The sequence below is a fragment of the Protopterus annectens genome, chromosome 8.part1 (assembly GCF_019279795.1).
Source record: "Protopterus annectens isolate FY-2018-M chromosome 8.part1, PAN1.0, whole genome shotgun sequence".
Lineage (NCBI taxonomy): Eukaryota > Metazoa > Chordata > Ceratodontiformes > Protopteridae > Protopterus > Protopterus annectens.
In genome coordinates, this window is record NC_056742.1 from 512,077,991 (window position 1) to 512,150,079 (window position 72,089).

Sequence of the window (72,089 nt, forward strand, 5' to 3'; positions counted from 1 at the left end):
GGACATGTATGGAGACATTCCTTTGGCTCTCCACATGGAATATGTCCTCTGGGTGGTCTTGCAAGTTCCCACAGTTGTTTCATATCCATACAAGGGAATGGATTCAGCCCAACATGGTCAGCTGGTCCCTTGACCCCATCCCTCGTGTATGTGATCCCTGACACCCAACAATCTCCTGTTGGATGCAGCTACCATGACCATAATCCTTCTTGTAGGGTTGAATTTAATTGTTATTGTGCCACTCATATGTGCAAGTAATGATGATCCTGCCCTGCCCATCTCTTATTCTATGCCTGTTTATTGATGCCTGAATCACAGTGTGGCCAGGCATTGCACTGCCCTCCACAGCTTCAGTGTTACAGCATGCATTTACTGTTGTCCAAGTATTGTGGCCCCTAGATGTAGAACAGATGTCACTGTTTTTTCAGTGTATCCTCACCTGTGTATGGGCAGATGAGTATGTCCTGCCCACTCTCTAGCTTGTGGGGTTTGTTTATTCTTGGCCGCAGTGCGACTTAATGATGGTCATACCTGCACAGCCTCAGTTTTACATCACACTAATTATTGGTATCTCTGTATTTCCCTGCAGCTACAGACCAGACACTACTACTTTGGGAATGCTACAATATACTTTGTCCATAGTGGACCAGACATCACTGCTTTGCTAGTGGTACACTGCGGTTTGTCAGAGACTACTACATTGGGAATGCTACAATATACTTTGTCCATAGTGGACCAGACATCACTGCTTTGCTAGTGGTACACTGCAGTTTGTCAGAGACTACTACATTGGGAATGCTACAATATACTTTGTCCATAGTGGACCAGACATCACTGCTTTGCTAGTGGTACACTGCGGTTTGTCAGAGACTACTACATTGGGAATGCTACAATATACTTTGTCCATAGTGGACCAGACATCACTGCTTTGCTAGTGGTACACTGCGGTTTGTCAGAGACTACTACATTGGGAATGCTACAATATACTTTGTCCATAGTGGACCAGACATCACTGCTTTGCTAGTGGTACACTGTGGTTTGTCCATAGTGTACTAGACACCACTCGTTGCCAATGCTGCAATGCATTTTGTCCATAGTGGACCCAACATCTGCAACAAATTATTTTGTCCATAACTGCCTCACCTGTGGCTCTTCTGCTCCATTATCTTCTCCTGGATCTCCTCCCCACACTTTTTCACCCATCACAGTCTGTCCTGGCCTGGTATTGGTCACCAACATCACTGGTTTACACTGGGACATGTTTTGTACTTTGGCACAAACAGCAAACATTTTGATTCATATCTCTAGAATATATTGTACTGTACCACAGGAGTTGGCTAAAGAAGAATTTAACTTTCAGTAGTCAAATGATTTTTTTCCACAATGTTCTTTGTTTCAGTATAGGCCATATTCTATGATATTTCTGTCACTGTCTGTAGGTTGTGAATGGTGATCATCATTCAAGGCTCAATGACATACCCATCAGCCCCTGTAATACACAAGACAGATTATATGTAGTATGTTACCGACATTCATGCTACCTGTATGTATGGGCTATTCTGTCTACTCTACTTAACTCTGGGAAGTTCCCTTGCAGAAGCTATTTGTATAGGCTGGACATGTGCCATATGCGTGAATGATAAGAACTGCCAGTGTGGTATGTGGACAAATTGTAGATAATGCTCTGGTCATTATAGACCACCTTGAAGTTCAGGGAGTAGTTGCCTTTTGTATTTACATATCGCTGTCCTTCTGGAACTGCTTTGGCCTTAATAGCAACATTGGTGAAACCTATGGAACCTCAGGAAAGAATATGGCATTGGTTTGCTTCTCTGCTGTTCCAAGGAGCCAGATGTGCTTTTCTGTATACTGTTGCATGATGTTTAGGAATTGGCAAAGTGTTTTTAAGGCAGAGGTCTACAATGTATCTAGTGTGTCTCCTGTAGGTCACTGGAAGGTCCCTGTAACTGGAATGTTCTGCACTGCCCATAGGTGTGTCTACAGGAATGTGCACGCCCCTTTATTCTGCTCATGGGTGACACAGTGTGAGCAGGTCTTTTAGTATAGCCTTGTCAGCTCTGCAGCAATTGCTTATCTGCTGGTCTGTCAGGTTAGTACATATAAGTTGTTGCTTGTATCATCTCTTTTGATGTTGGCAGCTACAACATGGTACATTATGAATACTGGTCATGTATGGAGACAGTGACTGCTAACAGACACAATTGAACTATTTCTGCTGTTATTGCTAACATGACCCTGTTCCATATTCTGAAAATGACAGAATTTAATTTGGGGGAGTGTGAGTACACATTGTGATCATTTCTCTGTGATGCTTTACCATGCTGTTTTTTCTGCATTTTCATACCTCATGGCACTCATATGCATGGATGTTCTCATTAAATGTTATCATGTGCTCATTTGTATGTACTATTTAAATATGACACAATTTTTGAGCATTGCACTTACACTCAGAAGGTGTCTTTGGTTTCTCCACATCCTGTACTTGGCAGCTGCCAGTGTTATTTTGCACTACACATTGCACAGATTACCCTCGACTCCCATCCACAGTCTTTATTTCTCCTTCTGCAGTGCATGCTACTTCATCCTTGTTTGTGCCACCATTTTTACCTGATATGATGGTACTCCACCTTTATGTTTCAGAGAGGAATACTGGGCTAACTACCCTGAAAGAACATTTTAAGCCTAGCCAATAACCAAGATTAGAATCCATCCCTGTACCTTGTATCTATAAAATGGTCAGAATCAAATCCTGTACCTTGTATCTATAAAGTGAAGACCTTAACAATTATGCCAAACCAACTTCAACGCAACCTAGTATTCAAAGAGGGCAAATGCACGAACATGCTTTCTTTTCTCTGTAAAGACATTGGTGGCTAATGTGTCTTGATTGTTTTGAATTCAGTAACATTCTGAGCCTTTGCTGAAAATGGATCTTGCCCAGTTGGACTATTCCTGTTAGTAAAACAAATGAACAAATAACCAACAGATGTCACAACATTTTAAACAATGCCTATTATTTTATCTTACATTTGTTTACCGGGAGTGTCTGACTGAGCCAAAAAGTCCCATTTGCAGTGGAGGCCCAGGGATAAAACCTCTAATATTAAATTTTTACAAAAAGGCAGTGGTAACAAAGAACAAAAACATATAAACAAGAGTTTTACATAATCAGTAGCGAAAATATTTTGGTACATTATCAGCAGCAAATACATATTAAATTAAGATGGTATAAAAAGGCAGAGATATAGGAAGAAGAAGGAATAAAAAATAGACAGGAGGTGGAAGAAGAAAAGCTAAACAAGAGGAGAAAGACGAATAAATAGACAAGTGGTTACAGAATAGCTAACCGTACATACTGCATTCAGTGGAGAAACAAGAATTAGGGGAGAAATAGAGGATGAGATAAGGACTAGACTTAAAATAAAACTAAGGGCTCATCCTGGTGACAAGCAGGAGCATAGCCAGTTTGTAGACAAATAGGCTTTGAGAAGACTTTTGAATTTGGAGGCGTTAGCTGTGCCAAGTATGGGCTGGGCAACTGAGTTCCAAATTTGGAGATGTAGTTTGAGAATATTTATTTTATTTATTTATTTATTTATTTATTTTACATTTGTTGACCGGGCTAGTCTGGCTGGATAACAAGTCCATTTTCAGCAGAGGCCCGAGGAGAAAAGCTCCACTATCTACTAGTACATTACATAAGAAATATATTACTAAGAAAACAGCTTATGAGGATTAATAACATTGCAAGAGAGGTATTCAATAGTAATGAAACAATTTTTCTGAAAAAATAAATGTACTGTTCTTAAAATCAAACAATTTTACAGAAAAATGTATAATACTTAAAGTTCTAATAGTAGTAGAATCAGAAACAGGAGTTGGAGTAGAGAGGAAAGGAGTAGAGGAGTAGAGGAGTAAGAGTAATAAGTAAGATAAATAAGGAAACTCTGTGGCAATTATTGGCTTTAGAAAGTGCAAGAAGTTTGTTGGATGAGTGAAGGGTCCTGTTGTTAGTGTAGGGTTTTACTAGGTTTTTAAGGGATGGTCATTTGTCTGGCTGGTAGATGACAGAATGGCAGATTTTGAGTTGGCTGAGGTGTAATAGGTTGGGGAGTTCCAACCAGCCTAGTTTGTGTAGTGCTGAGCAATGACGGGTTCTGTTTGGGAAGTTGGAGACAAACATGGCTATCTAGTTTCAGCTTCCAGTTTATTTTAGATTTGATTTCTTTAAGTTTGTGAAACTTGGGGAGGCATATAACAGTGAGGATAAAATATGGATTTGGGCAATGGCAAATATGGTGGAGTCAGTGAGGAATGGTCTGGCTCTTTAGAGTGACCCAAGTTTTATGTAGACCTTTTTGATTGTTAGTGATATATGCAGGTCATAATTGAGGGATTTGACAATGGTAACACCTAGTAGTTTGGTATGGTTTACTGGCTCAGTTTTGGTGTAGTTGGTAGAGTAGATGACGAATGGGTTGGGTGGTTGAGCTACTTTATTGGTGGAAAATAATATTAATTTGGTCTTGCTGGGGTTTAGAATTAGTTTATTGGTGGAAAGGTACTGTTCTACACCTGTAGACGCTTTTTGTGTTTTTTGCAGGAGTTCTGGAATTGAGCAGGTTGAGCAGATGAGTGTAGAATCATCTGCATACTGTATGATGCTAGCTGATGTGATTGTGGAGTTGAGGTCGTTTGTAAAGATTGTAAAGAGAAGTTTAAAGAAGCTAGTTAGTATATTAGTTTTTGGTGTGAGATAGTGTCAAATGCTTTTGACATGTCTAGGAATGACTTATGAAACATAAAGGATGTAGTTTCAAGACTGGTTTACCATGTTTGTGAAGCTGATTAGGGTGGATGTGGCACTATGATTGGGTCCAAAACCATGCTGTGTGTCAGAGAGAAGGTTATTGAGCTAGGGAAGAATTTGGAAGTGTACACATTTCTCAAGAATTTTAGTAAGGGGAGGGAGTAAAGCGATGGGTCTGTAGTATGATAGTAGTGTTGAGATGCCTCCTTTGTGTAGGGGAATGATATGGGATATATTCCAGAGTTTGGGAGCATATTGTTTGGCGATGGACTGATTTATTAGTATGGAGACTGGGTAAGAAATGGATTCAGCTGCCAGTTTCAGGAAAACATTGGGAAGCTGTTTGGCTACTAGTCTGGAAGGTTTAAATCTAAGGAGTATTGGTTTAAGACTAAATTCTACTGGGTTATCAGAAGAGGTGGTAGGTATAATCAGAGGTTTGTTGGCTTTTTGGTCAACGAGAGACAGGATAGAATTACTGAAATTGGAGTTGAGAGGCTATGATTTCATCGGTGTGTGGGGTAAGGGCTTGAGAGTAGAGAAATGTTTTTGGTTGAGTAGTTGGATTTATAGAGGCCCAGAATTTCCAGGAGTTATTTGATGTTTTTGTTGGGTTGTGGAATAGTAAGTTTTTTGTCTATATTTATTTGCTTTTTTGACTGTTTCTTAATTGTTGGTAGGTCTGGAGGTTTGTTTGGGTTTTGTTAGCTAGGCAGTGGGACCAAGCTCTGGCTCATGGTGTCATGAGAAGTTTAGTGTGTTTAGTTAGCCATGGAGTAGGTGTAGTTCTTATGCGGATTTTTCAGATAGGGGCTATTTTATCTAGTGTTTTTAGGAATGTGTGGTTAAAGTATTGAGTAGTATCATCTAATTGGAAGTGTTTTATTGGGACCAAATTGCACTTTCAAGAGGCAGATAAAAATATCAGTGGAGAAATTATTTTTGTTGCGAATGTACTTGTAAGTGATGGATTTTTTAGGGTTTACCTTATGTCTTAAGAAGTAGATGGATATTTGATCAATGAAGATGTCTGGGAGACACCCTGAGTGTTGGCATAAGGAGGGTCTATTGGTGAGAATTCAGTCGAGTGTGGACTGTTTTTCCTGTCTTTGTCAATCCTAGTGGGGGAATTAATCATTTGGGAAAAGCCAAAAAGGTTAATGTAGTTAGATGGGTTTTCTAAAGATCAGGCAGACTAGTCTAAGTTAAATCACCGGCGATTATTGTCTCATAGTTAAAGGTGGAAGATGCCCAATTAAGGAGATTTTTGATTGTTGCAGAATTTTTACCTGTGGTGAGGTAGGCTGGAATAATAATAATGTGTTTGTTATTGTTTAGTTGAAGGCTGGTTACAAGAACGTCAGAGCTATGGGGATCAGATGGGTAGCAGTCTATTTGTTTCAGGCTGAGTCTGTCCTTATAGAAAATTGTGACATCACCACCCCATTTTTTGATTCTGTCTCTTCTAAAAATATTATACCCCTGGGTGAGAAACTCACTGTTTTTGACATGTGGCTTTAACAAAGTTTCAGTTAGAACTACTATGTCAGGGTATATAGACTGTGGGTAGCGTGGAGTTGCTTATCTTTGTTTAAGATGCTTCTTAGGTTAATATTCAATATTATTAGGTCAGAACTGTTATGGGTTTGCTTTATGTAGTTTTGTTGCTTGGCATTATTATGTGAAAAAAATAGGTTGGGAGTCTACCTGTGGGCCAGGGTTGGGGTGTATGTCTCCAAATTGAAAGAGCAGAGATTTTGTGAAAAACTTAAAGTATCTACTGAGTAGATTAGGAGTAGGTTGAGTAGGAAGATATTTTATTGGGAAGAGTTCTGTGAGGAAGTAATTGCAGAGATAAGAAATTATTAAGCAGGATGGAGGGGTGTTGTTTTTTTGGATTGCATTGAGTAATGCGGGAGAGTAGTTAACTGAAATGTGTAAGTCATGGAAGGAAGTAATTAGACAGGTAGATATTAGAAAGGTAAAGGAGACTAAATGAAGAAGTAACATTCACCCAGATTCTGCAAGCCTTGCACGGTGTGCAGAATCAGTGCAGGAGCTTTAGCAGGCAATATGTCTGCAGTGCGATCCAGGAATATCCTGCAGGGGCGTGCATGAGCGTTCCTGCACTAGTCCTGCACAGACTAAGCCCCTGTATGCAAATCACCCCATTTGCAGGAGAAATCCATGCAAATGAGGTGAATTTATAGTCCAGGAAGCTTGAAACCGGCCGTGCAGGACTAGTGTAATCTGTAGAAATGTACTCGTTATTAACTGAGTACATTTCTGCAAAATCCAAAACGGAGCTGTGATAGCTCCAAATAAAGTCTGCATATCAGTCAGAAAGCATGCCAATGGCCGAGTATAAGACCACTGACATTGCAAACAGCTTAAAAAAATAAAAAAATCAACTTTTATTTTTTTAGCCGATCTCAGCTGTTTAAGCATAGGGCAGCGGTGCGCAAACAGGATCGGAGGAAAAAATAAAATAAACCTAAAATAAGCATTCTAACTAAAATCACTATACTGCCATGAAAGTCAATGGCAGGCAGAAGACAACATGGCCAGTGAGTAGTGGTTGCTAAGGGGGGAGGCTCAGTGTGAGACATGTAACTATGCATTAGTAGGCAATCCTATGCAAATGAGGGGAATGATAGTGAATCCCATTTTTCCCCAGCATGCTAGTCAGGTCCCAACAGTGTAAGTGTAAGAATAGCTTAGTGCAAGCGTAGGAGTTAGCTGACATCATGGGTGTGTGTGTCAGGCATACTGTAAGCAGATTGGAGCCCTGTGGCTCAAGGTTGCTCCTAGCTAAGCACAGCTAAGCAAGGGTGTGTGTCTGAGTCTGCCTAGCACACTTTACATTGCTTAAGCAGGTGTGCGCAATGCGCACCGGGTTTTAAAGGTATATAAAAAAAGTTAAACCAGGAAATAATAGCTCTGTGCACATTTGAGCACTGTGTTTGCGTGGCGCGCCCCTGGGCTTAAACAGGAAAACAATGGGAAAGGAAAAAAGCAGTAGGAAGGTAATCAGGGAGAACTAGCATAGCTGGCAGGTGAAATGTATCAGAACCAGCTAATTACACAGGCAGCAGACCAGCCCAGCCCAGAACACCACTATAAACTATGCAAACACCTTCCCCTCTGGTTTTTCCCACACTCTACACCACCGGTGTATACAAGCGGGGAACTTTTAACAAACAAAACAACAAAATGATAGGGGCTGCAATAGCTATCATACAACTTGTGGAAGAGGCTGAGGGTGGTGAGGATGTGAATGCTGTCAACTAACCCACAGTGAGGAGATGGAGAAGAGTGTACAGACCCAGGATAACCTATCAGCGGCTACATGAGCTGGAGATAGTGGAGCACTATAGGGTGGACAGGGGCCTCCTACATCAAATTGTTGAGCTGTGCCGGCCATGCCTGACACACAGAACTAACAGAGGGGAACCCATCCTAGTGGATACCAAGGTATGTGTAGGCCTAAGAATACTAGCTGCAGGTACCTTCCAAAGGCCAACTGGGGATATGATGAGGATCTCACAGGCATCAAAAAACACTGTTAGCCAGCAGATGTGTGAAACAGTAAAATAATACAGATACTAAATAGTTTGCTGATTATACATACCCTTTAATAATCAGACCGGTTTCGGCAAAAAGGTATAAGCCTTCATCAGTGATACACAGCAAAAATACACAGGACATTACTCATGAATATTTATAAGAATGCCTGACCAATGAGAAATGAAACCTTGCATAATTAGTAATGGTATATTCCCACTACAGAAACAGAAAAACTGATAATAAACAGATAATAACCATTATTAAGTCAGTGTGTTCATGGGTTCACCACATTAAAGCCTATGATTATATAACATAGAAATAGTACAATGTCTATGAAATAATAAACATAAATAAATACACCACAGATACAGGTGTATTGTGTGTAAAAATATGTATATAATAATGCAGAAAACACAAGATAAATTGGTAACACTAATGTTCTCAATAAATTTGTGGTTATTGATGAGCAATCACGATTATCCAACATCTACTAGGGTATCCACAGGAACCTGAAATACATAAATATAAAAATATTTTATAACACATAAGTGACTATAAATATTATTAGTAATAAATGATCATTCAATCGTGATATAACACAAAGAATTGTTAATCATAAGTGATCATTCAAACCTGGTGGAAAAAGTGCTCCCAATGTGGTAATCCAATATCTTTCTTTGTGGTTTAAAATGCTATGCCAACCTTGAGTATTGTTGCGATCTCCTGTGATTCTGTCAATAATCATAAATGTGTATTGGGCCTGTTGATGTTTCAAAGTATGTCGAAAAAGAGCATTATGGTCTTTCTTGTTTTTAATATCACTTCTGTGTTCATTAATGCGTGTCCTCAATGGTCTGGATGTCTGACCCACATAGAAAGCAGAACAGTGACAAGCGGCCAGATAGACCACCCAACTGCTACTGCAATTGCCAAATATCTTGCAATCGTACAATTTGCTGGTGTTTTGACTGGAGAATTGTTTGGATTAGCAAATTTGTTAAAACAAGAAAGACCATAATGCTCTTTTTCGACATACTTTGAAACATCAACAGGCCCAATACACATTCATGATTATTGACATGATCATAATCCATATGCAAGGCCATGTGGACAAACCACAGTAACATGTCCACCATGTCCCACTGCATGAACTGTGGACCAGCACTAACACACACCTGTGATGAGGCAATACCTTTAGGGAAAGTATCAGAGAATGTATACATAATGTATGGAAGAGGTTAGAATAACAGAGGGGGGGGTGGGAGCATGGGCAGCATGGAATGTGCAGGATCCGGCACCAAGCTGTGTGCACACACTATCCCTAGGTGCAAACACATACATGGGTGACTACACACCTGCCCGTACACCACAATAGGGTAAATGTCCTGACCCATGGCCCTGCCCCTGGTTGACCTGTGCAAATCTGTACAGCTGTGAGGCATTGCCACTGCAAGATAAGCCCATACTGTCATGTTAATGGGCATACAAGTATGGGATCCTCTGCCAGTACTGTACCAACGTGCTGAACCGGATACACAAACCCAGCACCAAGTGTCTGCAGGTCCCCCTCCAGAATGGCATAACTTACCATGAATATGTAGGTGTCTGCTCACAATACAAGACACAGCCGCAATCACCCTTGTCCCCCAAGACATCACTGTGAGCAAGAATGTCCACCTGACAGTACATGAGGGCAGAAGACATCTCTGTGTATAACAGTACACATCTGAATATCTCTGCTAACAGCAGTACAATGCAGCTGAAGCAGCACAGACACAATCACCTACAGTACACACTATCCCCTGCACAGTTTGTCCCCATATTGCCAAATGATTGGCGGATAGCCTGCAGAAAGAGTATGCTACTTGCAGGTGTACAACACAAAGGTCTGCACTGCAGTACAAACTACCTGGACTCGATCCGCACATTCAATACAGATGGAAATACTGGGCATGCTCACACACTTTGAGAAATGAAGGCAATGTTAGTCAACAACATACTGAAAGGTCATACTGGGCATGCTCACACACTTAAACAAATGAAGGCCATGTCTGCAAACACCAGTGGACCAGAAATATCTGGCAGTCACAGATGTTAGTGCAGACACTCCTCAATGCACCACTCATGCTTTGCACACACATTGGATAGGAATACAGACATATATGTAAGGACAACACATTATTATAAGCCAAAGGTAGACATACATAGATGTGTGGAAGAGGGTGACTGTGACAAGGAGCCATCCAGGTCTGTCCCCCCAGCACACAGCCAAAGGGCCACAACCACATGAGGTTCAGATGTCACTCACTGTAGATACTAGCCACCGATATCTGTCAGCATTACAGACTATGTGGTGCAAGTGCTAGTTGTGCAACATGACTGTACAAGGAAGTAGTCTTCTAGCAGCTGTATACACGTACCTGTGAAATATGACCTTGTGTGTGCCCGCATGTAGAGTGTCAACCTCTAGATGAATGGGTTATGGCCTATGCACACACACTGCCCTCCCCATTGCCCTACTATGATAAGCCTTCTGAGTTTATCCAATGTGAAGTACACCTTTGGAAAAGTGGCCCAGTAATCTCCATGGTGCATCCTATAACTGTGTACTGCTGTAGTGTGATAAACTAGTTAGGTAGGAATTCCAGTCCCAGACAAGGTGAGTGTGTGTGTGTGTGTGTGTGTGTGTGTGTGTGTGTGTGTGTGTGTGTGTGTGTGTGTGTGTGTGTGTGTGTGTGTGTGTGTGTGTGTGTGTGTGTGTGTGTGTGTGTGTGTGTGTGTGTGTGTGTGTGTGTGTGTGTGTGTCTGTCTGTGTAGAGAGCAATGCTTTTTTGGGTAGTCACACTCCGTACAATTCAAATGCTCTACTTTGGTAAGGCTGCTGATGTCATCCACCTAGAAATACACCTCTGGGAAAGTTGTAGCCCAGTAAACTCCATAGTAGGTTCCATAACTGTGTAGTGTGATAAATTAGTTAGGTAGGAGTTCAAATCCCAGACATGGCAACTGTGTGTGTGTGTGTGTGTGTGTGTGTGTGTGTGTGTGTGTGTGTGTGTGCATCTGTGCCTCTGTGTAGAGAGCAATGCTTTTTTAGGCTAATCACACTCATTGCAATTCAAATGCCCTACTTTGTCAAGGCTGCTGATGTCATACACTGTGAAATACACCTTTCGCAAAGCTGTAGCTCAGTAAACTCTGTGGCTCGTCCTATAGTTCCAGCTCCAAACTCCCAGTCCTCAGGCCTGTTAGGAGCACCAAACATTTTGACCTTGCTAGCTTCCAAAACGAGCTGCAGTCCTATAATTGGTCAACCCTTAAACACCTCCCGCTAGAAGAGGCAGTAACAAATTTTAACTCCACATTTCTAAATATACTTGATTCACATGCCCCCAAACGCTCAATCAAAATAAAAGCGCAAATAGCACCATGGCTATCAAAAGACTCTATATCCAAAATTAAATCCAGAAATAAAGCATGGAAGAAATGGCGTGCTACCAAGACACCCCTAGATCGTTACAACTTCCAACAACTAAGAAATGAAACAAAAAAACACACCTTAACTGACAAAAAGAAGTACTATCTCCAACTACAACAAAAAAACCAAAATAACCCCCAAAAGTTTTGGGAAGGATTAAACAAACTACTCCATCTGGGTAAGTCCTCCACACCTACACCAGCAGACCTAACTATGAAAAATCCAGAAGAAGTTGCTACATCCTTTAACATCTTTTTTATTGATGTTATCAAATCCTTAGCCAACCAACAATCTACTCCCCACTCCCCAACCACAGGTCACACCCTGAAGACTGAGCCAATTTTCAATCTGCAACCTGTCCCTACTGCGTACATTCGATCCTTACTAAGGAAACTAAAGCCAACCACCCTCGCCGCAGACCTACTTCCAGCTGACTTCCTACAAAAAGCTGCAGATATCATAGCCTATCCCATCTCTATCTTAATTAATCGCACCATTATTGAATCCAAAATCCCCTCTATATGGAAAATCTCCCATGTCATTCCTCTCCATAAAGGTGGCCCATCCACTGACCTTTCAAATTACAGGCCAATAGCCATTTTATCACCACTAGCAAAAATAATGGAAAAATGTATTCACAAACAATTCATCCAGTACTTAACTCAGAACAATCTGCTAACCGACTCTCAACATGGCTTCAGGCCCAAGCACAGTACTACTACTGCTCTCCTCTCATTCACAAACACTATTAATCTTAACCGGAATGACAAAAAAATCTCCTCAGCTCTCTTCTTGGACCTTTCAAAAGCTTTTGACATGGTCAACCACAAACTCATGCATGAAACCCTTAAAACTCTCTACCTTGATAACAAAAGCCTTGACTGGTTTCATGCCTATCTTTCTGATAGGCAACAAGCTGTGCTCTGGCATAATAAGCTCTCAGACCTCCTACCAAACACCATAGGAGTCCCCCAAGGATCCATACTTGGCCCCCTCCTATTTTCCATCTTTATTAACGATCTTAACAAAGTCATTCCAGAGTCCACATGTATTCAGTACGCGGATGACTCAACATTAATTTGCTCAGACACATCCCCAATTACTCTACTATCCAAAACTCAAGACTGTTTCACTGCAGTAGAAAAATGGCTATCTGAACGCCAACTTATCCTTAACCCAAAAAAAACCCAAAATGCTCCTCTTCCATCCTACCCATAAAACACCAACCTTTCCCTTTTTTATTCAATCCAACAATGGTACCATCATCTCCCCCGACCCCCACACCAAGCTACTAGGAGTTACCATCGACAACAAACTCAGATTTGATGTACACATCAGCCAGACTATTAAGTCTGTTCACAAGAAACTGGGCTCCCTCTACAGAATAAAACCCTTTCTGACTCCCATGGCAAAAGCTGCTATTGCTCGCACCCACCTCCTATCCACCCTCTTGTATGCCTCCCCCATACTTACAAACCCCAACAAATCGGATCTGTCCAAACTATCTTGCTGTTATAATCACATTGCCAGATTTGTAACTGGATTACCCTACAAAACCCATCACTGTACTAATCTTCAGAACCTAGGCTGGATGGAATTACCCAACCTAATCCTACAGCAGCAACTTATAGTTGCTTACAAAATACTCTCTCAACCGGACAACATCCCTGATCTGAGTAGATTAATCACCCCTTACACAAATCTAAACAGCCTTAGATCATCACACAGATTACTAGCTCAGACAGTCAAATCCTGTAACTCAGGAGGCGACTCTCTGTTTTCCAACACAGTGGGTCAAAGATGGAATTCTCTTCCACCTAGTCTCACCACTTCCAACTCCCTAAATACATTCAAGAAAGGCCTCTCCCACCACCTCAAATCCCACTGGCTCTGCCAATGCTCTAATCCAGACTAATCCATTTTTCCCCCATCCATTTCCACAGGAATATTACTATCTTCTTAAGCATTAAGCTAACTACTTCTCTACAGGAAACTAACAAAATGAAGGTCTTGTTTCTTTTTTATAACTGTTATTGTACATACTAGTGTACTTGTTTCCCATTTGTGTATTAACTGTATAATCAACAATTGTATGCTATTTGTTATAGATTATTGTAAGCTTTTTGTTCTATTTGGAGCTTTTCTCCCCGGGCCTCCGCTGAAAATGGACATGTGTCCAGTCGGACTATCCCGGTCAACAAATGTAAAATAAATAAATAAATAAATAAATAAATATAGTGTGTACTGCTGTAGTGTAATAAAATAGGTAGGAGTTCTAATCCCCGTCGTGGCAACTGTGTCTGTGTGTGCGTGTGTGTGCGTGTGTGTGCATGCGTGTGCGTGTGTGTGTGTGTGTGTGTGTGTGTGTGTGTGTGTGTGTGTGTGTCACTGTCTGTGTAGAGAGCAATGCTTTTTAGGCTAGTCACACTCACTACAATTCAAATGCTCTACTTTGTCAAGGCTGCTGATGTCATACACTGAAATACACCTTTCAGAAAGCTGTAGCCCAGTAATCCCCATGGTGCATCCTATAACTGCGTACTGCTGAAGTGTAATAAAGTAGTTAGGTAGGAGTTCTAATCCCAGACATGGCAACTGTGCATGTGTGTGTGTGTGTGTGTGTGTGTGTGTGTGTGTGTCACCATCTGTGTAGACAGCAATGCTTTTTAGACTAGTCACACTCATTACAATTCAAATGCCCTAGTTTATCAAGGCTGCTGATGTCATACACTGGGAAATACACCTTTCGGAAGCCTGTAGCCCAGTAATCTTTGTGACGTGCCCTATAACTGTGTACTACTGTAGTGTAATAAACTAGTTAGATAGTTCTACTCCCAGACATGGCAACTGTGTTTATGTGCATGTGTGTTTCACCGTCTGCATAGAGAACAGTGCTTTTTAGACTAGTCACACTCATTACAATTCAAATGCCCTACTTTGTCAAGGCTGCTAATGTCATACATTGTGAAATACACATTCCAGAAAGCTGTAGCCCAGCAATCTATGTGGTGCATACTATAACTGTGTATTGCTGTAGGGTGATGAACTAGTTAGGAAGGAGTTCTAATCCCAGACATGGCAAGTGTGTGTCTCTTTCTGTGTAGGGAGCAATGCATTTTAGCCTAGCCACACTCATTAAAATTCAAATGCCCTACTTTGGCAAATCTGCTGATGTCATTAAGTGTAAAATACACCTTTTGGGAAGGAGTACTCCAGTAATCTCTGTGGTGTGTCCTATAACAGCATCGTGCTGTAGTGTGATATAGCACTCTGGTAGGGGTTCTATTCCCACATATGGCAATTGTGGATGTTTTGTGTGTGTTTCAATGTCTGTGTAGGAAGCAATGTATTTTAGCCTAGCCACACTCACTACAATTCAAATGCCCTACTTTGGCAATTCTTCTGATGTCATTCATTGTGAAATACACCTTTGGGGAAGTAGTACTCCAGTAATCCCTGTGGTGCATCCTATAACAACTTCTTGCTGTAGTGTGAAGTAGGGGTTCTATTCCCACACACGGCAGTTGTGGATATTTTGTGTGTGTTTCAATGTCTGTGTAGGGAGCAATGCATTTTAGCCTAGCCACACTCACTACAATTTAAATGTCCTACTTTGGCAATCCTGCTGATGTCATTCATTGTGAAATATACCTTTGGGGAAAGAGGACTCCAGTAATTTCCATGGTGTGTCCTATAACTGCGTAGTGCTGTAGTGTAATAAATTAGTTAAGTAGGAGTTCTAATCCAAGACGTGACAGGTGTGTGCATGTTTGTGTCTGTGTTTGTAACTAGCATCCTGTGTGGAGGTGGTGGTGAGTGTGCAACAAATGGGCTCAATGTGGAGCGGAATTTGCAAATTTCTTATATGGTGGCCCTAGTATATATCACAATGTCCACCGTACAGGGATAACAGATGTGAAATAGCCAAGAGGCTGGGATGCAAATCCATGCCCCTACATGTGACATCAAGGCCAGGCAAACAAAGTTAACAACCCTAGTATTACCCAGGGAACACTCTCAACCCATGTCTCATACACACACACTTGCCTTGGCAACAGCTGCTATGTTGGTAGTACCCTGCATATTTCCCACTGATAGTAACCATGGTGTGATTGCAGTGGGCTACAGAGGGCATGGCACCCTGTCCATCTGTCTAATAGGCACATACATGTCGACAGTGCACCTTCCTCATGTTTCCCACTGGACACCTGCAACACCTGTGGTGCCATCAAATGTAACCCACAAAGGACATACCATGCCTGAAAACATGCCCTGTATGGACAGATGCCACTGACACCAGGGAATGCCGGTATCATGCTATCAATGTAGGTGCAGGGTACACTTGCTGTCCATTACCAGTTCCTGCCACATGAGGCCAGGACTGGCACATCTGATGAAAATCTGTGTACACAACATGGGCTGGACACCCCAGATGCAGTTCCACATGTCACTGTACATGCATGTTGGAGGTGTGCACATCCCAAACACCATCCTTGTCATGGACTAAGGAACACATACATGGCAAGCAATGCACAGCATTGCCCACACACAATAGTCATCCAGGTGGCTGTATGGTGAATACAATACCCACCTGTGTGTGCAAATCCCGAAACTACTTCCCGAGCCACAATGCAGACCATTGTCATGTGGGCTGATGCCAAGGTATACCCACCACCTAACCTTGTATAGCTGCCTGGCACAGTCAACCACTACACACCCATGAAGAAATGCACCCATGCATGTCAGTAATGGCACCCTGTGTGTGTGTGTGTGTGTGTGTGTGTGTGTGTGTGTGTGTGTGTGTGTGTGTGTGTGTGTATGTGTGTGTGTGTGTGGGGGGGGTGTTTGTGTGCGTTGTATGATGCATATGATCACATTCACACTCACTACAACCCCCATTGGCATACTGAAGCATGCAGTCCAATGTCAGACACCACCACATACCCTTTGCCCATATAACCTCTGTATGACCCCTGTGGTGCATGTGATACCTACACAGTAATGTGTTGTGGCAATCTCACTAGTAATGAGTTGTATTCCTGGCCTGCCATGTGTGTTAATGTGTGTGCGTCCCTGTGAGAGTGTGGTTGTGTTCATACTGGCACCTGTTCATGCGGACAGGCATGTGTACTACACCTACTGTATAGCTACCATATCCCTGTTGCAGATGTCACTCACCATCACATATACATTTTGAGGGCTCCTCAGCATGTAACCTATGTGGTGCATCTGATAACTACATAGAAATGTAATAGCACTGCATAGTCATCATGGGGTTGATACTGTGTGCTGGTAGGTGTGTGACACAAACATGCTTAAGTTTTACTCTCCCACCCCTCCCTGACTTTACTTTGCCTCTGTCTGCCTCTCTCACTCCCTCTCTGGTGGATGTTATGACCTACACCTGCTTTGCTTAGGCAGCAGCATGTGTATTTTAATTGATGCTCATAATCAGCTGATGGCCTCTGCATGGATTGCAGCCCTCCTCTAGCTGATTGCATGTGGAACAGCTGTTGTAACATTCCCATTGCCATTTGCATGGAAATACACTCCAATATCTAGGAACATCATGTTGGTGTTGGGCTTTTTCATTCACTGTGAGCAGGAACTCATTCTGTTGTTTGGCAAACAGCATCTCAGATAGATTGGGGATTTACCTCTAACAACATACACTGTGGAAACAAGGCAACACACAGGAGGGGGATGTGCCTGATCTGACTACAGACTGTAAGTGCTGCTATACTGCATTTGGAGTAATGTTGGTTTTACAGGGTGTGTGTGGATATGGCTGTCCTACATATTTTAATAACTGCAATGTCAGTGCTATGTTCATGAGGGAACCCCATCTGTAGGGTCATTTGCAGACTGGGCAGTGTGTGGTGCCTTTTGTTTCATGTGTTAACCACAAAGCACCTATCTGAGGACTGCAGAAGGTAGTGTGAGGATTGCAGTCTGTAGATGGTGACAGCCATGAGAGTTACTGACTTCGTATCCCTCATAGGACATATGTTGCAACAAACCTTGTTACAACAGTAAATGTATGAGATTATCACAGCAACAAGTCAATATTGGCCCTGTATATGTGCCTCCAGCCACAACTCTGTCAACCTTTGTACATATGTAATGCAGTAAGAGGTGCATATGTGCGGTACACTATAATTAGTGACATCATAACTGATAACAAGCCAGTGAGATATCAGACTGCTACACATGTTATTTATAGTAGGGGTTATATCTGATGACATCAGCAGGACATTCTGTGGCTGTGTGTACAGTACTGAGGTCTGTGTATGTAAGGTTAATGTCAATAGTGTGTGTATTGATGATATGTACTTTGACCTGTGTACAGACTGTGGTAGATGTCATTGTTCTTGGTCCCATTCTATCTGATGTTACATGCTGCTCCACTTTATGTTACCCTATTGGCTTACATGTTTGTAGGGCCACACACACACATGTTCCATACCACAGACAGGCATCGGACCACACTGTGTAGCGGCCCAGTATATGTAGGGTTAGTGTGTGTGTGGCACATATGAGGATGGTGTTGAACAAATCGTCCGTATACTGTAATATTACACTAGTTTACCATACATGGCTGTGGCTGTGTTCACATTGGCTGTGGATATGCACTTTCACACTGATATATTGTACTATGTGCTGTGACATGCCTATAGAGCATGCTATATATGCAGGTACATGTGAATTCCCCCATAGGAAATGTAGGCCAGTGTTGAGACAGTCTGCCTATAGCCTGCACAGTGCTTTGTTACATGCCTAGCAGCTTAGTGTATGTACCCAGTGAGATGTCATGTCCAGATACTTGCCAGATGTACTGCTACTGGTCCTCCCTTAACAGCCATGTATATCATACAGAGCAGTGGGATGCTGTACAGATATATGTCAATACCTAGTGGGTAGTATGTGGCCATGGCACCTCTGTACCAGTGGTTTTTATGTGTCAGGACAGACAGGGGTGTGTGAATGCATAACCTATGGGGGCAAATGTATACCAGTTGTTACGTGTTATACCCATCTACATTGCTGTTAACATCCACATTGTCAGGCTTGGTCCACATGTCTTGCACTAAGGGGTTCTGTGTACACCTCTGGACTGTCCAGAGTGTGTCAGAATATCCACATATACCAGTTTTTGCAGTTTCTTTGTCTCGTGTAGAATATCCACATATATTAGCCAATATCTCTGCTGTAGTCCACAGGAGCATTACGTGCTAGCGGCGGTTCATAGGTTCATAGGTTCATACTAGGCTATCTGCCCAAGGGCATTTATAAGCCTAGCCCATAGTTATTTGGCTTTCGCCACCCCTTTAGTTTGAATAAAACTATGCCTATTATTTTGCTGTGCCTCTGTCAAGCAGTGACACTGAAGTAATCCCTGGGGTATATCTGCGATCCCCCATCCATTGGTCAAGATTCCTCTTGAACAAGGCCAGCGAGGTGCTCTGCCTCACATGTACCGGGATTTTGTTCCACAGCATAGGGAGTCTCTGGGTGATGAATCTGTCCCTCCAGCATGTTCTATTAATAACCGTGTCAAGGTTTAAGTCTCCCGCCCTTGTGGTTCTGAGGGATCTAGATTTTTTGAGGTGAAGCATATTCATCAAATCAGGGTTTGACATGGCCTTATATGTCAGGCACAGGTCACCTCTGAGCAAGCGGTATGAGACTGAATAGAGCTGGAGTTCTTTCAGTCGGGCAGCATAAGACATATTTTTGAGACCCTGTATCCTTTTGGTGAGGAACTTTTGGGGCCTTTCCAGCTGCTGCAGGTGTCTGGTCAGATACATTCCAAATGGGGCATTGTACTCAATCATAGGTCTAATGAGTGATGAGTACAGACGATGACCTCCCTTGATCTAGATGTGAATCCCTTCATGATCAGGTGGGCAATGTAGAAGGTTTTCCTAACTACTTTAGCAACATGAGTGTCAAACGAAAGGTTACTGTCAACCTGGGTCCCCAGATCCCTGATGACTTCTTCTGTGCTCAGTGGATTGCCACCTATATGGTAGCTAGGGGTAACCTTGTTTTTCGAAGGGTATGACTATGCATTTCTTGGCATTTAACTTTAGGCCATGGCTCTGGTACCAGTTATCCGTTTCTGTGAGGCCCTTCTGAAGGATATCTGTGTCAGATGTGTTTTCGAATATGGCCCAGTTTGCAGTCATCTGCAAACTTTGTCAGCCATAACCCTCCTGTGTTTGCTTGTACTTCAGAAAAGTAGATGCCGAACAAGAGTGGACCCAGGACTGAGCCCTGTGGGACACCACTTGTGACAGGCTTTGAGTCTGACATGGCTCCAGCAACTCTGACCCTGTGGGTTCTGTCACTTAGCCAGTTTGCAACCCATCTTGTGATGTATGGGTTTACATTCAAGCTGATGAGTTTTTGATGATACCTGAGTGGGGTATTGTGTCGAAGGCCTTTGCCAGGTCAAGGTAGGCTGTATGGACTGCCTTTCCTCATCAATGGCCTTGGTGACTGTCTCAAAAAGTCAACCAAGTTTAAAAGGCATGATCTGCCTTTGACAAAGCCACACTGGGTTGGATCCAAAGTCTGCAAGTTCCCTATGTCTTTATTTATCAGTTCCATTATGATCCTCTCCATCACTTTGCAGATAAGGCTTGTCAAGCTAATGGACGGTAATTTCCAGGGTCGGTGGAGGCACCGCCCTTGTGAAGTGGGACCACAGTCGCCGTCGCCACTCCTTGGTGCGTATCCTGAGGTGAGGCTAAGATTAAACAGCTGTCCTAACTGTGGGTTTAATTCCTCATTGAGTTCATGGAGTACACTGCCGGGGACACCACCCGGTCCCATGGATGTTGTGTTTTTTGCTTTGGAGAGAGCAGTTCTCACCTGGGCGTTGGAGATGTTTGGGGGGCTACAATCCTCTGGTATAGATATCTCTCCTTTTGGGGGGGAGGGGGGGGAGAAGTTTGCACTGAACCTGTCAGCCAGTATGTTGGCAATGTGTGTAGGTTCAGTAATCTTCACATCATTTTGAACTAATTCTGAGCATATCTGGGAGTTTCCTCCTAGGTTTCTAACATAGCTAAAGAAGGCCTGTGCTATGATGTACTTAGGAAGCCTGTCAGTAGCCAATGGTGCACATTTTAAAAGCAAATGTGATCTCCCACACACACCATATCTATAAAGACAATTCGTATTACAAGTATCAATAGTCTACAAATATACCTGCTATACACACATGACATCCCCTTGCACTACGGAGCTGGGACTATAGGGGTTGAGGTAGGGCTACACTCCATGTTCAGGACATATGGCGAACATATATTTATATATAATTATCCATATATAGATATATACACATATACATATTGACATACATAGATGGATATGTATATGTACATATATATATATATATATATATATATATATATATATATATATATATATATATATATATATATATATATATATATATATACACATATAAACACCCAGATATATACATATGCAGAGCAATATATGTCTGCACATATACAGATAGAGATACATATGCACATATACGTATGGATATCTACATATATATTGACAGTAGTAGGTATATCAGAATAGATATGTATGCACATATAGTTATAGATATCTACATATATACCAACATAACTAGGTATATCTGTACACATAGGATGTGCATACATATATAGCTATATAGACATATATCTATATATACATATACATATATCTATATATACATATATCTATATATGGATTTATATATATATATATATATATATATATATATATATATATATATATATATATATATATATGAACATACAAAGAGATGTACACATGGCCATATATATGTAGCACAATACAGATGTGTATACAGGCATATGTATGAGTATACATGTGTATGTACATGTAGACATATATAGACCTATTATATGTATAGGACCATATTCCTCTCATGAGTAAATGTCATGTTTGGGTATGCCCTCCCAGATGTATCTCACCGTATGTATCTGCTATGTGCACATTATGATAAAACAACATATGTGATTTTACAGTCATATTAATAACAAGGGGTACACAATTTAGGAACCAAAGGCAATTGTTCAATACTACTCAATATGTATATTGACAGCTATAGTGGTAAAACAGCAGCTGTCTTCACAGTGGTCATGGCTTAGTGGTTAAGAGCTGTGACTTCAGTGTAAAGGGTCCTGGGTTCAAGACCTGTGTGGGCTGTTCATTTTGTTGCTGGGCAGAACAAGGGCTGTTGGATACAGAGTGGTTAAGGCAGTTTTGTGCTGCTTTAAGCAAATTTGCACAGGTTTGCATGAAGCTAAGCAGTACTGAGCTATGGATAAATGTACGGGCACTTACACAGTGTAGGCAGCACTTACCAGTGTGCAAATCAGCTTAGCTGTTTTATTGCAGCAATGTTGATACTTGCTATGCATAGCTTAGCCCTGATAACCAGGACACACCACCCAGTCTGATAACCTGTAATAAGTGTATGTAATGCCATGTACAATACATGCACCTATGTGCTGTCATTACAGTAGCAAGGGGCGTGAGTGTCATGTGTGGGACACAGACATATATGAGGCCTGTACAGCTCTGTTATCCATGTGAATGTGTTACATACAGGTGTAGTAGCTCAGGGTACGTGCTGTCACACTGGCATGTAGTATGTCATGGCAGTACTACTGTTGACAGTGCTAACCCAGGCAAGAACAGACTGCTTAATGTAGTACGACAACAGGCACACCTGCAAGCATAGCTGGAAACCGAGGCCTCCCTGTTGTATCCCTGGTGTGTAAGCTGTGTCACAGTATATACCCCTTACTGGGTAATGATCCATCATGTGAAATGTAACTGTAGACTACCGTCTATACAGCACATGATAGTGAGGGTATCTGACATGTAGTTATGGCATACATATTATCAGACATCTGTCAACACACTCATGCTACTGCATAGCTACTTGCCAAGCTGATGACTGTCAGTCCCTGTACAGATGTGAAGTTGGCAGGTATCCAGCTGGGATATGTACAGGCAACCTAAGCTTGATTAACACTGACATGTCTGCACAGCTGTGTAAGAAGTGGCACATATAGGAGATGTCACCTTGTACGCACCATATGCCACAGGTACCTTCATTACATTATCACAGTCGGTACAGGTCTCCATCACAGACATTAACCATGCATTGTAATACAATGTTGCATACATGTAAACTTGATCACCTAAGTGGCCATGTGCAGGAGGCACCTGGAGGAATGGCTGATACATGTCATTCTCACCCTGTGGGTCGCGACAGTAGTGTCTGTCAGTAGACTGCCCGCTGTCACCTGGCAGGTGGCAGAATAACACTTTACACACAACCCCTACACAACCCATCTCCCCTTGGACAATAGCTAGGTACACAGCTATGACCACCTGCAGCGATGCACCCCTGTACTGACACATGTGTATGTGTACATGACTGAATATAGCAGTGTCTGTGTGTTAGCACACCTGTACTTGAGAATTCCATGAGGGCCTCCACAACCAGCACAGCACCCATTGCCATAGTCAGTTGTGGCTGCTGCTGTATGGGACATTACATGTACCCTGTTAAGCTGTACCCCATACTGGCTACATGAGCCTTCCAGTACAAGCACAACAGTGTTTTACAAATGGGGTGATAGGCATGGGATACCCATTTAGTTCTGGCACACATGTGTAGTTGTGTATGTCAGTATATCTGTAGGGTACAGCATTCCGAGGCCACATACTCCTATGACAATACCCATTGCCACACAGTAGTACAGATAGTGTTGTTGCTGCCCATAGGTGAGGCATGACAGTGCAACACCCTACTATACGTGTGGAATGTGCATGAGATGCATATCCCTGTAGTACCAATGTTGGGTTATATTATGGGTTGTATCGCAGCAGCGGCCAATGTGTGATGGTGGGTATGGCAGAGTTTACCTTGGAATGCCATCTGTCTGCATAGCTCTCAACTGTGAGCCTATCCTCTTGATGGCCAGAGGTGTGCCTGTCATGTTTTGTCTGTCCACTACACAGGTTCTGTGTCAGATATTTCACTGGCAGTGTGTGTGTTGAGTGCTGTCAGTACATGGCTACATCCATTTATGTTTCTAACCACAAATCCATGACTAAGGTTATGTTGCAGACTATCCTGTAACACCAGTGACTTGCTTAGTGTATGACAACAGTTTTCCACATATGGGCCTGTGTTCCCGCATCTGTTCTCCACCTACATACCAAGCTTTGCACATATGACATGCTGTCAGGGGTTGTTCTGTAGTGGCATATGAGTATGTCATGCGACCATTCCTGCCATCAGTCCACTGCTGTTGTATCCCCCACACATACAGTGGGGGTGGGGCCGTATATGTGTGGGCTTCACCTATACAATACATGTGTGCCCTTATGCACTCCAGAGGCCAGTGTATGTAACAGTGGTATATGGCCCTGTATTACTGAGTCTATGGGGGGGGGGTGCACCATAAATAACCTAGGCTGTTACAAAATGTGGAGGTATCAGGGGTGAGCTGCCTTAAGGTATCTGGATGTACATTACCATACAATTCACCTATATTTAAATTAATTACATCAATTGGGTTAATGCAGGCCTACTGCCTCCTGCCATACAGACTGTTCTGTTTGTCAGTGTGCTTGTGATGGTGACAGCTATGCCTTGTTATGTAACAGTTACATCCCATTGTGTCAGCTGAGGTCTTTACCACCTAGTGATTGTGTACAGAGTGCAGATAGAGGCTGCTGAACTATACACCTGTATTCCTTACTGTTGATTGTTTGGTATTCTGTGGCCCAGTCTGTCTTTACTATTGTACAATTTGAAGGGCTTGGCCTGGACAGCAACATTTGTAAACCTTTTAAAATAGTTAAAACATATACACATACATACATTCACTTTTTGAACCCTCAAAATGTAAGATATATAAGATATTTAAAAAGAAATTCAAAAAGAATTTAAAGGAATTTCTGTGCGTGCCATTTGATGGATTTGTAGATTTTTTAGAAAGATTTCTCAGAGAGAATTTTTAAAAAACTTTTTAAAAAACTTTTTAAACATTGTCAATCACCAATTAACTAATTAATGAATCAATCAGGTTAATAATTGGAACGCTGTCACGAATATATAAGAAGTGTGGTTTTTAAATACGTTACTGTCTGATGAAGGTGGGGAGATTGCTCTCTACCGAAAGCGCTTATTTTTAATAAAGCCTTTGTTATATTTGCAGAATTTGTCATCCAGTCTGCTGGCTTAGCTCGTTATTGCCATTTTTTGTTTTTTACAACATTTGTAAACCTTTCCAGACTACTGTATTAATATTACTGTTTCACAGTTGCATTACTCTGTTTATATGGATGTCAGTGTCTGAACAGCTATATCACATGACAAATACAACTGTAATAGTACACAAATAAAAGTTTTCCATTTATGCAAACCTGTGTGTGGTGTTATATCCTATGACCTCTCTGTGGGTATATGTTGCAGGCAACGATTGTCATTTATATGGGTGGCTCATACAGTGTCCAGTTGTTAAGGTGTTAACTGTAGGCATAGTGGCTGTTCCATATTGTGTGTACCTTCTACATATGTATCTTACTATAGATATCTCTGCGTGTGCATGTGTAGTCACATACCATATATATATATATATATATATATATATATATATATATATATATATATAATATGTATATCTGTATCTGCATATATGTGTCTGTGTATAGGTATCCTAGGAATGTTGATAGCTTCCACATTGTACATTACTTATGGGAGCCAGACTGTACTGCATGATATGTTACGGATACCAGCCTGACATCATACAGGTGAGATGGAATACTGTTAACATCTTGTGTCCATGTCATGTCAGGTCCTGATTATGGGATCTGCAACACTTGGTAGTGTATTGCAGGGTGGATGTCTTTGGCTGTGGGGTGGTATACCCAATCATACAAGACATATATTGTTTGAGGCCTCTCAACCCCATAAACGGTACATGTGCACATATATGTTTTAGGTATTTTCCCATTGTTATCTAGAGATGTATGTCCGTATATACAGATATAGATATATATATATATGCTTACATAAATATAACTATGTCCGTATATACCAACATGGATATATATATCTGCTTACATATATATAACTTGCTGTATATATGTAGACATATAGATGTAGACATATATATCTATAGATGTAGGCATTTGTATGTATATATAAACCACAGTGAAAAGCTTTTCAAAAGCAAACTTCACATTACTTAAGACGGAGGTGGAAAGTTTCAAAGCCCCCATTCTAAAGGATAACGCTGTCCAAGCTGCAAAATCCTTTACTAATGCATTCTACGGGCACCTACAAGAATGCTTGGATCATGCTATCCCAAGCAATACCAAGACTCACTCCTCTAAGAAAAGGAAACCAGTCTGGTGGACCCTTGCCATTAACAAGCTATACAATAGAAGGAGGAAACTAGTACAGAAAAGAGTAAAATCCCAAGAAGGGAAGACATCCCTGATCAGTATCAGCAAGAAACTACGATCCCTCATAAAATCATCCAAGGCGAGCTTTGAAAGAAAACTTGCCAAGGACTCCAAAGATAACCCCAAGGCATTCTTTAGCTATGTCAAGAATCTAAGTGGCAATGCCCAAATCTGCTCGAAGTTAGTGCAGAATGGCACAAAATACACTGAACCAACTGATATTGCCAACATCCTGGCAGACAGGTTCAGTGCAAACTTCACCCACCTCTCACCCCCAAAAGGGCCCATAACCATACCAGAAGAATGTAGAACCCTTGAAATCACAGACACTCAGGTTAAAACAGCCCACTCCAAAACCAAAAACACAGCATCAATGGGACCGGACGGTGTCCCAGGCTGCGTCCTACATGAGCTCAAAGACTAACTAACCCCTCACCTAAACATACTGTTCAAACTCAGCCTCTCCACAGGCTGCATATCCATAGAGTGGTGCACAGCAACGGTTATTCCGCTCCACAAAGGTGGAGCCACAACAGACCCCGGGAACTATTGCCCTATAAGCCTGACTAGCTTGTTCTGCAAGGCTATGGAGTGCATCATCATGGAACTCATTAATAGAGACATTGGGAACCTCCAAACACTGGACCCTACTCAGTTCGGCTTTGTTAAGGGCAGATCATGCCTCCTATACCTGGTGGACTTCTTTGAGACATTTACCAAGGCTATAGACAAGGGAAAGGTGGTACACATAGTCTACCTAGACCTTGCAAAGGCCTTCAACACCATTCCTCATTCTGGTATTATAGACAAGCTCACCAGCCTGAACATAAACCCCTATGTCACAAGATGGGTTGCCAATTGGCTCACAGACAGAACCCACATGGTGAGAGCTGTGGGAGCTAGGTCTGTCTCTAAACCAGTTACAAGTGGCATTCCCCAGGGCTCAGTCCTAGGACTCCTCCTATTTGGCATATACTTCTCAGAGGTACAGACAAGCACAGGAGGACTATGGCTGACCAAGTTTGCAGATGACCACAAACTAGGGTCTATAATTGACTCACCAGCTGACACAGACATCCTCCAAAAGGGTCACACTGAGATGGTACCTGGTGTCAAAATCATGGCCTCAAGCTAAATGCCAAAAAGTGCATAGTTATTCCCTATGGAAATAACAAAGTACCCACAAACTACCACATAGGTGGTAGTCCCCTAAATACAGAAAACGTAATAAGGGATCTGGGGACCCAAGTAGATAGTAATCTCTCCTTTGATAATCACATTGCCAAAGTGGTTAGAAAATCCTTCTATGTGGCCCACCTAATCACAAAAGGGTTTGCATCCAGATCAAAAGAGGTCATTGTGCCCCTCTACTCATCACTCATCAGACCCATCATAAAGTACAATGCCCCATTTGAGATGTACCTTACAAGACACCTGCAGCAGCTGGAAAGACCACAGAAGTACCTCAACAAGAGGATAACTGGCCCCAAACAGATGCCCTATGCAGCTCGACTGAAGAAACTCCAGCTGTATTTGGTTGCATACCACCTGCTCAGAGGTGATCTCTGCCTGACATATAAGGCCATGTCGAACCCAGAATTGATGGACATGCTCCACCTAAAGAAAACCTTATCCCCTCGAGCCACATGCTCTAGGGATCTAAACCTCACCACAACAATAAATAGGATGTGCTGGAGGGTTAGATTCCTGTCCTAGAGATGTCCCATGCTTTGGAACAAGATTTCAATCTACATTAGGCAGAGCTCCTCACTAGCACTCTTCAAGAGAAACCTTGATGAGTGGATGGGAAACAGAAAGTTTACCCCGGGGATCACTTCAGTGGCTCTGCTGGACAGAGGCACAGGGAACTAATCTAAGGGGGTGGCGAAATCTAACACATTCTGGCTAGGCTTATAAATGCCTTCAGGCAGATAGCTTAGTACCTACCTATGAACCTATGTTTAGATATTAATATATTTACACAAACACATACACCTTGGAATACATTTTCTGTACTGTTGAATGACTGGGCTGGATGATATGTTTGTGAATACATCAGGGCTATGTATTTCTGACATGGCTTACTGGTAAATCACTTTGTCTATGGTGTGCAGGGTCCTGGGTTCGAGCCTTGCAGAGGCTGTTTATTTTGTTGCTGGGCAGAACAAGGGCCATTGGAAACAGAGTGTTTAAGGCAATTTTGAGCAGTTGTAAGTGGGTTTGCTTGGGTTTGCATGGAGGTAAGCACTGCTAACTTGTGGTTATAGTTTCTTATGCTAAGCTTCTAATTTGCTTAACCAGTAGGCATTGCTTACCTCTGTGCAAACAGGCTTAAACCTGCTTACTGCTGCTTAAAAGTGCTTACTCCCGCTTACCCCAGCACTAATTTCTTTAAAAGAAAAAAAAAAGGGTTGATAGGAAAGTGGTGAAAAAAGGGGCACAAAGAGGGAAAGACAGTAGGGAAAATAGCCAGGGATGTGCAGGAAGGGTGTAAGGAAGGTCCATAGCTCCCCATTTCTTCTGCAGCAATAGCTATGCATATACACTGAATTTGGAGGTAGATTTGGACACTCAAACCCATGGGAGGGGGTTAGGACAACAATAATAAGTTGAGATGCCAATTAGACCGGATTACATGTGTCTAGTGGACACATGTGCGAAATGGATAGATATGTATGGGGTGAGATTTTTTTTTTTGGGAACAGATTCCCTTTTTTTTTCAGGTGAGAGTGAGATGTTGGGGACAGGTAGTAGGTATATTTGGGGAGGTAGGTTAACAGACAAGACAAACAAGACACATACAGGGGTGGTATTTGACACATGTGGGGAGTAAACACCTTGATGGGGAGGGGTGTTGGGAAATCGGAAGCCCATGAGCCCCCTAGTGGAAACAGTGGGACTGAGGTCCCCACTCATGGGCAGTCACCACTACACCTTCACAGCTCTGATGGTGGCTGTGCTGGGGACTGAGTCACAGAGCCAGACTGATGCTCTAGTTGCAACATGCGGCCCATGAGCTGGCATAGAAGCTCACCAAGATGCTGGTTGATCTCTCTATGCCCCACGACCCCGACCTGGTGACGGGTGACAGGTACCTGTCCACACCTGCTCCTGGGGGAGGTGAACCCCATCCCTTGAGGCAGTTCCACCCAAAGGTGGTGCAGGACCAATGGACAGGGAGGTCCCGGGTTGGGCCCCAGACATGATAGTGCCTGGTGCCATGGCCAGCTGAGGTGGGACAGGTGGGTCCGCTGGGACCAGCCTTCCCAAAAGTGCTGTAGTGTTTTGAATTCATCATATGTGGGTTATTAATAGTCAACACATTCCAGGGTTAGGTATAACAGCATGCATAGATATTCCCATTAAACCAGACACCAGATACGGAACAGTTGCATAGCAAACAGAACACATGCATATATGGGACCACAGTGGTAATAAGAACAGCATGCAGGTACATTGATGGCACCATGCCACCAATCTTGGAATAATTCAATATAGCACATGCATGGGAACAGTTAAAATATTTATCAAACCATTGGACATTATCAGAACATAGGTGTCATTACATACCAGTTGGGGTGGGTATGTTGATTATTGTTGGAGATATGGCGGGGGGGGGGATGTCAGTTAACAACTAGTATAGTCCTGTAGTCCATATTACTTTCCTAGTCAGTGCTGTTATCTGTACCTTACAAGTCTTACTACATTACCCTATAGCCTTCATTTGGACAGTGATATGGCTGTCATCATCATTAGACATGAACTGGTTCTACTTGCAGTATACACCTCTTACCTGGTATACCTGTGGAGGGAATGTTTGTTAACACTAACTAACTGTTTCTACACATACTTCCAGATTTTGGGTTGATGTTGTGCACATAGCTATCCAACTCTTTCTGCACAGACTCTGGCCATGTGTTGACCACATGCAGGTGTGCCGGGACATATCTAGAATATTGCCCTCGTCAACCTTTAGTGACCTGACACACACATATACATGCTTTCCTACACAGTTATATTATGTAGCACAATGTGGATGACAGTGATCACTGATACTTTATTATTCAGAGAAACTGCAACACTGACAATTCCGTACAATACCAGAGTGAACAGTGCCAGTACAGGTTATAATGGTCTTTATTTCTCAGCACAGTATTCATATCTGACGTACCTGTGGGAGCAATGTTTGTTAGCACTACCTGACTGTTTCCACACAAACTTCCTGATTACACATTAATATTATGCACATACATCTCACTGTTACTATACACACTCTGGTCACAGCTTGACAACATGGGGGCGTAGATAGGATATACTTGGCATATTACTCTCCTAATGGTTTCGAGGGTTGCTACAGTGAGAGTTTTTTTCTCATAGATGTTTGACAATCACTTGTATTCCCTGTTTGCTGGCTAAACATCTGGGATCATCCCACAGACTTACCAGGGGGACAGGGGGACAGGCAGCAGATATGGGCCCATATACTGGACATTCTGGCCTCATTTGTACAGTTGTGGGGTATGATTCTGTATGCAGCCTGCATCCACTCCCAAGATTCAGACCATGGCTGTGTCTACTACAACTTAAACACTGTCCATCACAGTTGTGTCTGCTTTACAGATATTGCTGTATATCTTCTATCTGCTTTCTGTCTTATTAATCCCCTGTGCTTTTGCATTCTGAACTTGTATTACAACACTCTTATACAGATCTCCTAGACAGTAATATTTTGTAGGACAGTGTGGGCGACAGTGATATGTAATACCTCATTATTCAAAGCAACTGCATCAGTCGCAGTGCCATACAATACTAATGCAAACAGTACCAGCACAGGGTATCATTCTTGTATTTCTGGGCACAGTGTTGGTATCTGGCAGACCTCTGGGAGAAATGTTTGTTAGCACTACGTGAATGTTCCACACACAGTACCAGATTCCACATTACTATTATGCACATACATCTCACTCTGTTACTGTACACACTCTAACTACAGCTTGACAAGTTGGGGTGTAAATGGGACATACATGGCTTCTTAGTCTCATAAGGTTTTGGGGAGTTGCTAGTGTGCCAGCTTTGTTCTCATAGATGTGTGTCAATCAGATGCATTTCCTGTTTGCTGCCTATATGTCTGGGATCATCCCACTGATTTCCCAGGGGGAAAGGTTGATAGGCAACAGATATAGGCCACTTTACTGGATATTCTGGACATATCTGTACAGTTGTGGGGTATGATTCTGTATGCAGACTACTACCAGAGGCAGGATTCAAACCATGGCTGTGTGTGCTAAAAAAACAACAGTTCACATCTCAGTTGCATGTGCTATTTGGGTTTTGTTGTCTGCATTTTTCCTGTTTTCTATCTATGTGTCTCTCAGTTGAACTAATTGGCCTCTGGGGATTACACCAGTCATACAGGCATTCCTACACATTCAATTTATGGTGCACGGTGTGGGTAATAGTGCTTAATACAACAGTACTATTACATGATTGCAAATCTACATTACCATATGATACCAGAGTATACGCATGCAGTCCGGCAGTTAGACCTTTATTGTCAGGCTATTATGCTTTTATTGATATACAAACTATATGAGACTCTTCCTGCCATATTCTCCAGTGTATGCATTACTTGCCTTGAGCAATATAGGTTTTATGCAGGCAATTGATTTACTGCTACTTTTAGTTTTATTTCCTATGACAGTAAATGCATGAGTATTACTGACCTGCCTTGCATCGTAACCTCACCAGGTGACTTACGTGGACCTCCTGGTTCACGGCCCACTCCATTGCAGCTGTGGGGGACATAAGACGAATATTTAGCCATACCTATCCACGATATACATGAGCTGGCAATTATTACACACATAGTGTGGTGATACTTACATAGAACTGGAACATCCCCTGCTGCTCTACCATCTTGCATCCACTGCTCCAAGAGGTCCCACTTATGCTGCTTCAGGTCGGCATAGTGATGCCTGACCTGCTCAACAGTTCGGGGTATGCCAGTGGCCCTGGTGAGGTCACAGACGAGATGGTCCCAGGCCTCCACCTTATATTGGGAGCCCTGGTACTGGACCTGCAGCAGTCTCTACTCATGGTCTTTGACAAGGAGTCCTGTCATGACTCTGGACTTCTGGATGCACCAGCACTGTACCCGAAAGCGCACACCTTCTCCCCTTCCTGACATGGTGCCTGCAAGGGGAAGCTACAACCAGTTATGAGATGTATTCCCACCTCTTGGGTTTAAGTAGGGACGATTTCCTGCACTTTTCTGTGATTGGCCAGTTTTGAAAAGGCTAGGCTGTGGGCAAACCTGCTTACCTAGGGTTGGCATTGGTTAAAGGGGTATACCTCTGGTCACACTGAGTTGGCTAGCTTACACATTGCTTACACCTCCTACGCTCGCCTGTGCAATGCTCAGCATTGCTTACATTAGACTTTGCATTATAATTCCTTTTTGGCATTGATTTATTATTCATTACACCTTATATGTATGCCTGGTATCCATGATTCATGTGTACGTAAACTGTATGCTGTCTTTGTGTTTTATTGGGGACTTCAACACTCTATTACAATTACACCTGACTTCTGGGATTCCAGTTCACATATTTATGTTATGTAGTGGGTTAAGGCACATATGTCTATATACTGATTCCTTTCACAGGTTCAGTATGATTTTACTATGGTGAAGACTTGTTTGCTGATACCTTATTCTTCTGTACTTCCATGATGGCTGGGTGGTTAACTAACTTGACTATGGTGTATAGGGTTCAAAACCAGTGTGGCTGTTTATTTTGTTGATGGGCAGAACAAGGGCCGTTGGATACAGAGTGATTAAGACACTTTTGAGCATTTGTAAGCAGGTTTGCGTGGGTTTGCATGAAGGTAAGCACTGCTAACCTCCAGTTACATGTGCTTACACAGAGTTAACTTCAGAATTACTTAACCTGTGGGTGCATTGCTTACTCCCACGCAAAAGGGCTTAAACCTGCTTACTAGTGCTTTATTCATTATGATACTGACACCTCACATGTGCATTTACTGCAGTACTCCAGTTCATAAATATATGTTATTTAGTGGGTTATGCAACATAAATATTAGTCACAACGTGCTTTGCCATGGAACGTGCTACAGTGGGACTCGAACCGGAAATGCCTACTCATAAGGTGAATGCTCTGCCCACTAAACTATTGCTATGCTGCTTCATTTGCATATATCTTCCTTGTTATCCTCTTCAGGCCATTTAAGCTGCATTAACCGTAGCTAAGTGATGGGCACACCCATGCACCTACCATTAGCTTTCATCGGATTAAAAAAAAAATAATAAACTGGTTTGTTCATTTTATTTCTGTATACTTTTGCTGTTGTACATGAGGGGGACTGTTGGTGGGGATATGCAGACACCTATGTGCCATCTCGTTCATTTCTTACCCCTTTCTGCTGTTCTTCACTGTGGGGGTGTATATATTCTGAGAGCTCTGCTCTCAGACACGCCCCCTGCACTCTTACTCGCTCCGTGTAAGATTAGGAGCTCAGGCAGCGTGCTTTATTACTATGCATGGCGAGCTGTCATCCTGCTCCTAAACGGCCACCTCCATGCAGGACTAAGCTAGTCCTACATGGAGGAATAGTAAATCCAGGGGATTGTTACTGTTGTGGAGTTGTACTGAGTTTGAATGTGGGTGTGGTGTGAGGTGGAGTGTGATGGGGAGAGGAATTAACTAGGGGATTGCCAGGGTGGGGAAGAATATATACAGATATATTCTATTGGTTTACAGGTGGAGGACAGGGGGTATGTGACTGGATGTGGAAGCAAATGGGAGGGGCAAGGAGTGTATAACTGTAATTGAGGTGGGGGTGGGTGAGAAGCGGAGTGAGTTCAAGTGCAGTGAGAACAAATGGGGTGGGTAGATATGGACTCAGCAGACCCGCCATAAAAAAACGACTATCTGTTTAACTTGTCGAATGCAGCAGGTCAGTACCAGAGATCATAAACGTAAGGAGATTATGTGGATGGACAGGACAAAAGGTGGGCTATTGTTGTATGGGGGTATGGAGTGGAGGGGAACTAAGTAACTATGGCATTCCTTGTTAGTGTGTGTGCCACTGTTGAGAAAGACTAAAAAAGGACTTTCAATTGTTAAGTTTTGCATAGCTATGGTCAGAAATTCTTAAACATACATTGTCTAACTTTAGTTTGTTTATGCTTTACCTTTAGACCAAATAGATTGAGCCATGATCCTGTAGGAGGTGTAGAATGCACTGGTAAGTCAGATAGAGGTGATGATTATATCTTGGAGGAGGTACTCTCACACTGTAACAATTGACTGCAAGGGGGAAGAAAAGCTTGAAATTGATAGGATAGGAGAATAGGATATGTAATTAAAGGTGAGGAAATACCAAACAAGAAAAACAGCATTTGAAAAACAGCAAGGCAGTTATCAGGGAGTAAAACGTATACCAGGAAGACAAAACGTATGATCGCTCAATGCAATGTAAGCTACAGCCTTCGTACAATTGTGCACATATGAAATCGAACAAACCAGAGCAAAACAACTGGAAAGCATTGCAGCTTTGCTACAGACTTAAGGTTATTGAGCACATAAACCATTTAACAAACCAGTGCATAACTATTGGAAAGCATAGCAGCACCACTGTAGACTTGATATTATTAAGCACAAATTAAATCAAACAAGTCACTTATCACATTGAACACATTACATCATACAACCATGTGCGTAAGAACTACATATAACAATGACAAAGTCCTGTAATTTTAATGAGCTCTTAAGACAACCAAAATAAGCGTAATTACAGCAGTATAGCCGTGTTTCAGACACGAGCTATACTGTGCTATTATGGTTGGTGTCTTTCGGCTTTTCCCGGTTACGGGTTGCCACAGTGGAACTCCAGTCCACTAATGATTGGCAGTAGATTTTTATGTACTGGCTTGCCAGGCCTAATGCACAACCTTTAATGAAGGAACGGTCATTCACGCATGTCGCCACACAGAAGACGCTCTAACTGAGAATCGAACAGGCAACGTCTAACTGTGAGGCGGCAATGCTACCGCAGCACCACCACCGTGCTATTATACTGCATAAAATTCCTACAAATAGATGAGATTATTGCACTTAAATATGTGTGAATCGATTAGCAAACTCTCACTTACATATTCATTATTATTATTACTAATTATATGGAGTCACACTTTCTTACAAGTGTTTTCATATCTACTGTAGGTGCTTACAGTTACAAGTGAAAACTCAGTTGAAGATGATACATACAATTTTCTGTGTGTGTGTGTGTGTGTGTGTGTGTGTGTGTGTGTGTGTGTGTGTGTGTGTGTGTGTGTGTGTGCGTGTGTGCGTGTGCGTGTGTGTGTGTGTGTGTGTGTGTGTGTGTGCGTGTGTGCGTGTGTGTGTGTGTGTGTGTGTGTGTGTGTGTGTGTGTGTGTGTGTGTGTGTGTGTGTGTGTGTGTGTGTGTGTGTGTGTGGTTCCCCTGCATTTGACCAAACATGCATTTGTTTGACAAATGCAGGGTTGCAAAAAAGTAACTGAACAGGATACACCACGAGCGGGGTTGTGATTTAATGTCATTGGTATGGCTGGCTGAATTGTGTATATGTTGATGGTATGGAATGCTCATACTGGTAAGTGGGGTTGGGGGTGAGAGCATGTGTATGTGTGTTTATGTGAGTTGAGGTTAGGGTCGGGGATGAGTGAAGGATGGTTGTTGTGTGTTTGTGTGGGAGTTTTTGTATTTTAGGATAATGGTAAAGGTTAGGGAATAGATGTAGTGTTGTTTGTGTGTGTGAATATTTGGTGTCTGAGTCTGTCTTGTGTAGTGGAGTGCTATGGGAAGGTTTTACTGGCATTAGGGTGTAGAAGTAAAGTTGGGGAAGGAGCAGTGTTAGAGTTAGTGGTAGCACCCATTTCTAAGGTGGTGCAAAAAACTTGAGGCTAGTGTTATGAGGGAGTAGTTTTAATATCATGAGAGGAAATAGTTTTCCTCTCAGTATTATTGCTTTTTTTTTTTTGCTATTGTGTTTGATTAGACTTATTTTGTCAGTGTTTTACATTTGACATTAGGGCAGTTTGGTCATACACAATAGACCCATATACATATATACATACATGCATACTTATATATATATTGTTCCTTGCAGAAGGTCACATGTGTGTTTTGTCGACTGCTGTTTAGTCGACTGCATATGATCGACTAATCAGCTGAGTGACAGGCCCCCTCCCACACCCCCTTAGCAATGGGTGCTAACCCTAACCCTAATGCTGCCCATTCTCCAACCCCAACTTTGCACCCAACCATAATAAAAATCTTCTCGTAACACCACCACTACACAAGACACACTTAAACACACAAACACACACTAACAACACTGCATCTCACTTTCCTACCCCTGATGCTAGCCATAAAATACACACACTTGCACACAGACATACAACACCTATCCCTAACCTATTCACAACCCTAACCCTAGCTCACAAACACACATACCAACACTCTCATCTCCTCCAACCTCCAACTCCAATCACCTATCTCAACAAAACATACCTTCAACATTTGCACTGCTTGGCTATTTGTACCATCAAAATTAAGCACCATCCCCTGCGTTTGCTGAAAAAATGGAAATTTGACAAAACACAGGGGAATTATATTTCTCTATATATCTATTTACATCTATCTCTATCTATCTATCTATCTATCTATCTATCTATCTATCTATCTATCTATCTATCTATCTATCTATCTATCTATCTATCTATATATCTGTCTGTCTATCTATCTATCTATCTATCTATCTATCTATCTATCTATCTATCTATCTATCTATATCTATATATCTATCTATCTATCTGTCTGTCTGTCTGTCTGTGTGTCTGTCTGTTTATCTATCTATCTATCTATCTATCTATCTATCTATCTATCTATCTATCTATCTATCTATCTATCTATCTATCTATCTGTCTGTCTATCTATCTATCTATCTATCTATCTATCTATCTATCTATCTATCTATCTATCTATCTGTCTGTCTGTCTGTGTGTCTGTCTGTCTATCTATCTATCTATCTATCTATCTATCTATCTATCTATCTATCTATATATTTTTTTTGTTGTTGTTGCTTTGTTTTCACTTTGGATGCATGAAATTTCAAAACACTGAACCTCTGAATAGCAAAGACCAGAGGATTGAAGCTTTGAAATCTCAAACCAAGAAAAAATAAACCCCCAAAAGGTTAAAAACTACTAGTTTCATGTCTTTGCAGGAGGGCAAGCCCCCCCTGCACCCCCACTCCCCCTGCTACTTAAACATACCAACTCTGAGATCGCACTACAATGAAGAGAAAGGTAAAATTCCCATTCTGCACTGTAATGTGCTCTCCATTGAAAAGGTTTGAGATTTCCAAATTCCGACCCTTTGGTCTTCGTTATTCAGAGTTCAATGTTTTGAAATTTCGAGTATCCAAAGTGCACCTATATATATATATATATATATATATATATATATATATATATATATATATATATATATATATATATATATTTTTTCAGTGGCACACTATTGGAAAATGAATATACTCTACTAGAAATACTGACATATTTTTCACTATTTCGCTATTTCAAGAGCTAAGCATAAACTGCATAACCCCAAATTGCATCCACAGCTATAGCCTATCCCATTTCACTTCTAATAAATAGCTCCATCACCAAACACACTATTCCAGTCCCATGGAAAGCCTCATATATCATACCACTCCACAAAGGTGGCCCCTCCCTAGGCCTTTCCAACTATCGGCCATTTGCAGTTCTCTCACCCCTCTCTAAGATCCTAGAAAGATGTATTCATCACTAGTTCATCTTCTATCTCCTCAACAACAACATTCTCTCCTCAACCTAACAGGGATTTTGCCCATCCCACAGCACCACCACTGCCCTACTCAAATTCACCAATACTATAAACTCCCACAGGAACCTAGGTAAATTTGTCTCAGCTACTTTGCTAGATTTATCCAAGGCATTCGACACAGTCTCACATAATAAACTACTGTCTTGTCTCTTTGACCTCAACCTTAACAACCCCACCCTCCTCTGGTTTAAAAGCTATTTAGATAACTGCCAACAATCTGTCAAATGGCATAACTCTCTATCCCCCCACTCCCAACCTCCTTAGGCATGCCACAAGGATCAATCCTAGGACCCCTTCTTTTTAATATCTTCACAAACCAACTCCACTGAGTTACTCCTAAAGCCAACATAGTCAAATACGCTGACAACACAACTCTCATATGCTCTGCACCCAACATTCAACTTCTCCAACAAAAAGCGCAAGAAGCCTTCTCTGAAATAAAGAACTGGCTTAACAACTCACAACTCATACTAAATCCCAAGAAAACACAACTAGTGCTATTCCACTCCACTAAAACGAGCAACCTTACCGTCTCTATACCCTCCACCAGCAAAACCCAAATCACCCGTCACTGAGGCTAAACTTTGAGGAGTTACCATTGGCCAGCAACTCAAATTCACAAAGCACATATCAACAACCACCACTAAAGTCCACAAAAAGCTAGGTTCCCTCTATCATTGTAAAAGTTATCTAACCAGAGAATCTCGAATTGCAATAGCCAGGACCCACCTCCTATCTACTCTACTTTATGCATCGGCAGTTCTAACTAATCTTTACAAAACTGACCTTAATAAACTTTCCATCACTAGATTCGGTACCAATGCCAAATCACGATCCCACCACTGCCTTTCCCTACAAGCCTTGCACTGGCTTGAATTTCTGAACCTATTAAGGTGCCATCCACTCAGCCTAGCTCATTTAATTCTGTACTGTTCCGAGAAAACCCCTGACCTGACTGGCATGCTGAACTTCTACAATTCAAGTAGAAAACTTTGGTCCACCAACAAAGCCTTAATCAAAACCATCACATGCAAAAACAACTCTGGGGAATCACTATTTGCCCATGAAATAGCAAAAATATGGAACAACCTTCCCCCTGACCTCCGACTACAAAACTCCACACCCTCCTTCAAAAGCCTACTTAAAACATACCTCTTCACCAACCATCTATGCACCTGTAATTGACCCCCTGAAGCCTCGTCCACTTTCTGTTTCTACACCCCATCTGTCCTGGACAACACAAACAACACCATGTAACTATACCTATCCATGTGTGATCAGTAACCTATATATGAGTGGATGTACGTGTGTGTGTGTGTGTGTGTGTGTGTGTGTGTGTGTGTGTGTGTGTGTGTGTGTGTGTATGTGTGTATGTATATATATATATATATATATATATATATATATATATAGATATATGTGTGTGTGTGTGTGTGTGTGTGCCCGCATGTGTGTGCATGTGTATATGTGTGTGTGTGTGTGTGTGTGTGTGTGTGTGTGTAGATATGTATATATATATATATATATATATATATATATATATATATATATATATATATATATATATATATATATATATATATATATATATATATATATATATATATATATATAAATATATGTGTATATACGGGAGCACTTTACATACTCGAATTACTGAAAGCCGAGGCCATATGCTCGAGCTTTCAGTAACTCGAATGTGTAAAGTGTTAAAAAATAACACTACTTACCTTAAAACATTACTTACACACAGAGGCAAGGACCCCTGTACGATCTGTGTGTAAGTAATGTTTTCATTTTCTTTGCGATGTTGACAGGAAACAGGAAAGCTCCTGTTTTGCACTTCCACATACAGCGCAAAATAGGAGATTTCCCTTTTCTCCACTGTAGCGCGATCTCAGAGTTATTATATTTAAGTAGGGGGGGTGTGGGGGTCATTGGTCTATATTATAACATCGGAGTCTAGCAACTCGAATGTTATAATATCGAACCCAGTAGAGAGAATGCTGGAAATAGTGAAGCTGCACAACACCGAATACTTTCCTAGGGAAAGTATTCAGTGGGCCGTTTCTGCAGCTTCACTATTTCCTCAACTTTGGAATGAAGGTTACGGACCGGGTTAAGGTAAGTGTACGAACAAAGGTGAGTGTGCAATTGGGCGCAGGTTAGGTGAGTTAGGGTTAGGGCGTAGGTCAGGTACGTGTGCGATTGTGTGGACATGAGGGTTAGGGTGGGGTAGGTGAGTTAGGGTTAGGGAGCGGGTAAGGTGAGTGCGCGATAGTGACGGACCTTAGGGTTAGGGTTGGGTTAAGGTAAGTGGATAGCTAGTGGTGTATGTATGGTTTAGTGCAGGGTTTTGTGAAGTGTGTGTGTGTGTGTGTTTGTGTGTATGTGTGTGTGTGTGTGTGTGTGTGTGTGTGTGTGTGTGTGTGTGTGTGTGTGTGTGTGTGTGTGTGGATTATTTATTTTGGTGTGCTTGTGCTGTGTGTATGTTTGTCGGAATGGCGAGTTTTTTCCCTGGGAAAAAAAAATTCGCTATTCTGACTGTTCAGTATTCTGGTGTTTCGCTCTACTGGGGTCGATATTATAACATTCAAAGTTATAAGACTTCGATGGTATGATATAGACTTGGGGAGCACAGCCCCCCACATCGGGGGTGCAGGGGGGCAAAGCCCCCCTGCAAAAGCGATGTTTGACTTTTTTTGTTTTTTTTTACATTTCATTTTAGGAGTTCGAGTTTCTGAAAATCAAACATATGGTCTCGACCATATGAAGTTCAGGTTTTTGGGAATTCGAGCTTCTAAAATGAATCTGCATACACACACACAGACACACAGACACACAGACACACACACACACACACACACACATATATATATATATGTATATATATATATATATATATATATATATATATATATATATATATATATATATATATATAGTGTGTGTGTGTATATGTATATATACATGTGTGTATGTATGTGTATGTATATATATATATATATATATATATATATATATATATATATATATATATATATATATATATATATATGTATGTATACTCTTGCATGTATATTTGCTTGAATGTATAGATTGAAAATGTAAACATTTATACACTCTTATTCAGTTGTGAAATATCTTGCAATGCTCTACCAGGTTCTTATCTACTCTCGTTGTATATTCTGTACACTTGTATTTTCAACCAAAAGAGGGAATATCCTCTTATTATGGCTGTAAAGTCTACAATCTGTATGCTACTACTCTGTAATATCTCTTTTGTAAATTTTTCTTCTGTCTGTAAACTTATGGAGTTTTTCTCCCCAGGACTCTGCTGAAAACATACATTTGTTGTCCAGTCGGACTATCCTGGCAAACAAATGTTAGATAAATAAATAAAAATAAATAATAAATAATAAATAACCTCCTTTTTAAGGTTTGGATTAGATTTTTTTTTGGTTTTGTCCCTTGTTTATATCTGACAAGTGCAAATTCTATGCACCTGCTGAATCCTTAAAATAATACTACCTGTCTTTGCTGATCCATTTAAATTTATGTACCCAAGTTACTGCCAGACTTCACAAGTACTCTTAAATATAGATTTTTTTCCATAGGAGAGTATCAGTTTACTGAGATTAATCTTTATTTTCGTGGTTATTTAGTTAAATACATATGAGGGATTTCATGGGCCTGGCTGCACAAAGCAGCTTACAGCAGGAATAGTTTCCAGATTTTAGTTTTGTAAATGTAGCCATATCATATCATTACTGTGAATCCATAGAAAGCTTGAATTTAAGACTAAAGTTATAAAAACAGTATTTGCTAGAAGCAATTAATAAGCAGAAGCTGAATTCTCATGTTGCCAATGAAAATGTGCTTTTTAGTAAAACAAATGGTTTCTGTTTTATTGCATGTTAATATTTCATAATAAGTCAACAGGGATTACTCGAATTTGACAAGAATATTTCACAGGATCGCTGAAGCATTATCTGTTTGCTTTTAAAAATAAATAACTATTGTCCTATTTTATAACTCAGATTAGTGGAAATTTAAAGATGCATCTGGTTTACAAAACCAAAAGTTGCAAAGAGATGTACATCTGTTGTGTTCTACCTGTGTTGTTGATTCGGTTGTTTTATTTTAATACTGCTACTGGACTGCTATGTATTGTAGACATACGTTTAATTATTTCAGAATATTTTGTGACACATTAGATGTCACTAAGGTACACAGTTGCTGTTTTTGGCTAGAGATTGTGCTGTTGCTTGAGAAGACAAACAATAAATTCAAGATATTGTGAGATGAACTGGAACTGAACATTCACTTTCTCTTTTGCAGGCCTTTGGGATAGTCCTCCTAAGGTACAAGACATAGACATTGGAAAGAAATTCTATATTTTGCAGCTGAACGTAAACATTGTTAATTCTGTAGCCTTCCAACACCTTTTGGAGATGTTTGATCTTTACAGAAGTCATATAGTACTGATATACTGACTCCCAATGGGTGAATGGAACATTCTGGATTGACTTATTTATTTATTATTTATTTATTTAACATTTGTTTACTGGGAAAGTCCTTTTTGTAACAAAGCCAGTTTTCAGCGGAGGCCTGGGGAGAAATGCTCCAGACTTCTGTTTACAATCAGGGCCCTTTCCTTTTTAATTTACAATCAGGCCCCTCTCCTGTGTACTGTAGTCCCTTGCCGGGTATGACATTGAGGGTATCAGAGCTCTGAAATAAACTGATGCATTGATGAACATCTTGTTGCTACAGCCTAAATGGCATCTGTATCTGCCTTTTATTTTGCTTTATTATTTAGTTATCTTGCACAGCTATAAGCATTTTAAACAAAACGATTGAGTGGTTGATGGAAGTATGCATTTTATGACAGCGCATTATAATAAGCTAAATTTGAGGAGCAAGCAGAAAAAAACACTAAGCAGGTGTGGGACTGTTCATTTTTCACAAAGGAAGTATTTTCATCTAATTTGCCATTGTTTTCAACCAGTTAACAGAGCTCACCTCCCAAATCAAGCAAAGCTGTATAACCCTGGTGTAAATTTGTTTATCCATCTTATCCCATCATGAAGACTAGCCTTAACCCTAATGAAAGGAGTACTTTGACCAGCAGTAGTTGTAACGTATTCCTTAGGCTAGGAATATATTAAGTTAAGAACAAACCCTCCAATCATTTTTCTTTCATGCAGATTTAGGTCCATAATGTGGTGTTTGTACAGACACTGATTTTGTGAATACTTCCGTTTGTTTCTAAATGTTATTAAATCCTTTTGCAGATATTACTGTCTGTTGGAAGTAACATTCCCTCTTAATAAAAGAATGTTTCTCCACCAGCGATTCGATACAGAATTATGGTCTCACAGTTGGGATGCAACAATGAATTCTGTCACTTGGCAAAGGCACAGCTCTCCAGGGGTCATCCCACTAATGCAGATTCAAATGCCAACTTTGTTGACTGTGAGATTTAGTGGTTTACAGAACATACCTTACTTGAGACTTATAAACTAAAATTTTCTTCATAATGCTTAGCATGTTTTATATTTTGATGGCAAATGTGCAATTTACTGTAAGTTGTTCAAAATCAGAAATTATTTGGAGAACTTGTTTAAATAACAGCATGGTTCCTCCTGCCTGTAATCAGTTTCAAACATCTCATTTCACTCTCCTCTTGTTTCCAGTTCTGCTCTGTCGTACCTTGCTCATAATTTTATCATGCCTGTATGCTTTTCGTACGCTCTCATAATAGTTGGAAGAAATACACAGAATTAATAAAAAGAGAGAAAAAGGAAAAGTAGAAAGCCTTGTTGCCCTGTACAGGGCATGAATCGATGCTTTCTGAGTATGTCCATATTAATTAAATGCTCCATAGCAGAAAACTATGTACCTAGTCTGTGGAAGATTTCACACATCATTCCCCTACACGAAGGTAGCTCCTCCACTGACCTTTCCAACTACCGCCCCATTGTCATCCTCTCTCCCCACTCTCCAAGATTCTTGAGAAATGTATTAACTCTCAGGTACTCCACTATTGATTAAACAACAACCTCCTCTCCAAAACGCAACATGGCTTCAGGCCATATTATAGCACCACCACCGCCCTGCTTTCCTTCACCGACACAATCCTGCACCATAAAAACAATGGCCTATTCTCCTTTGCTATATTTCTGGACCTGTCAAAGGCTTTTGATATGGTGTCTCACAATTGCCTTGTCTCTGCCCTCACTAATTTCTCCTTTTCTCATTCTGTCACCATCTGGTTCCATGGCTATCTCTCTGAACGACAGCAATCTCTCTGGCAAGATCAGCTATACCCTCATCTCCCAATCTCTCTTGGGGTACCACAAGGCTCCAGCCTTGGTCGCCTACTTTTCTCCCTCTTCATCAACAACCTTCATTCCTTCACCAAACATGCCACACTCATACAATACACAAATGACTCCACTCTCATCTGCTCTGCCCCCCACTTTACCAGAACTCCAAAATATCACACAAGAGTCTTTTACATCTGTAGAAATCTGGCTTTCCAATGCCTGACTTCTACTCAATCCAAACAAAACCAAACTTCTTATCTTTCAACCCTCCAAATCTATACAAACTTCCACCCTCTTCAGCATTTGTGCCAAGGACAACACCATCATCTCCCCATCTGAACACACTAAACTTCTAGATGTGAAAATTGACAACAATCTCAAATTTGACCTCCACATATCTCTTACCATAATAAAAGTTCATAAAAAACTCGGGGCACCTTATAGAACCAAGCAATACCTAATGAGAACAGCCAGGACTGCTATTGCCAACTCCCAAATAATCTGCACCTTACTCTATGCCTCTTCCATACTTACCAACCTTAGACAGACTAACCTAAACTGGCTAGAATCCTGCTACAATAAAATTGCAAAGTTTGTAACAGATGCAACCTACCGTAGCCACCACTGCAACTCAATTAAGGAACTTGATTGGCTCGAACTCCCTCAACTTCTTCTCCTGGATCAACTATCATTTGCCCACAAACTAATAAACCACCCCCACAAGATACCATCACTTCCAAATCTACTCCAACCCTACTCTACTTCTAGGCCCCTAAGATCTAACAGCAAAAATCTACTTATTACCACCAAACCCAAAATCTCAGCAGGAGAATCCCTATTCTCTTGTGCTATTTCTAAACTATGGAACAACCTCCCCACCTCGATAACCAAATTACTATCTAGCAGTCTATTCAAAACCATTCTAAGTCTCACCTAAAAATGCATTGGCTCTGCCCTTGCTCCAACCCTGACTAACTACTCTCCCAGACACTTAATACATCTTACAGTACAGCATTATTTTTTTATATCCTATTCTGAAGCTTAATCCATAGGTATCATTTAAACTGACTACTTAATTTTAATACTATCCTCTCCTCATTACCTTTAATTGTTGTTCTTACTACTGTGCCGTTTACTCTGCATGCCATGTTGTCTACTGTAAAATCATCTGCCAATGTAATGTTGTAACATTTTCTATTGTATTGTTTTCTTATTGTACTTGAGAAGCTTTTCTTCCCGGGCCACCACTGAAAAAGGACCTGTGTCCAGTCGGACTTTCCCGGTAAATAAATAAATAAATAAAATAAATGTCATATGCTGGATGTGTAGTAGAAATGAGAGCTGAGCCACTCATGCATACAGCATCCTTTTGTTACCAAGTACATCACTTACAAGGAAGGTGGTGCTACCTCTGAGAGTTTATACCTCTAACCTGGTCCTTATGTATTTGTGTATATCTAATTATTTCACCATTTTCATAAATGCATACTTCTATTATGATAGCAAGCTGCATTTATTAGAGAGATGGGGAAACCAGTAAGTCTGCTGCAGAAATTTCTGGAATGTGCTACAGCTTTTTCTCTTGTCAGTTTAACTTAGATCAGAAAAAAAAAATTAACACACTATTTGTACCCTTAAATGTTTCTCTCATCCTTTGCTTTCCCCTGATTAAAGTATATTTCTCCATAAAATAGTGCATGGTAGAGATATATGCATGTAATAAATAAATAATTAATTAATTCTGATTTCTTGTATCAGCCCCATTGTTTTCTCTTTGAAATGGATTGATTAGATCTTGACTTACGACCAGACATTGAGGACCTTTATGTTGCATTAGAAGTGAATGGCTGGTGCCTTGTGTTTTGTCTGGTTGTCGAAATGATTGCTAAAATCAACTTCATTCTAGTTTAGTCACAGGTGGATAGAGCCAGGAAGAAAGTTTTTTCCTGCAAAAATGGTAGCCTTGCACGCACGTTTTTGACTAGAGTCATTAATATTCTGTGACATTATATGCAATACTGAGTGAACAGCAGATGTGAGGGATAATGCGATCCTGGGCACTTTTCTGAAAACGTATTAAGAAGGTGTTGCTGTTATGGCAGAAGTTACAGAGCATGCAGAATGGTTAGGTATGCCCATGAGGTCTTCTTTAGAGTTATTTATTTATTATTCTGTTTCTCTGTTGTTGCTGCTGCTATGTCTTGTTAGGGTGCTGCAGGCTTCAAAGTGTCCAAAGACTCATACCTGCTTAGCTGCACCTTTTAATGTTCTTTGCGATAACCTGGATTGTTTCAGGCATAACAACAACAATTCCGCTCACTTTAAATGCAATTATGTCAATCACCAAAGTCAGCAAAGCTCAGTGAAGCATGTTAAAAAAGTAACGATTTCTGGAATTTTGCTTTTAATAGAGGGCCTTCTGGAGGTTATGAGGTAGATCCTCGGGAACAGTTAAATGAAAATCTTCTCTTTTGATTTTTTTTTGCTGTCCATTACACCACCATCTACTGACCATAAGCACTCCCATCCTTCCTGCCCCAAAATGACCCATTCATTCCCCTGGCAGGAGCTCTACTGCTCATTTGTTTCTGAGGAAAGGATCTGTCTGTCATTCATTCAGACACCCCCCACACAGATAGCATTTCATTGAAACCACCAATCTCCATCAAGCATTCAGTCACAGAGACCATCCTAAGGTGTACACTCCAAACTGTACTCCCAAATGCAGGTGAGCAGGCTGTGCCTCTTCAGTCCTCCCTCACAATATCTGGCCTCTCAAGTGCTGTGGCTAATACTTGAAACCCCTTTTACCTGGGCCATGGCCACAGCTCTGTCCTTCTGTATCATGTAATCAGATTTCTGTTCTGATTTTTTAAAGCAGTAATAGTACAACAAGGTTACCTAAATGATATGCTTTTTAGATGTATCTGCCCTCCATTTTAATACCAAACATGCTCATTTTGTACTTCCAAAGACAAATTCATCTGATTTTTATACAAAGCATGCAACAGTTCCTTTTGTATAGTAATTGTTCCTTTTAAGTTTTAACAGACAGTATAATTGTACCTTATTTACATACTGGTGAGTCTTTGTCTCGCACAGTGAAATGCCATGCTGTATCCTGTTTAAGCCCTTAAGAGTGAGGGTGTATTGGTCTAAAAAATAACATCAAAACATATGAGTTGGAGATACTGAATGTGGGCTGAGTAAGTTTAATAACATAAACATTTTAACAAATCTGAGATATTGTGAGTTATCCAATAAGTTAATTTAATAGCAAGTAAAAAGTTTTACATATTAAGATTGTAGTCAGATAGGTAAGACAGAAGAGCAGGACATTAGAAATGGCAAACAGAATGTAGCTTGCAATGTTATGAAAGTCACTTAATAGAACAATGCAGTTTTGCCCCTATGCATATCAGTACTGCACCTTCATTGTGAATATATGGTCATTTATTTATGCCCATATATAGGCTATATCAGTCTACTGATCAGAACAAAGCAGCCATGATGGTTATCGGTCAGAAAAATGGGCTCTGTAAATGGGTAGTGCAGTCTGTTCTAGAAGAAGGGCGGAAGATGTAATCAATAGAACTGCAAGGAGAACACAGTTTTAGTATGATTGGATGGAGAAGCTAAAATGGCTGTTGTGAAGAGATTGATTTTACTGCTTGCTCAGACTCATTTGACAAACAGGTCTGACAATCGTTATGAAGGCCTGGGGAAGAGAGTGGGAAGTATCCTTGGTATACAGCAAGGAATAGGCTGAACAGAACGACACGACTGGAAAGGATGCCATTACTTAGTTACAGACTTTGCACGATGTCCCATCAGATGGAGCAGTCAGAAGAGCTTGTGATCACTATTATTTATGTAAATGTAGTGATTTATGGTCCTTGCAAACTGGGAATAACAATTAATCCAATGTGGATGCAGATTACAGATTAATATACCACACTCAATGCTTGCCACATACTAATGGGTTACTTTTAATGTATTTCAGAGAAAAATATTTTACAGTCCCTTCATATTGTGGAATTAGAGTCTGCAGTTCCTATAAACTGTTGAAAATCTTCTCTCACTTCAAGTAAACAGTGGCTTAATTAATATCGTGAATGTTTTTCCAGAGCTCATGTTTATCTTCTTGGCCACTGAAGCATGCAATAGACATGCTCAAGCCTGTTTTACTCCAGCTTCTGTGGCATTCTGAATGTTATCGTCTTCATCATACCTCACGCATGCCCACGTTATTCACATGTTTGCTACAGACTCGGAAATAGTGTCTGTCACATCTTTGTCAGCATTCTTATATGCGGTTCCCTATTACTCCGTCGCAGATGCAGGTTGTCGAATGCTTCTTTGTCGAACATTAATGTGAGAAAAGGCAAAATAGTGAAGCAGCTTTTCAGCAAATTCTTTCCCTGGGAAAGAATTCGTTTGGCCGCTTTCACTACTTTGCCTTTTTGGTACTGTAGTGCGATCTCGGAGTTGGTATATTTAAGTAGGGGGGGGGTGTGGGGCGGGCAAAGCCCCCCACATTAAGTAATGTTTTACTGTTTTTTTCTTGTTTCGGAACAGCAATTGTTTTCCATTGGAAAATAATCACCGTTCTGAAGTTTCGACGTTGTAAGCTTTCACTTACATGGGGTCGATTATCTGTCGTTCGCTCTTCTGAGTGTGCAATATGATAATATAGACCCTTATATGCATTCCCAGCTGTTTCTGTGAGAATGAGGTTTTAGAGGTATCATTTTCTCTTGATTTGTCGCCCTCTATTTTAGTACCAACCACGCTTTTTTTGTGCTATAAACATTAATAGAACATTGCTTTAAGTTAACACCATGTTATCTACCATCCTTCATTTTCTGCAGTGCACCCTTGATTGTACATGCCAAGTATGTCATTCTTTTAACTGGAAGCCCGTATTGACCTATATTCCTTCCTTGCTTGATTACATTGCACGCACTTATGTACACCAAGCATAAGTACCTTGTATTTAAACATGCACATAATTTAGATCTTAATTCAGATTTTCTGCAGGAGGGGGACAAAATCACAATATCAAGGTCTGCAAACCACCCAAGTGGCTAGAAAGCAAATGAATGCATCTGTAATTGATATCAGATTTGCATGTGACCTCTAAACCAAACACAGAGAGCCCCCATAATTTGCTAAAATGTATATAGTTTTAATTTCACTCTACTATCCAGCATTGCTGGCCTGCCCATTTTCTTAGTAGCTTGCGTCCATTTTATTCCTTCCTTGTAATTATTTCAGCAGCAGCCCCACTTAACAAACTGTGATAAAAAAATATTTGCTCACTCTCTCTCCCCTATGATTTTCCATTGCCCTTCCAGCAGCCATGAGGGATTAACAATACTTTCCAGGCTTATAACAACTTCTTCTACTCAGCCATGAAAGAATATCCCTTGTAGCTCTGAATTCTGTTCTCCCTATAACAACCTTTTATGTCATTGCTTTCAGTCCTGATGCCTGCCAAAGCAACTAGCAAGTATAAGCCATGCATGCATGATGAGGGTCCACAGCACCTGTGAAAACATGTCATGGCCTGTAACAGGTCTATGTGGCCAATGCCCTGCAGAAGGAAGCACCTGGAAATAATTTCTCACAGCTCATTATGCTGTTCCTGTCTGAGCGTAAGTAAACAAGTATTCGTGCACATCTGACCAATGTAAAGTACCACCTGTATAAAGTTCACTTGTTTGTATAAAAGCCAAAGACCAGATTCTTATCGATGGCATGTTGCCACGGTGATTATGCAGGCTGTAGCCAAGCAGGCTAGTATTGCAAATCTGTAAGCAGCCATTCAAATGCAGCTGCAGTAATTCTCTTCTCTGCCCACCTCTCCTTAACAGTAGCACACATTTTCGGTTCTGGTGTTCCTTCTGCTCCTTAGTAGTTCTGGGTATCAGCAAAGCTTCACTTGCTCTGAGAACTAAGCAAATTATCTTTGTCTGGATTCAACAAAATGCAACCCTCACTTCCTTTAATGCAGCTACATCATTGCTAACCATGGACAGCTATAATACTATACAGTCTTTGCAAATAAATGAGCCTTTGTTATTTTCTGTTTCAATATAAAAAACCCAGAAAGGAAACTCTTGAGAAAAGGCTATAATACAATCTATGTCTAGAAATAATATGACTTCCTGGTCAAGCAGTTACCCATGCCACAATGTCCCTCAGCCTTCCACTTCAGCCATCACTTAAAATTGTACTTTATTGTATCAAACATTACTAATAACTGGGAGAACGAAGTTCACAACCTTACCCTGCATGCGTAATATACTTTCTTCTCATCTCTGATACAGATGTGTCTTTATTTCACTATCTCAGACAGGCATATCCTCTTTTTCTCCATCTCTGTTGCTAAGCTTTAAAATGTTAATGTGCATCTAAGAATGAAGAGTGGGAAATAAGAAATAAAACCTCCTTTCTTCATACATCTGATTTATCATCATTTGTTTAAATCAAATATACCAGTGATGGGCAATTAGGTTGAAATATAAAATAAATTATTTAACTTACTGGCCTACATGGTTTCTAGATAAACTTTTTTATTTGGTAGAGTGCATTTAATGGCCTGCTGCTTAGATATGTTTATAGATTGATTGTGGATTGCTAAACAGGTTTGATTGTCAACAATAGCAACAAGAGACAATAAGGTGTACACCAGACCAAACCTAGGACTCAAGGAATAAAGCTCAAATAAATAAGTCTGGGGTTATGGACACAACAGAATGAAATGAGGTGCAGAGATCCAGGCAATAAATAAATCACCTGTTATGATGAGTTTGGTATTGCAAAATAGCTGAGATAAAAAATCATTTTGAGAGACCCTGTTTTGAAACTGGCATGGCAGTGATGTAGAAAATAAAAGCTAAGGGCAGCTGCGGTTATCCTATAATACTGATCAGATCTTATTATTTATTTAGATTTTGCAGATATACTCTTTCAAGTAATTTTTCACAATGGACTTGACAATTAGAAACAAAACAAAACATAAATACAAAGATTATTTTTGTTTTTGTGCCATCAAGAATCAATTGTATATGTACAATTCAGTGCATACTTCTTCATAACAAAATATTCTAGACAAAGTGTATTATGATTGCATTTCTATTCACAGCCAACTTAGTACATGCCAAAGACATGGATGCCTAGAAAGTTGCCATGTAGTACATGGGCATTCAGCTGCTATGATGCATTACTAGCTGCAGGTAGTACATGGGCATTCAGCTGCTATGATGCATTACTAGCTGCAGGTAGTACATGGGCATTCAGCTGCTATGATGCATTACTAGCTGCAGGTAGTACATGGGCATTCAGCTGCTATGATGCATTACTAGCTGCAGGTAGTACATGGGCATTCAGCTGCTATGACGCATTACTAGCTGCAGGTAGTACATGGGCATTCAGCTGCTATGACGCATTACTAGCTGCAGGTAGTACATGGGCATTCAGCTGCTATGACGCATTACTAGCTGCAGGTAGTACATGGGCATTCAGCTGCTATGATGCATTACTAGCTGCAGGTAGTACATGGGCATTCAGCTGCTATGATGCATTACTAGCTGCAGGTAGTACATGGGCATTCAGCTGCTATGACGCATTACTAGCTGCAGGTAGTACATGGGCATTCAGCTGCTATGACGCATTACTAGCTGCAGGTAGTACATGGGCATTCAGCTGCTATGACGCATTACTAGCTGCAGGTAGTACATGGGCATTCAGCTGCTATGATGCATTACTAGCTGCAGGTAGTACATGGGCATTCAGCTGCTATGATGCATTACTAGCTGCAGGTAGTACATGGGCATTCAGCTGCTATGATGCATTACTAGCTGCAGGTAGTACATGGGCATTCAGCTGCTATGATGCATTACTAGCTGCAGGTAGTACATGGGCATTCAGCTGCTATGATGCATTACTAGCTGCAGGTAGTACATGGGCATTCAGCTGCTATGATGCATTACTAGCTGCAGGTAGTACATGGGCATTCAGCTGCTATGATGCATTACTAGCTGCAGGTAGTACATGGGCATTCAGCTGCTATGATGCATTACTAGCTGCAGGTAGTACATGGGCATTCAGCTGCTATGATGCATTACTAGCTGCAGGTAGTACATGGGCATTCAGCTGCTATGATGCATTACTAGCTGCAGGTAGTACATGGGCATTCAGCTGCTATGATGCATTACTAGCTGCAGGTAGTACATGGGCATTCAGCTGCTATGACGCATTACTAGCTGCAGGTAGTACATGGGCATTCAGCTGCTATGATGCATTACTAGCTGCAGGTAGTACATGGGCATTCAGCTGCTATGACGCATTACTAGCTGCAGGTAGTACATGGGCATTCAGCTGCTATGATGCATTACTAGCTGCAGGTAGTACATGGGCATTCAGCTGCTATGATGCATTACTAGCTGCAGGTAGTACATGGGCATTCAGCTGCTATGATGCATTACTAGCTGCAGATAATCAGCTGCTATGACGCATTACTAGCTGCAGGTAGTACATGGGCATTCAGCTGCTATGATGCATTACTAGCTGCAGGTAGTACATGGGCATTCAGCTGCTATGATGCATTACTAGCTGCAGGTAGTACATGGGCATTCAGCTGCTATGATGCATTACTAGCTGCATGTAGTACATGGGCATTCAGCTGCTATGATGCATTACTAGCTGCAGATAATCAGCTGCTATGATGCATTACTAGCTGCAGGTAGTACATGGGCATTCAGCTGCTATGATGCATTATTAGCTGCAGATAAGAAGTGTAGAAGCGCAAACTATTTTACATCTTTGAAATCCATAAAACATAGTGCTGCCGCATATCAGCTGCCAGAAGTGAAATGAACCAGTCCACGAGCTTTAAAAGCTGCTAGAAACTTCACTCTGCCATACATCTGTTTATTAGCATGTCAGCATGAGGTGTATTACAGCTTTTAAAGTAAGTGTACATTCGCTGCTGTTCTGCGGTGTCTGTTGTGTATGCTGTAGTGCCTGACCTGAGTGTAACAGCTTTAAAATGGATAACATAGAGGATTATAGTTAGGTTTCCAACCATAACCAACTTATTATGTGCTCAACGCATGACTGTAAAGATATTCCCCTCTAGAGCGGAGTAAAGTTACATATTCATCTCAGTTCTACTTCTGCTTATGAAGTATGTAGATCTAGCAATCCTCACTATAACCAAATATAATGGAAAATTAAAAAAAATAAACTACTTTGGTGTTCTACCAGAGTGTAAATAAGCTGCTTTAGAAAAGATAAAAAAAAGAAGTCCTATAACGAATAAAAGCTATCCACATTAAGCATTCTATCAAGAAGATCAGCAAGGAGCCTGAATTAACCCTCAGGAAGGTCATAAGCATACATGAATTAGTCCTAGAATTAAGCCAAGGATCAATACAAATCCTTCTTTATATACAGTACAAATCTGAGAAATAAAACCCAGCAATGTTTTGAACTACTCTTCATTGGAATTACTCACTCTGACCCTAAAGATATATATAATTTATTTGAAAACAGATTTATTGCTAATTTTACCCTAGAAATGGTCATGAAATTCCACAAATCCCCGAGTTCCATTTACTGCCTGACCATCACGCAGCAGGCCCTGACTGCTATCAAAAATTAAAAACATATCTTCTACGGGTCTGGACAATTTATCTGGATGCCTATAAACAGTTCCAAACATGTTCTCATTGAGGTCCTCCTGCATTTCTTTAACTTAAGACTCGTCACACAGTCCTTCTCTGAGGTAGGAAAACAGCTGTTGTAATGCCCCTTCACAAAGGGGGCCTGGCAGTCTCCAGGAGCTGTAGACCTTTCAGCCTAACTAGCCTAATTGGATGCATTGTCTCTCTCTTAAACTGTGATATTCAAAACTTCATACAAATGGACGAGCAACAGTTTGTTTTTCTCAAAAGAAGGTCATGTCTATTTAGTTTAGTAAATTTCATAGAAGAGGTCACATAGGCAATGGCTAGGAATTAATTAGTCCATAGAGGATATCTGGTCAAAGCCTGTGACACAGCAGCAAACCACTCTATATTTTATAAATCTTTGGTGGCTGGCTAGAATCATGGGTAGAATTAAATTTACCATCATGTTTTCTAATCTAATTGTAAAGATTTTACCTTCTAACTGGTGGTGACAAATAGGGATGTAACTGGCTGAGATGGTATAGTTTAGGAAGCATAAGGACTTTGGCCAAGTTAGAACTTCCCAGAATGATGACATTGTAAATAAGCTGACAGACTCAAGGTAAACTCTCAAGATGTTAGACAGATTGCAGATTTCCTGAAGGCCGCATAATTAAGTTTAAGGTGCCATTTCAGAAAATACTAACATAAGCAGATACCCCAAGGCTCAATGCTAGGGCCTCTCTATTTTTGCATATACTTTTCTAACCTCTGCATCATAACCCCAGTCCTTTAGCTGAACACATTTGATGATGCCTGTAAGCTGTGTGTTACTGTTCACATCCCTCTAAATATTAAAACACTACAAAAACCGGGTCTATATTAAAAACTCGAATGTTTACTTACCTGAAAACCTAAACGCCGTCACGTCTTCATCGAACCGCAAAAACACCGATCATCCTGAAGCGCGAAATTCAAAATGTCGATTCGTCATGGATGGCCCTTCTGCGGTATAGCTCCGTAAGGTAAGTGTGCGATAGTTACGGACCTTAGGGTTAGGGTGCGGGTTAATTTAAGTGCAAACTTGGTGGTATATGAAAGATTTAGTGTAGGGTTAGAAGTAGGGTTTAGTTTAGGGTTAGAAGTAGGGTTTTGTTTAGTGTATGCATGTGGTTTATTTAGTTTGTTTGTGTAGGTAGTATGTAGCGGGCGGTGGGATGGGACAACTATGACATTTTGAGTTTTTGAATTTCGCGGTTTAGGGCATTCGGTGTATTTGCAGTCCGAGGAATATGTGTCGGCGTTTAGGTGTTCAGGTAATTAAACTTTTGATATTTTGATATAGACCCAATAAAAGCAATCCTTACAGTGCAGTGGTGTACAGCGAAAGGACTTTAACTAAATGTGAAAAAAGTACAGTATTGCCATTTTTGGTAAAACAAAACAAATAAATAAATAAAACAAATAAATAAATAAATAAGCTCATTTACAATTTCCAGTACAGCCTGCATGACACTCCAAATGGACACATTAGTCATGGACATTGGCACTTGGGTCAGCAACTCTGTGTCCTTTGTCCACCACATAGCAACAATAATCTGGAAATCCTTTTATGTGACTTCACTAATATCTAAAGTGATTTCATCCAGGTAAAAAAGCTATTACCATGATGTACTCTGTTCTAATTGGACCAGTTACAAAATTCAGTGCTCCTCCCGGCATACACCTAGCTAGGCATATTGTGCAGCTATAAAGGTCCTAACTAAAATCTCTTATCTACCAGTACAAGCCTGCTGCCTGCTCCCTGTTTTGTATTGGCTGATCTGAGGAGAGCTATTTCTTGCATTTACTGCCATCAAAAACCCAAAGTTACTGGATCACTTGTAACTCCATAAGGCAAACAGCTCCATAAACACTCAAACTAAAGACCTAAGCCTCCATCCGCATATAAATAAAATCTGCTGGAGGGAACAGTTTATTACCCAGCAGTTATCCCATCTCCTAGATTAAATTGTCTTTATATGTTAAACAGAGTAAAATTGTGACATAGTTGATAGAGAACCTAGATGATTGGATGGGCATTTGCCAAATTCACCCCTGGCCTGTCATGTTTTGTACTCCTGGAAGTGGGAAGTGCACCCTAAAGGTTATCAGCAAATTGCAAATGGTGTCTTCATATAATTGCCTACCATGCAACTTGTATCATCCTATGTATGTCTAGTACTATTTCAGAAGTTCTTTTACCTGTTGACAATATAACACCAGGTAAGGTACTGGGCTTTTATGGTTTAACTCCAGATTTCTATAAATTCCTCAAAAATTGCTCTCCCAGTTATTGAATGTTTTCCAGTACTTAAAATGTATGTTAATTTCTGGGAAGTTATAACTTGGCCAAAGTCCTTATGCTTCTTAAACTGGGCAAAGACCATACAATCCCTGCCAATTACAGACCTATTTCTCACTAGCAGATTGAAGTTAAAATCCTTAGAATATATTAGACAACATGGTAAATTTAGTTCTACCTTACCATTAAGGATTTATAAAAAATAGGGCAGGCAAACCAGAACTTATCAGATAGTGGTTAACAGACACGAGCAGACTCTGAATAACAATTTGACCACACTGTTGCTTGATTTCTCAGAAGTCTTTGATTTAAAGAATTGGGAAATTCTTTCTCTTGTCAATTACTTTGTGATGCAGGACGACTTTACTGGAAAATGTAGTTTGCTTTATGTGAACCACAAGGCTAGAGGAGTTACTAATGTGTTACGTTCCCTCCATTTCACATAAACTGAAGGATAAGACAGAAATGCCCAGCTCTTTTGTTCCTCTTTGTTATCAATACCTTTGCCCACAGATTGGTTATGTAAACCATTAACTCCTAGACATAAGGATCAAAGCACCCAAAACACTTCTAACATCCTGTTTTTTCAGATGACGTTGCTATTTAGCCAGTGAAACCATTACATGCTACTGGAATAGCGTGAAACACCATTGCTTCCTTTTTCCTGAATGTTCTGGGTTATATTAAAATTTCTCAAAGACTAAAGTATTTTCTTTAACTCTAGAAGCTTACATGCCCCTCAGAAACTCTTTGGAAATGGAAGTGGAAATAGCAAAATAATGAGTATATTTAGGGTTTAAGTTATAAATGAATATTTCAAAAAGTATTAAGATGAATGCAAAACCTCTTACTAAATGTATCACATGGAAAATAATTTCCTGGAAGAGGTTATTCTTTCCTTGCCTTGTAAGATTGATAATTTTAACAACAAAATAAAAAACATAAGGGCTAGTATCTGGATTGACAAGTTAAAAAGATTACTTACATGCAAGAGGTTATTAAGTTCACTTAACTTAACTCATTATAGTATAACTTGTGCAGCCCATCAAAATGAAAAGCCAGTCTAGCTGGTTATGGAGTTTATGAATCAAGTAAAGGCAGTAAACCATTATCCAACCAGGAATGAGACCCAGGAATTTGGAGGCATGGTGCGAGACAACAAGCATTAAGCAACAGAAGAAAGTCTCAATTAAAAGCCATTTACTTTCTTCATCCAGGTTATGAGCCAACCCTCCAGTTCATATCATTAACAATATGGTATGTTGGAAAAAATGTTTAAGCCTATTATTACTTTATAAATGATGTAATGGCTTTTTTTTACTTGCTTTGCTTTTTCTATCTAAATAATCTGCAATGTTTTTTCATATGCACATCAACCATAGCATGTGACCAGAATGATGTTTAGCTGTGACACCATAAAACCCAGAACACCAGCCATCATAGCTGCACCTATGCCTCTAATGGACACAGACAACCTGTAAATGGTTCATCTCCCAGGCCCCTGCTTGTAGATGTTTCATCTCCCAAGCCCCTGCTTACACTTATCAAGGGTATCAGAACTTGTCAGATTTGGGATACATGGCTAGGCTTAAAAAGACCTAGTAAACACCTATGAACCTATAAATATGTAAAGCTATGATGCATTGTATTCATCTTTTAACATATATGCAATACTCATTCAATTGTGGTGGCAACACTACATGCTTGTAAAGTAGATGAATAACATTCCATACTGCATATCTTGGCATCATAGTACAGTATGTCCACACTCTATACATTATATTAATAGATGATGTATAATAAAATTATATGACAAGAAATGGGTAATATGCAAACTACGTATTGCACCTCATAAGTTTGTAGTGTGCTTAATAGTTAGTAGCTACTCAGAGAGACCCCCGTTTGCCCAAAGGGGTGCATTGTTCTTGTTGTGTAGACTTTGATTGCTTGTTTTAGACAGATTACACTCTAGTAAACCAACTCGGGCAGCCACGGTGGTGCAGCGGTTAGCATTGCTGCCTTGCAGCAAGAGGTTCTCCGGTTCGATCCTCAGCTGGGGTGCCTTCTCTGTGGAGTCTGCATGTCCTCTCTGTGGTCATGTGGGTTTCCACTGGGTGCTTCAGTTTCCTCCCACATCCCAAAGACATGCTGTAGGTGGATTGGACACTATATATTGGCCCTGGGTGCGAGTGCATATGTGTGCCTTCTGTGGAAGGTTGGGCACCAGGCTGGCAAACTGACACAGTAAAAAACTCCACTGCCAATCATGAGCAGACAGGTGATCCATTGTGGGGACCCCTAACCGGGAAAAAGTTGAAAGAAGAAGAACACTCTAGTAAACCAACTCTAAATCACAGTGATGTCACCCTCTAGCAGCCCACATTACTAAATACCTGGAACCATAGATTTGTACTTTCCACCTGTCTCTGTAGCCAGCTTGGTTGAAATAGGCTTCCTGAGAAGATATAGCAAGTGTCTTATATTTACTAATAGCCACCTCCAACTTAATCAAACTGACACATTGTGTGAGAGATGTAGTTATATAAAGTAATAGGAGACAAAGATATCACATGAAGCCATGACAAATAACAACCAGGCTGCCAGTAACACACAACACCACACTAAATCTGCTACACATAGATCAGCACAATCAAATTGACCTACCAATGTTGAGGATCATAAAAAGTAACTTACTTAAACCTCAAATGTGTCCTAAATGTAACATAAGAAACTAGAACCAGCAACACTTTCTGAAACACACAGCACAGGCAGTACCCACCATGAAATACACATCTAAGAATTGCAGTCTCTCAGTGCAAAAGCCGATAATGGAATCTTTCACACAATCTAGTATCCTAGTCACAGATGACTCCATAATGAGACACACCAATATGCCACTCAGCAGATTGTGCAAGGAGAGGGTCAAAGTCATTTTCTTAGGATTCAGCACATCACGCAAGCACTCGGGTTCTTGCACTGTAAGTATAAATATGACATAGTCACTGAAGAGCCTGGAAGGAGATAGTAGGAAGTCCTAACTGCTTTACACATATCGCCTGAGTCTTTTGTATATTGGATACAACATTGTGTACTCCAATAGTGCCATTTTCTGGCAATGCTAGTCTTCAAAGTCTTTCAATATAACAAAACAGAATCCAGCTAACATAAAGGCACAGATGTTCAATGCTAGGAGTTTTAGCAAAAAATCTACTCCCTCCAAGCATTCCTTATCCTGGAAAACATCAATATATGCATCATCATTGAAACATCCTCCCACATCCCAAAGACATGCTGTAGGTGGATTGGACACTCTAAATTGGCCCTAGGTATAAGTGCATGCATGTGTGTGCCTTCTGTGGAAGGTTGGGTGCTGTGCTGGCAACTCAAAACCATAAAACTCCACTGCCAATCATGAACGGATGGGTTATCTGCTGTTGTGACCCCTAACCGGGAAAAACTGAAAGAAGAAGATTGAAACATAGTTCAAAACTGATAAGTGCACTCCCATTACTGCAGAGTTTCAATACCTACCACATGTTCAGGGCCACACATTAAACAAAGACAAGGTGGAAGTGTCTCCATATTTGCAAAAAAAAAAAAAAAAAAAAACACTTTCACATCCAGACTCATTAGACAAGATAACAACCTGGAATCTTGAATGCCCAACATACAAATCACAAAACCTCATATCACATCATAGCCAACTACAGGATCCCCTCTATGTCTTCCTTGGTACATAACGCATACCTAAGTAGTTTTGAGTCCCTATGTATTAAGCCGAATGCCATTCTCCAAGGGGACTGCAACTGCCCTTCCAGTAATTGATGCATGTCCACATCCTCAAACATTTATGCCCAGAGATTTCTGGACTTTATTACTCCAAACACTTTTTGCAAAAGTTAGTTTGCACCCCAACCACAGGCAATAAAATCCCAGACTTGGTCCTCACCAATATGGGACAGCATTGCTCCGTACCAGTTGTGACTTCCTCCCTGGTTAAATCCAACCTCAGATCAGTCATTTTCACTATAAAACTGACATCAGAATCATCCTTCAATACCTCAGTATTTAGAGGTGTTGCTAAGACTAATCTAAAATGGACTCATGATCTGGCTAAATTCACACTCTACTTTCAACTTGATAATACCTTGCTTGTGCAGAATTCTTTATTTCCAAATTCTATCCATATGTGAATAGCTGCACTGATGTATCTGTCCTTATCCTTATGGTAGAACTAAAACACAAGCAGGCACTCTTTGTGTCTTTCGGCTTTTTCCCCGGTTAGGGGTCACCACAGCGGAACTCCAGTCTGCTAATGATTGGTAGTTGATATTTATGTGCCGAGTTACCAGCCCTGATGCACAACCTTCACCGAAGGTAGCCCATTCACGCATGTCTCCACGCAGAAGATGCTCTAGCTGAGAATCGAACTGGACAGCGTCTTACTGTGAGGCGACAACGCTACCGCAGCACCACCACCGCGGATTCAAAGCAGGCACTCTAATAAACAAAAAAAAAGAAAAAAAAACTCATTGCATGTAAAAATAAATTTATTTATTTATTTATTGCATTTGATGACCAGGAAAGTTCACTGGGCCTGGAATGAGCCCATTTTCAGTGGAGGCCCGGGGAGAAAAGCTCCACAAGATTACATACAAAGATAGATATTAATACATATCTGAGAAAAGTTCACAAAAATGTAACCATCTGGTGCAAAAAGAGGTCTTACTATACATAGGGAAAACTGGATCCTGATCAACTCAACCAAAGCTAGATATGAGGTAAAAAATAGCCACCCAATTAAACAGCAATCACAAAGCCTTCTTTAACCTTGGCAGAAACGTCAGAAATAAAACCCAGCACAAAGCTAATAGTTAATGACATTTACTCAGACCCTGTGGACATAGCTGATTTACTAGCAGATATATTTAACTCTAGCTTCACCCCTCTCTCCCCTCCTATATTCCCAGGTCACATACCCTCTGCTATACCTCATTCAAATCTCCCATGAAAAAGTACTCAAGGCACCATTCAAGGCCAGAAATATTGCTTCTCTGGTGACAGATAACACACTGGGCTACTTATTGACCTGCCTCAAACAGGAATCTGTCAGATCCCTAAAGAGGCTACTGAATCTCAGCCTTCATGCAGGCTCTGTGCCACATGATCATACAGGCTCTGTGCCACATGATCATGCAGGCTCTGTGCCACATGAATGGAGAACAGCAACTTTCATTCCCTTGCACACATGAGGGATGCTAAAGGACATGGGTAACTACAGAATCATAAGTTTTACCAGTTGCAACTGTAAGGTTATGGAAAGGATCATTATGGAATTAATAGATAAGGACATATCAGTCTACAAACTCTTGATCCAAGCCACTCTGGTTTTGTCAAGCGATCCTGGCTGACTTCAGTGAGAAGGCTGCTGAAGGAATGGATGAGGCTAAATCAGTGTGTACTGCATAAGTAGACCTGACAAAGGCATTCAGCACCATCCCACACTCAGGTATCATAGATAAATTAGCCCAGATAAATTTCATTCTCTGTGTGACTCATTAGATAGCAAATTGTCTCAGTAACAAAACCCAGGAAATTAGGGTGGGTAGCTCCACTTCTTCCAAAAGACCTCTCATAAATGGTGTACCCAGGGCTTAGTCCTTGGGCTATTACTCTTTGGCATTTGCTCTTTAGAGGTCAAAGTTAATGTTATGGGTTTATGGCTAAGTTTGCAGATGGCTGCACATTTGGTGCCATCAGAAACTGGCCAGCGGGCACCAAGATCCTCCAAGAGACCTTTGTCAAACAACTAGTTGGTGTCAAAACCTCAGATTGAAATGAAATGCCAAAAAAATGTATAATGACATCCATTGTAACTATCACATGGACAACAGACCCCTGAAGATTGATCCAGTATTTGGGGACCTGGCAACCCATGTACACAATGAACTGTCCTCTGTTCACCATGTATCCACTATTGTAAGAAAGTTCTTTTCTATTGCACAGCTAATTACTAAGGGTATCCAGGCCCAAGTATGTGATCATTTATCTCTATTCAGCACTCAGCAAGACAATCATTGAGTATAATATCTGTCCAAAGCATTGGGCACTACATGAATGACCACAGTGATTTCTCACCAAGAAAATCAACAGCCTAAATTATAAATGGGCCATCCCAAAGCCTTGTCCCTCTTCTCAGTATCATACAGGCTGCTGTCGAATGTCCTCTGACCTAATGGACATTTACAAGTCCAGTGGTGACATAAGCACCTGCTCAAAAGATTTCAAAATCATTTGCAACATAAATAGAACATGTTGGATGGACAGATGTGTATCATAGAGATGCCACTTCTTTGGAATCAAGTTATTCTCCTCATGAAGCAAATGACTTATCCTATGGTATTTAAATGTTATCAGGACAAGTGGGGGATGGGCAGGCACAAATTCACTTCCTGTATAGTGCCCTTATTCTTCATGAATAGGACAACATGAAAATGTTTTGCCTATCTCTGGGTTATTTGTATTTAAAATATAAGGCCTAAAAATTCATGGGGATTTATGGCTGGACTTCTAAATACCTTTGTAGCTCAAAATCCTAATAAGTACCTATGAACAGGCATATTAGTGGTCCAAGTGGATGTATGAAGTGAAGCATCTTTACTTTGATCTGTCTGCCAAAATACATTGAGTTAAGAAGGCAGAAACTGACTAAACAACACAAAGACTGGGAGAATTACAGAATTACAATACCTTCTCATTACTTGAAATACAAGTCGGCACATCAGCTATTACAGGAATGTGACAAAACTCCTAAGATGTCTAATTCTAACAAATGTACACCTCAGTTTGCAGTATTCCCATAACACCTGTTATATTAACAAAAAAGGCACAACTGCATGGAACAGAGAATACATGATATTCATTGCATGTCTGGTAAACGTAATGCAAGTACCGCCTGCCTCACACTGGCAAATTGTCCTGTACCTGTCCATCCCCTCAAAGAGAGCTGAGCAGGCAAAGCCTTCAAAAATATATTACATTATTAAAAGTATTAAATAAACAAACTAACCATTTTATTTAAAGATATTTGTGTTTAAAACCAGTCCTTAAAGTAATTATCTGGCAAGGGCTTTTAATTTTAATATTGGCGCTATTGAAATAAAGTCATTGAAGCCTGGCCATGCTCCTGCATTTAGTTTTAATTGCCAGTATAGTTCCTTTCTTCCTAAGTTAAGTGCCCATGGTCCTCTTCTTTTATTAGCAATTATTTTTTCAAGGATGGTACATTTGAAATTGTGCCCGGGGTTATCTTTCACGTGTTTATACAAGCATTTATGTCCTTTTTCTTCTTGATGTCGTAGATGTCTTTGTAAATTCTTTCTTTTAATTTTCATTCCTTTAATAAGGTAATATATTTTTGAATGAACTTTAGTACATTTTAGTTCACCCTTTAAACTGGCAAATAGCAATCTGATTGGTTGCTTGAGGACACTTGGCAACCACATGATCTAAACTTCTGTATTTAAACATGAATTTTTAATATGGCTTTATCTGAAGAAGTATTTCCTTAAATAACATAAGCACTCATCTAATAAATTTATGCAGTATGGCTGTATTCCCTGGGTAGCATGGCTTATCAAGTTTTATGTCCTGTGTTGAAGCAGGAGCATTTGGCTTGCATGAGGAAGTGCTTTTTGAGTTGCATTCTGAATTTAGAATAAGTATTGATTTCCTTAATTTCAATGGGGAGAGCTTGCAAAGGAGTCTGTGCTTGAGAGGAAAAAGCATGTGGAGGGAAGTGGAGTTTGGCTCGAGGGGCAATAACAGTTGCTGTGCCTCATTATTAGTATGTCAGGGTGTATGAGGAAGAATTTTCATGAAGTATAGCTGCAAGAGGAGTAAATGTGTGGAGGTGGATTAGTTTGTAGAGGTGGGAGTAGCCATTTGGCTTTTTCTATGGTGATACAGTGATGTTCACAAAGAGATAAGTTTGTAATGAATCAGCAGATGCTGTTAGAGAGTGTCTGGAATGTGTCAATGGTTTTCTTGGAGGCAGAAGAAAAATTGGGAGTCCATACTAAAGTTGACTGTCGATAACTCCTTTGGCAATGGCTGCTGTGGCTGGTTGCGATAGAAAAGTGGAGACCTTTTTGGCCCAGAAGAGGAGGGAGTTTATTTTGGCTCTCCCTTGGCCTACAAGGAAATGGAAGTTTAGTGACAGATCACTATGGATTGAAGAAGTACAAGAAAGAATAAGAAGTCCAAATGTACAGAATATGAAGTAATGGCCAGAGAAATTGAAACAAAGTTAAGAAAAGCTTCTAACTAGAAAACCCCAGGCCCATATGCAGTGCCTAACTTCTGGCTAAAAGTGTTAGCATCTTTACATGAACATTTAGCCATGAGTAAGAACTATGTATATATGTGCCCCAAACAGATGCCATCCTGGTGAACAACAGGAAATACAATATTCCTACTTAAGAGCAAACCTACAAGTTATCCTAAAAACTATAGATCAATGTTAAATCCTCTAAGGGCATCTTTGAGAAAAACTTAGCAAGTACAGCCAAAGAAAACCATAAGGCCTTTTACTGCTATGTACACCTAAAAGGTAGGACCCAAGCATGTGCTGAACTACTAACGGTATCACACACACTGACCCCACAGAGATAGCAAACCTGATAGTGGATAGGTTTGGTGAAAATTTCACAACCTTATCCCCTCCTAACGTATCACAAACCTTGTCCCAACCCCCCCACCATATCTACTAAGTATGTCTTTAAAGCCTCATTAATTGCAAAAAACACAGCCTCTATGGGACCAGATGGCATCACAGACTGTATGCTAAACAGGCTAAAACAACAACTGGCACCACCATTAAGTATCCTTTTCAATCACAGCCTAACCACAGGCTTTGTTCCTGCAGAATGGAGAACCGCAGCAATTATTCCCCTCAACAAAGGTGGCCTAGCAACAGACATGGCTAATTATAGACCCATAAGTCTGACCAGCCTCATCTGTAAGGCCATGGAACATATCAATAATGGACCTCATAAATAAAGACATAGGCAGCCTCCAAACCCTGGAGCCAACCCAATTTGGCTTTATCAAGGGCAGATCCTGCCTGTTAAATCTGGTGGATTTCTTGGAAAATGTGACCAGGGCCATTGACGAGGGCAAATCTTTAAAGGCTTTTGACACAATCCCACACTTGGGCATTACCGATAAACTTAGCAAAGTGAATATAAACCCTTTTGTTGTAAGACGGGTTGTCAACTAGTTCACAAACCGATCACATGCTTTCAAAGTGGGTGACTCCAGATCAACCAGCAAACCTTTCACCATTGGGGAGCCACAGGTGTTAGTGCTGGGCCCCGTACTGTTTGGTATAAACTTCTCAGAAGTTCAGGCCAAAACTAAGGACTTGTGGCTTACCAAGCTTGTGGACGACTGCAAACTGGGTTAAATTTTTGAATCTCCAAATGATTGATGCCAGTATACTTGAGAAGGGTCTTACACAGACCAGTGACTGATGTCTTAGTCACATTCTCAAACTGAATGCAAAGAAATGTATCATCATTTTATTTGGTAAAAACAATGCCCCTTCACACTATCAAATCAACAACAGTACATTAAGTACCCAAGAATTGGTAAGGGATTTGGGATCACAAGTACACTGCAACTTTAACTTTGACCATCATGTGTCCACTGTAGTAAGGAGGGCTTACTATGCAACACACTTGATTAGTAAAGGCATCGCCTTGAGAGCAAAGGAGATTATAAGCCCTCTATACCCAGCACTAATCAGGCCCATAATTGAGTAGCCCCATTCAGTATGTACCATACAAAGCACCTGCAGTAATTGGAGAGACCTCAGAGGTTTCTAATAAAGAAGATCAAGGGACTCCAACATGTGTCTTCCACAGTCCAACTAAAGTCTCTGTCACTATACTCTGTATTGTATAGACTTCTTAGGGGAGACTTAGGCCTGGCCTACAGAGCAGTCTCAGACCCAGACCTAATGAACTTGCTGCACATCCATAAATCAAATGGGACTACAGTTACCCACTCCAGGGACCTAAATATGGCCTACCACTTAAACAGGAAATGCTGGAGGGACAGATTTGTCTCCCAGCAACTGCCATATATATGGAATAGGCTACCAGTTCATGTGAAACAGAGAACCTTTATGAAACTACTAAAAAAGAACCTGGATGAGTGGATGGGGCACTGTAAATTCTTACCAGGGATAGCTCCCACAACCCTCCTGGACATGGGCAGTCATTGCTAAGTGCAATCCTAGGTATTGAATAAAGTATCTATGGTATTACATTGGGATGAAATGGCTAGGCTTGAAATAACCTCTGGGTTGATAGCTTAGCAAACCCCTAAGATCCTATGATAAACTATACATTGAAACTGATGCTGACAGTTTATGGTTATTTAGAAGAAAACTCAGTCATGGAACAAAAGAAAGTTATATGGAAAAAAAGGATCATTTGTTGTTAAAGTTATAATGGAGAACTGTAAAAAGGGGAAGAATCTAAGTATGGCATGGATAGACTACAAAAAAAGCATTTGACAGTATCCCACATTCATGGATAAAAAAGTGCTTAAAATGTATAAGATATACCCTACACTGATCAATTACATTATAGCGACCATGAAACAGTGGCAACGCACTTTGCAGTTAAGCCATGATAAAGGACAAATTATTTTTCCAAGGATAAAAATTCAAAGGAGGATGTTTCCGGGTGATTCTTTGTCACCGCTGCTCTTTTGTCTTGCCCTTAACCCATTAAACTGTCTACTTAACAGATTAGGTCATGGCTAGAATTGGGCTCCCAGAAAAGAACAAAGTGTAAAGACTTATCATCTTCTCTTTGTGGATGATTTAAAACTGTATAGTTCATCAGATGAGGAACTGAAAGTACAACTGCAAGTGGTCAAAAATTTTTCAGATGATATAAGAATGTCATTTGGTATTGATAAATAAGCAACCTTTAAAGCAGGAAAGCTGCAACACCAAGAAAACATCAGCTGAGACAGGAGTGTGATATAACAGAACATGAGCAAGAGGGAGTATATAAATATTTGGGCATTGATGAAGGATGAACAATAGAACATGAACAAATGTGATCAAAACAGGAATATTTTAGAAGACTAAAATTAATAATGAAATTCTTGACATCTAGGACCAAAGTCCAATCTATAAACCAATTTACTCTTCCTGTCCTAACTTGCAGTTTTGGAGTGACTGAGTGGCCACAAAAGGTTGGACAGGAAAACAAAAGGGATGCTTCATGCTTATCAAATGATTTCTAAAAATCAATGTTTTCAAGACTATATAATCCCCATTCTGAAGGAGGTATGGACTTTCTCACAATTGATTACATGTATAGATCTGCAATCATAGGACTGCATCCATATCTGCAGACCTCACAAGACCCAAATATAGTTAAAGTTTTAAAACATGAGGAGAATAAATCTAAGATGACTTCCCTGCTTAGTTTAGCAGAAGCATATCATTGTCACAAGCAGGAATAGAAATCAAACCAGAAGTAAATAAAAATCAGGCAGCAACTGAATCTGCCAAAAAACAAAAGAAAGACTATAAGGTGAAGGATCAGATGAGAAGGCAAGAAATGTGGAAAATGCATTAATATATTTGCAAATATAGAAGACTCTTTGAACAACCTCATGTACGAAAGGTTAATATAGGCGGCCCAAGACAGTCGATTACATACACGTTAGTTTGCAAAATCCATGTGGGAGAAACAGACAAATGCAGGTTTTGTAAAACAGAAGTGTAAACAGGTGCACATCTTGTTGTTAGTTGTGGATATACTAATGGCAGAGGGACTGTATACTGAAAGGCATAATAATGTGGCAAGACTGTTGCACTGGGGATTGTGCAAATGTTATAATACTGAAGTAGCTGGAAAAACACTGGAAACATGAGCCACAAAGTATTATAGAAAATGATGAAGTTTATATCACATGCGATCACCCATTGCCAACAGTTCAAAAGATGGGTGTTAGAAAGCCAGATATAGTAGTCCATGAAAAGAAGACAAAAGTAGCATTGATCATTGAAATTGCTGCACCCAGTGACTACAATGTTTTATATACAGAGAGATAGAGAGAGAGAGAGGGGCAAAGTCATAAAATACCAGGATTTGCAGGCAAAAATGAGGGCATTGTGGAAGAAGGATACCCAGACAGTTCTAATAGCGGTAGCAGCAACGGGTCTTATAAAAAAGAATTTAGAATCATACTTGGATGTCTTACCGATACATGTAACTCTGTATAAACTGCAGAAGGAGTCAACACTGGATACATTGAGGGTGCTGCGAAAAATACTTCTGACTAACATCAACGATTGAAACAATACTAATTTCATGAACTTTAATTGTACTTTGACTTAGGAATGGGGTCCATTCATGTCATGGTATTAGAAACCCAAAAGACTTGGAGAAATTAAAAAAAATGACAGTTCAAGCCACAGTCTAAGGTATTTGAAGGTGGATGTTGACTTTGTGAAATGGTTGTGTATGTAAAAGTTAATTAAAGAATTAGAAACCTGATGAATTTTCTGTGGCATTCCAAAAGGCATAGTTTTGGTCTTGGTGGGGGTGAAAAGTTATTTATGGTCTCTCCAAAACCAAAAATTAAAGAGGTCACACAGGAAACTAATTAATAAAAACTACAAGAAAAACCTAGCCAAGCTAGAGTTTTCACTGTGTGATACCTCAAACCTCCTGTAATAAGGGCCCATGGGATATATGCAAATGACACTTTAAGGACATCAAATGTTTCAGCTATATGGCTTAAGAATATCCATGAATTTTTAATTTTTCTTTTTAAGTCTTTGCAGATACATTCAGGCCAACAAAGGTATCACACAGTGAAACACTCTAGCTTGGCTAGGTTTTTCATCTAATTTATAGTTTATGAGACATTAGTGCAGCCTATGTAAGTCTGACTAGAGGTGGCACTGAATGTTGATATGAGACTGACCTAATCAGTAAATGACCATGTCATCAAAATTAAGTATAAGCAGGAGATAGGGGTTGCCAAAAGGAAGTTTGTTAATGAATACGGAGAAGAAGAGGGAGTCAAGAATGAATTTTTGTTGTACACCTTTGACAATACATGTAGATTCTGATTGGGAGGATCCTACTTTAACTCTGAAGTGTCTGCAGTTAGGAAGTTTTTAAACCAGGGACCAGTGTCCGGACTTAAACTAATTTCAATTAGTTTGTTTTGGAGAAGATAGTGATCAATGAAGTCAAATGCCTTTGTTGGATCAATTAATAGGGAGCCTGCTAGAAGGCCAACATCAGAGTTTAGCAGGATGTCATCAGTTAGGGACAAACATGCTGTCATAATACTTTGTCCAGGCCAGACTCCCTTTTGTTTGGAGGTGAGCAGGAGATGCTGCAAGATACAGAGGGAGAGTTGGGTGTAGGCTAGTTTTGCAAGAAGTTTTCCCAGAACTGGGAGGATGGATATTGGATGGAAGTGAGATGTATCTTTTGGGTTGGTTTGTTTTGGGAGATGTTTAATTAGAGCAGTTTTCCAAATCTGTGGGTTGTGTGAGACATAGATGATACATGTGGGTGAGATGAAGACATAGATGCTCTCTACAGCGATATATGAACCAGGGGGTTATGTTGTCAGATCCAGGAGGGGTGTCAGTGATATGTGGGTGAGAGGAAGACATAGATGATCTCTGCAGTGATATATGAACCAGGGGGTTATGTTGTCAGATCCAGGAGGGGTGTCAGTGATATGTGGGTGAGAGGAAGACATAGATGATCTCTGCAGTGATATATGAACCAGGGGGTTATGTTGTCAGACCCAGGAGTGGTGTCACTGGGAATATTTTCAAGTAGAAGAAAGACTTCTTTGGGACATATGTATTTGATGTGGAAGAGGGGGATGGATGGTAGCAGGGTAGGCAAGGCACGATCTGTGGGAGGTGCAGAGTTTAAGGAAGTTTTGCTGTACCATAATGAATTGTGGTTTTAGACAGAGTATCACAAGGAGGTTTTCTTCCTGTAAGTAGGTTAACATCTTTCCAAAAGTGTTTGGGGGGAAATAAGAAAGAGATTTGTTTATTTGTTTGGAGATTTCCTTTGTAGCTTCATATGGACTTCTTGGCTAGGTTAAGCAAGACTATAAAGGAGGTGCGGTAGTCAGTTGTGGGGGGGGTCTGTTTCCATTTTTGCTATGCTTCATCCATTAGAGTTAAAAGATGTTTGAGATCAGTGGATAGCCATTCAGTTTTGGTGAGTTTATAAAGCCTGTGGATAAGTGGGAAGAATTTGTCTTGCAGCTGGAGTAGAACGCTGGTTATTCTTACAGCTGCTGTATTAGGATCATGTAAGGAGAGTAAATGGTTCCAACTGTGGGCTGTAAAAAAGGTTCTGAGTCTGTCTCTATTTGTGATATTCTGCTTTCTAAAGGGTTTTAGTATTGGTAGTAGTTTTAAAGGATGGTTGACCTCTGTAAAGGTGATTGGGCAGTGGTCGGTTAGTGATGGTGTCAGAATGTTTATGTTGGCGATGGACTTTGGTACATTTGTAATAATCAGCTCAAGTGTGGAGTGTTTGATGGACCTAAGGTTAAGGCTTGTTGTTTTCTTTTGACATGAAGGAGACCTCGTTCTGCTAGGAAAGTACCCATGTCAGATGAAAGAGGGCCAAGATAATTAAGATTGAAGTCACCAAGAATGATTATGTATTATTTTGGGACAGTTTTTAATGATACTAGAGAATGAACATTTATCTAAGGATCAAGGGGTGGCAGATAAGCTGTAGTTATCAGTAGTGGTTTGCCTTTGTGAGTTGGAAATTTTAGGAGAATCCAGTTAGGACTGGAGTCTAGAGAGAAGTTTCTTTGGGCAATGACTTTTGGGTTTAGGTTATTTCTGTACAAAATTGGAGAGCCTCCACGTACTACTTGTAGGAAGTTAGAAAGTGTTGGAAATTGGGGGAGTCTTTTTTTGGTCCAGGATTCTGTGACTGCTACAATGTCTAGGTTGTGCTGGGAAATAAAATCACTTACGTTGTGTAGCTTGTTTCTGATGCCATGTGCACTGAGGAGGGCATAGGCCAGGGTAGGAAGGGAGTAGTTCTGATGTTGAGGAAAGGAAGCTGTTGTGTCTGGGTAGATTTCAATGTTACTCTTAAGGAGTATCAATATAAGGGACGATGGTCTGAATGTGGTCTTTAGTGGTTTTAGGCAGAGCAAAAAATGTTTCTGAGTCTTAGTAATTATATAATTATATAGAGGAGTGATTCTGACAGTGGTGAGATGGGAAATAGATTTCGTCTGATTACTGGGGGTTGTGGTCGTGGTTTGTTGGTGAGGAAGTTATGGGGAAGTAGAAGTTTAGGTAATACA